Source organism: Hordeum vulgare, chromosome 4H (assembly GCF_904849725.1).
Source record: "Hordeum vulgare subsp. vulgare chromosome 4H, MorexV3_pseudomolecules_assembly, whole genome shotgun sequence".
NCBI lineage: Eukaryota > Viridiplantae > Streptophyta > Magnoliopsida > Poales > Poaceae > Hordeum > Hordeum vulgare.
The window spans coordinates 92,232,833-92,304,921 of record NC_058521.1 but is presented as its reverse complement, the minus strand read 5'-3'; the positions used below and the strand labels follow the sequence as shown (position 1 = coordinate 92,304,921).

Genomic DNA, 72,089 nt, shown 5'->3' with positions numbered 1-72,089 from the left:
ACTCTAGTAGAATAGTAAAAAATAAAAAGTATATGTTGAAGCAAAATAAGTCATGCTTAATTACGAAAAAAGACTTGTCGTTGTGACTTACTGTATCCACTTCGAAGTCCTCATCCAGCATGATGCTGAAGCGCGTATCATCAAGTAGGTGAGGCATGTCGCACAGGCCGCGCTCGTCTTGGCAGTATTCGCACATAGCGAATTTCCTTTCATTGTCACACATTTCCTATGTTCATAGTTGAAATATTTAAAATCGATCAAAGGCAACTACCAGGAAACTTATATGGCATATCACTATTAATTATAAAACAGATCACTATTACTCGATATGCAATGTGGTTACTTTAGGTCTGTCAAGTCTTTCCTTCCTAAACACACATATCACAAGAACACTAAGACATCTCTATATTTAGAATGCATCATCCTCTACATACGCACTAGGAGGTGTTCCGTGCAATAACATACACACATCAAATAAATGACATATAACTCATCATCATCTTACTCATTTAACAACTCATGAAAGTCATACAAGGAGCAACGACAAACCGAAACATAACCGATATTATCACTAATACATCTCGAATATTATCATACAATATCACTAATAAAAATCCAGTTGACGTCTCACGGTGCAGGCGTGGTAACCCAAAGATAAGGAACCATCACCGGTTCATAGCTCGGGTGATGTCCCTGGAGAACCTGTCAGGTATTGGAGAACCTGGCATCCAACGCAAACATGTAGCGACAAACATGCTCGTCCTCCTCCCTGACACGGCGACGTACCACCTCTGTGGGGGCCAGCTCCCTCGACACAGATAATGGCCCACGTGACCGCTGTTGGAATTATGCCCTAGAGGTAGTGATAAATAAGTTATTATTATAATTCCTGTGTCAAGATAATCGTTTATTATCCATGCTATAATTGTGCTAAAATGAAGACTTAGATACATGTGTGGATACATAGACAAATCACTGTCCCTAGCTAGCCACTAGTTGGTAGCCAGTTGATCAAGGATAGTCAGGGTCTTCTGACTATGTACAAGGTCTTGTTACTTGATAACTGGATCACATCATTAGGAGAATCATGTGATGGACTAGACCCAAACTAATAGAGATAGCATGTTGATCGTGTCATTTTGTTGCTACTGTTTTCTGCATGTCAAGTATTTATTCCTATGACCATGAGATGATATAACTCACTGACACCGGAGAAATACTTTGTGTGTATCAAACGTCACAACGTAACTGGGTGGCTATAAAGATGCTCTACAGGTATCTCCGAAGGTGTCCGTTGAGTTAGTATGGATCAAGACTGGGATTTGTCACTCCGTGTGACGGAGAGGTATCTCGGGGCCCACTCGGTAATACAACATCACACACAAGCCTTGCAAGCAATGTGACTTAGTGTAAGTTGCGGGATCTTGTATTACAGAACGAGAAAAGAGACTTGCCGATAAACGAGATCGAAATAGGTATGCGGATACTAACGAGCGAATCTCGGGCAAGTAACATACCGAAGGACAAAGGGAATGACATATGGGATTATATGAATCCTTGGCACTGAGGTTCAAACGATAAGATCTTCGTAGAATATGTAGGATCCAATATGGGCATCCAGGTCCCGCTATTGGATATTGACCGAGGAGTCCCTCGGGTCATGTCTACATAGTTCTCGAACACGCAGGGTCTGCACACTTAAGGTTCGACATTGTTTTATGCGTATTTGAGTTATATGGTTGGTTACCGAATGTTGTTCGGAGTCCCGTATGAGATCACGGACGTCACGAGGTTTTCCAGAATGGTCCGTAGACAAATATTGATATATAGGATGACCTCATTTGATTACCGGAAGGTTTTCGGAATTACCGTGAATGTACCGGGAATGACGAATGGGTTCCGGATGTTCACCGGGGGGGGGCAGCCCACCCCGGGGAAGCCCATAGGCCTTAGGGGTGCCGCACCAGCCGTTAGTGGGCTGGTGGGCAAGCCCAGAGAGGCCCCTGCGCAGGGAGATAGAAAATCAAAGGAGAAAGAAAAAAAAAGGGAAGTGGGAAGGAAGGGAAGGACTCCACCTTCCAATCCTAGTTGGACTAGGATTGGAGGAGGACTCCTCCTCCCCCCATCGGCCGAAACCATTGGGGCTACTTGATCCCCAAGTCAAGGCACCTCCCCTCCCCCCTATATATACGGAGGTTTTAGGGCTGATTTGAGAAAACTTTTCCACGGCAGCCCGACCACATACCTCCACGGTTTTTCCTCTAGATCGCGTTTCTGCGGAGCTCGGGCGGAGCCCTGCTCAGATTAGATCACCACCAACCACCGGAGCGCCGTCACGCTGCCGGAGAACTCTTCTACCTCTCCGTCTCTCTTGCTGGATCAAGAAGGCCGAGATCATCGTCGAGCTGTACGTGTGCTGAACGCGGAGGTGCCGTCCGTTTGGCACTAGATCGGAGCGGATCGTGGGACGGATCGCGGGACGGTTCGTGGGACGGTTCGCGGGGCGGATCGAGGGACGTGAGGATGTTCCACTACATCAATCGCGTTTATTAACGCTTCTGTTGTGCGATCTACGAGGGTACGTAGATCTGAAATCCCCCTCGTAGATGAACATCACCATGATAGGTTTTCGTGCGCGTAGGAAAATTTTTGTTTCCCATGCGCCGTTCCCCAGCACTGGCATCATGAGCTAGGTTCATGCGTAGATGTCTTCTCGAGTAGAACAAAAAAAAATTTGTGGGCGGTGATGTGCGATTTGCTTCCCTCCTTAGTCTTTTCTTGATTCCGCGGTATTGTTGGATCGAAGCCGCTCGGACCGACATTACTCGTACGCTTACAAGAGACTGGTTTCGTCGCTACGAGTAACTCCGTTGCTCATAGATGACTGGCGAGTGTCAGTTTCTCCAACTTTAGTTGAATCAGATTTGACCGAGGAGTTCCTTGGATGAGGTTAAATAGCAATTCATATATCTCTGTTGTGGTGTTTGCGTAAGTAAGATGCGATCCTACTAGATACCCATGGTCACCACGTAAAACATGCAACAACAATTAGAGGACGTCTAACTTGTTTTTGCAGGGTATGCTTGTGATGTGATATGGCCAATGATGTGATGTGATATATTGGATGTATGAGATGATCATGTTGTAATAGTTAATATCGACTTGCACGTCGATGGTACGGCAACCGGCAGGAGCCATAGGGTTGTCTTTAAACTAACGTTTGTGCTTGCAGATGTGTTTACTATATTGCTAGGATGTAGTTTTAGTAGTAATAGCATGAGTAGCACGACAACCCCGATGGCGACACGTTGATGGAGATCATGGTGTGGCGCCGGTGACAGAAGATCGTGCCGGTGCTTTGGTGATGGAGATCAAGAAGCACGTGATGATGGCCATATCATGTCACTTATGAATTGCATGTGATGTTAATCCTTTTATGCACCTTATTTTGCTTAGAACAACGGTAGCATTATGAGGTGATCTCTCACTAAAATTTCAAGACGAAATTGTGTTCTCCCCGACTGTGCACCGTTGCTACAGTTCGTGGTTTCGAGACACCACGTGATGATCGGGTGTGATAGACTCAACGTTCACATACAACGGGTGCAAAACAGTTGCACACGGGAACACTCGGGTTAAGCTTGACGAGCCTAGGATGTGCAGACATGGCCTCGGAACACATGAAACTGAAAGGTCGATCATGAATCATATAGTTGATATGATTAGCATAGGGATGCTTACCACTGAAACTATCCTCAACTCACGTGATGATCGGACTTGAGCTAGTGGAATTGGATCATGAACCACTCAAATGACTAGAGAGATGTAATTTTTGAGTGGGAGTTTAGCAAGTAATTTGATTAAGTTAAACTCTAATTATCTTGAACATAGTCTAAGTCCACTTTGAATATATTTGTGTTGTAGATCATGGCTCACGCGACAGTCACCCTGAATTTTAATACGTTCCTAGAGAAAGCTAAGTCGAAAGATGATGGAAGTAACTTTGTAGACTAGGCTCGTAATCTTAAGTTGATCCTACAAGCAGGGAAGAAGGATTATGTCCTTGATGCTGCGCTAGGAGATGAACCACCCGCTAAGGCTGACCAAGATGTTAAGAACGCTTGGTTAACACGTAAGGAGGACTACTCAGTAGTTCAATGTGCAGTCTTGTATGGCTTATAACCGGGACTTCAACATCGCTTCGAGCGTCATGGAGCATATGAGATGTTCCAGGAGTTGAAGATTATCTTTCAGAAGAACGCCCGTATCGAGAGGTATGAGACCTCCGATAAATTCTATGCTTGCAAGATGGAGGAGAATTCGTCTGTCAGTGAACACGTGCTCAAAATGTCTGGGTACTCAAACCGTCTAGCTGAGCTGGGGATTGAACTCCCGCAAGAGGCTATCACTGACAGAATTATTCAATCACTGCCGCCAAGCTATAAGGGCTTTGTGTTGAACTACAACATGCAAGGGTTGAACAAGTCACCCGGCGAGTTGTTTGCGATGCTGAAAGTCGCGGAGTCAGAACTCCGTAAAGAACATCAAGTGTTGATGGTGAATAAGACCACTAGTTTCAAGAGAAATGGCAAAGGAACGAAGGGTAATTCAAAGAAGAGAGGCAAACCTGTTGCCAATCCGACGAAGAAACCCAAAGCTGGACCTAAGCCTGAAACGGAGTGCTATTATTGCAAGGGTATGGGTCACTGGAAGCGCAACTGCGCCAAGTATCTGGCTGATAAGAAGGCGGCCAAAGAAAAAACAGGTATATTTGATATACATGTTATTGATGTGTACTTAACCAGCTCTCGTAGTAGTCCCTGGGTATTCGATACCGGTTCTGTTGCTCATATTTGCAACTCGAAACAGGAACTGCGGAATAGGCGAAGGCTGGCAAAAGATGAAGTGACGATGCGCGTGGGAAATGGTTCCAAGGTTGATGCAATCGCCGTCGGCACAGTTTCACTTCAGTTACCATCAGGATTAGTTATGAACTTGAATAATTTTTATTTAGTGCCTGCGTTAAGCATGAACATTATATCTGGATCTTGTTTATTGCGAGGCGGTTACTCGTTTAAGTTAGAGAATAATGGTTGTTCTATTTCTATGAGTAATATCTTTTATGGTCATGCACCCAATGTGAGAGGATTGTTCATATTGAATCTTGATAGTGATAATACACACATACATAACATTGAGACCAAAAGAGTTAGAGTTAACAATGATAGAGCCATGTTTTTGTGGCACTGCCGCTTAGGTCATATTGGTGTAAAGTGCATGAAGAAACTCCATACCGATGGACTTTTGGAGTCACTTGACTTTGATTCACTTGACACATGCGAACCATGCCTCATGGGCAAGATGACTAAAACTCCGTTCTCCGGAACAATGGAGCGTGCAAGTGACTTGTTGGAAATCATACATACCGATGTGTGTGGTCCAATGAGCGAGAAGGCACGCGGCGGATAGCGTTATTTTCTCACCTTCACTGACGATTTGAGTAGATATGGTTATGTCTACTTAATGAAGCACAAGTCTGAAACATTTGAAAAGTTCAAGCAATTTTAGAGTGAAGTTGAAAATCATCATAACAAGAAGATCAAATTCCTACGGTCTGATCATGGGGTGAATATCTGAGTTTCGAGTTTGGTGCTCACTTAAGACAAAGTGGAATTGTTTCACAGTTGACACCGCCTAGAACACCACATCGTAATGGTGTGTCTGAACGTCGTAATCGTACTTCATTAGAGATGGTGCGATCTATGATGTCTCTTACTGATTTTCCGTTATCATTTTGGGGTTATCCATTAGAAACAGCTGCATTCACTTTAAATAGGGCACCATCAAAATCCGTTGAGACGACACCATACGAACTGTGGTATGGCAAAAGACCAAAGTTGTCGTTTCTTAAACTTTGGGGATGTGATGCTTATGTCAAAAAGCTTCAACCTGAAAAGATGGAACCCAAAGCGGAAAAGTGCATCTTCATAGGTTACCCGAAAGAGACAGTTGGGTACACCTTCTATCTCAAATCCGAGGGCAAAGTGTTTGTTGCTAAGAACGGAGCTTTTCTCGAGAAGGAGTTTCTCTCGAGAGAATTGAGTGGGAGGAAGATAGAACTTGATGAGGTTGTCGAACCTCTCATCCCTCTGGATGGTGGCACAGGGCAAGGGGAAACCCCTGTCGTTGCGACGCCGGTTGAGGAGGAAGTTAATGATGATGATCATGAAACTCCGGATCAAGTTCCTGTCGAACCTCGCAGGTCGACGAGACTGCGTACTACTCCAGAGTGGTACGGTAATCCCGTCTTATCAATTATGTTGTTAGACAACAATGAGCCTGCGAATTATGAAGAAGCAATGGTGGGCCCGGATTCCAACAAATGGCTGGAGGCCATGAAGTCCGAGATAGGATCTACATATGAAAACAAAGTATGGACTTTGGAAGTACTACCTGAAGGCCGCAAGGCTATTCAGAACAAATGGATTTTTAAGAAGAAGACGGACGCTGACGGTAATGTGACCGTTTATAAAGCTCGACTTGTGGCAAAGGGTTTTCCACAAGTTCAAGGAGTTGACTATGATGAGACGTTCTCACCCGTAGCGATGCTTAAGTCCGTCAGAATCATGTTAGCAATAGCTGCATTTTTCTATTATGAAATCTGACAGATGGATGTCAAAACGGCGTTCCTTAACGGTTTCCTTAAGGAAGGGTTGTATATGATGCAACCCGAAGGTTTTGTCGATCCTAAAAATGCTAACAAAGTGTGCAAGCTCCAGCGATCCATTTATGGACTGGTGCAAGCATCTCGGAGTTAGAATAAATGCTTTGATGAGGTGATCAAAGCATTTGGGTTTATACAAGTGGTTGGAGAATCTTGTATTTACAAGAAAGTAAGTGGGAGCTCTGTGGCGTTTCTAATATTATATGTGGATGACATATTGCTGATTGGAAACAACGTGGAGTTTTTGGAGAGCATAAAGGATTACTTGAATAAAAGTTTCTCTATGAAGGACCTAGGAGAAGTTGCTTACATTCTAGGCATTAAGATCTATAGGGATAGATCGAAACGCCTGATAGGACTTTCACAAAGTACATACCTTGATAAAGTTTTGAAGAGGTTCCAAATGGAACAGTCCAAGAAGGGGTTCTTGCCAGTTTTACAAGGTACGAGATTGAGTAAGACTCAGTGCCCAGCAACTGATAAAGATAGAGAGCATATGAGCACCGTCCCCTATGCTTGAGCCATAGGTTCTATCATGTATGCAATGTTGTGCACTAGACAGGACGTTAGCCTGGCCATAAGTATGGCAGGCAGGTTCCAGAGTAATCCAGGAGTGGATCACTACACGGCGGTCAAGAATATCTTGAAGTACCTGAAAAGGACTAAGGAGATGTTTCTCGTGTATGGAGGTGACGAAGAGCTCGCCGTAAAAGGTTATGTCGATGCAAGCTTTGACACAGATCCGGACGACTCTAAGTCGCAGACCGGATACGTATTTATTCTTAATGGGGGTGCGGTAAGCTGGTGTAGTTCCAAGCAAAGCGTCGTAGCTGATTCTACATGTGAAACGGAGTACGTGGCTGCCTCGGAGGCGGCTAAGGAGGGTGTCTGGATGAAGCAGTTCATGACGGATCTTGGAGTGGTGCCAAGCGCACTGAATCCAATAACCTTGTTCTGTGACAACACGGGTGCCATTGCCTTAGCAAAGGAACCACGGTTTCACAAGAAGACCAGACACATCAAACGACGCTTCAACCTCATCCGCGACTACGTCGAAGGGGAGGACGTAAATATATGCAAAGTGCACATGGATCTGAATGTAGCAGACCCGCAGACTAAACCTCTTCCACGGGCAAAGCATGATCAACACCAGAACTGTATGGGTGTTAGATTTATTACATTGTAATTCGCATGATGATGTGAGGGCTAGATTATTGACTCAAGTGAAAGTGGGAGACTGTCGGAATTATGCCCTAGAGGCAATGATAAATAAGTTATTATTATAATTCATGTGTCAAGATAATCGTTTATTATCCATGCTATAATTGTGTTGAATGAAGACTTAGATACATGTATGGATACATAGACAAAACACTATCCCTAGCAAGCCTCTAGTTGGCTAGCCAGTTGATCAAGGATAGTCATGGTCTTCTGAGTATGTACAAGGTGTTGTTACTTGATAACCAGATCACATCATTGGGAGAATCATGTGATGGACTAGACCCAAACTAATAGACGTGGCATGTTGATCGTGTCATTTTGTTGCTACTGTTTTCTGCGTGTCAAGTATTTATTCCTATGACCATGAGATCATATAACTCACTGACACCGGAGGAATACTTTGTGTGTATAAAACATCACAACTAACTGGGTGGCTATAAAGATGCTCTACAGGTATATCCAAAGGTGTTCGTTGAGTTAGTATGGATCAAGACTGGGATTTGTCACTCCGTGTGACGGAGAGGTATCTCGGGGCCCACTCGGTAATACAACATAACACAGAAGCCTTGCAAGCAATGTGACTTAGTGTAAGTTGCGGGATCTTGTATTATGGAACGAGAAAAGAGACTTGCCGGTAAACAAGATTGAAATAGGTATGCGGATACTGACGATCGAATTTCGGGCAAGTAACATACCGAAGGACAAAGGGAATGACATACGGGATTATATGAGTCCTTGGCACTGAGGTTCAAACGATAAGATCTTCGTAGAATATGTAGGATCCAATATGGGCATCCAGGTCCCGCTATTGGATATTGACCGAGGAGTCCCTTGGGTCATGTCTACATAGTTCTCGAACCCACAGGGTCTGCACACTTAAGGTTCGACGTTGTTTCATGCGTATTTGAGATATATGGTTGGTTACTGAATGTTGTTCTGAGTCCGAGATGAGATCACGGACGTCACGAGGGTTTCCCGAATGGTCCGGAGACGAAGATTGATATATAGGATGACCTCATTTCATTACCGAAAGGTTTTCAGAATTACCGGGAATGACGAATGGGTTCCGGATGTTCACCGGGGGGCAGCCCACCCCGGGGAAGCCCATAGGCCTTAGGGGTGCCGCACCAGCCCTTAGTGGGCTGGTGGGCAAGCCCAGAGAGGCCCCTGCATAGGGAGATAGAAAATCAAAGGAGAAAAAAAAGGGGAAGTGGGAAGGAAGGGAAGGACTCCACCTTCCAATCCTAGTTGGACAAGGATTGGAGGAGGACTCCTCCTCCCCCCCCCCCCATCGGCCGAACCCCTTGGGGCTCCTTGAGCCCCAAGGCAAGGCACCTCCCCTCCCCCTATATATACGGAGGTTTTAGGACTGATTTGAGACAACTTTTCCACGGCAGCCCGACCACATACCTCCACGGTTTTTCCTCTAGATCGTGTTTCTGCGGAGCTCGGGCGGAGCCCCACTGAGATTAGATCACCACCAACCTCCGGAGCGCCGTCACGCTGCCGGAGAACTCATCTACCTCTCCGTCTCTCTTGCTGGATCAAGAAGGCCGAGATCATCATCGAGCTGTACGTGTGCTGAACGCGGAGGTGGCGTCCGTTCGGCACTAGATAGGAGCGGATCGTGGGACGGATCGCGGGACGGTTCGTGGGACGGTTCGCGGGGCGGATCGAGGGATGTGAGGACGTTCCACTACATCAACCGCGTTTATTAATGCTTCTGCTGTGCGATCTACAAGGTACGTAGATCTGAAATCCCCCTCGTAGATGAACATCACCATGATAGGTTTTCGTGCGCGTAGGAAATTTTTTGTTTCCCATGCGACGTTCCCCAGCAACCGCCACCAAAGAAGCTCCGGGTCAACGATGAGACCCGGATTCCTCACCAAGGTACGCCCCCCGGAAGGTAGCACCTCCCAGTGCCAGCCCAGCGGAGGCCAGTCCCGGACATGGCGCCTATCAAGCAGGCTCTCGCTGACCATTCGATGACGAGGATGCGGGCCGGGCATCATCGATGTCGAGACAAATTCCTCTCCGAAAATTTTCTTATTGTTTAATGTTTTACTTTCTAGTTATCATTTATACAATAATCATCTAATTTGAATTTAGCTAGCGCCCACTACCTATTTTTCTCAACATGCAAGTATAACACCAAATATACAATAATAAAACACAATATATATTTTTTGCAAATGTTTCTGCAACAATATTCTGGGCTTGAGCAAATATTTTGCAAATATACAAGAATCATATCTTAGCAAGAACCTAGGCATGGGGATGTCTCACCACAGGTTTGGGTCAGTGTCGGGGTCGAGGTCAGGGTCGAGACTAGGGTCGAGGTCGTCGACGGGCTCGGGGTGGGGGTGGCGACGACGACGCTGATGGCGACGGGCTTAGGGGCGGCGACGAGGACGGGCTCGGGGCGAGGCCGGCGACGGTGACGGGCTCGGGGGCAGCGACGACGACGGGCTTAGGGTGGGGGTGGCGACGGCGACGGGCTCGGGGGCGGCGACGACGACGGGTTCGGGGCGGGGGCGGCGACGATGACGGGCTCGAGGCGGGGGCGGCAACGGCGACAGGCTCGGGGGCGGCCACGATGACGAGCTCGGGGGCGGCGACGATGACGACGGGCTCGGGGGCGGCGATGACAACGGGCTGGGGGGCAGCGACGACGACGGGCTCGGGGGCGGCGGCGACGACGGGCTCGGGGACGGCATCGACGACGAGGAGGAATGGATCGGTGCGGTGATATGTCTCCGTCCTATCTACTTTTCTGAACTCTTTTGCCCTTGTTTTGGACTCTAATTTGCATGATATGAATGGAACTAACCCGGACTAACGCTGTTTTCAGCAGAATTGCCATGGTGTTGTTTTTGCGCAGAAATAAAAGTTCTCGGAATGACCTAAAAAATTACGGAGAATTTTTGTGGAATTTATGAAAAATACTGGCGCAAGAATCAGTAGAGGAAGTGGAGCCGTGAGCCCACAAGCCCACCAGGCGTGGGCACCCCTGGTCGTGCCTGGCAGGTTTGTGGGGCCTACAACGCTCTACCGCCTCCAATCTCAGCTCTATTTAGTCCGTCTCGCCCGGAAAAAAAATCAAGGAGAAGAGTTCATCGCGTTTTACGATACGGAGGCGCCGCCACCTCCTGTTCTTCTTCTAGAGGGCAGATCTGGAGTCCATTCTGGGCTCCGGAGAGGGGAGATCGTCTCCATCATCATCATCAACCTTCCTTCATCGCCAATTCCATGATGCTCTTCACCGTTCGTGAGTAATCTCATCGTAGGCTTGCTGGACGGTGATGGGTTGGATGAGATCTATCATGTAATCGAGTTAGTTTTGACGGGGATTGATCCCTAGTACCCACTATGTTCTCAGATTGATGTTGCTACTACTTTGCCATGCTTAATGCTTGTCACTAGGGCCCGTGTGCCATGATTTCACATCTGAACCTATTATGTTGTCACCAATATATGTGTGTTCTTGATCCTATCTTGCAAGTTGTAGTCCCCTACTATGTGTTATGTCCCGGCAACCCCGGAGTAACAATAACCGGAACCACTCCCGGAGATGACCATAGTATGAGGAGTTCATGTATTCACCAAGTGTTAATGCGTTGGTCCGGTTCTTTATTAAAAGGAGAACCTTAATATCCCGTAATTTCCATTAGGACCCCACAGCCACGGGAGGGGTGGACAATAGATGTCATGCAAGTTCTTTTCCCTAAGCACGTATGACTACATACGGAATACATGCCTACATTAGATTGACGAACTGGAGCTAGTTACTTATTTCTCCGTGTTATAACTGTTACATGATGAATAGCATCCGGCATAATCATCCATCACCGATCCAATGCCTACGAGTCTTTTACTACTGGTCCTTGCTATGTTACTTTGCTGCTACTACTGGTTACTGTTGCTACTATTGCTATCAGAGTACTTTGCTACTCATACTTTGCTGCAGATACTAAATCTTTCAGATGTGGTTGAATTGACAACTCCATTGCTAATACTTGAGAATATTATTTGGCTTCCCCTTGAGTCGAATCAATAAATTTGGGTTGAATACTCTACCCTCGAAAACTGTTGCGATCCCCTATACTTGTGGGTTATCAAGACTATTTTCTGGCGCCGTTGCCGGGGAAGCACAACTATATTCTTCGAGTCACTTGGGATTTACGTCTGCTGATCACTATGAAGAATCTTAGAGATCCAAGAACTAAAGTCTTGCCCTCCACTACGAGGACAGGTAAGGAACTGCCATCTAGCTCTGCACTTGATTCAGCTTCGGCTATGAGTAAGTTTGCGACACCACCTCGTGCTAGAAATCTTGATATGTCGCATGTGCTTGATGTTGCTACTTCTGCTGCCCATGATGCTTATGATGATGCTATGCTTGATACTGCTTTGCCTGATGAGGCTATGCTTGATACTAATTTGCCACTTGGTGCATTTCTTGATGCACAAATTGCTAGAGTTGCTGCTAGATGTGATGATACTTCTGAAACTGCTTATACTATTGAAGTAGAACCTGCTATTATGCCTGAATTTCCTGATATGCATGAGCGTTATTTTATGGAGGGAGAGATAGGTGAGGATTTTCTTGCGTGTAAGGATAGCTATGATATTGAGAATTTACTGCGCAAGTGGAAAGAAAAATCTCTGAACACTAGGATGAAATACGACCCGAAGTTTTCTACTTTGCCTATCTTTGTGACAAATAAAGATTATGAATTCTCTGTCGACCCTGAGTTAATCGCTCTGGTCGAATCTGATCCTTTTCACAGTTATGAGTCTGAAACGGTTGTAGCCCATCTTACCAAACTGCACGATATAGCCACCCTATTCACGAGTGAGGAAAAGATCCGCCACTACTATATCCTTAAGCTGTTTCCTTTATCGCTAAAGGATGATGCTAAGACCTGGTTCACTTCTCTTGCTCCTGGTTATATGCGTAGCCCCCAGGATGGTCTACTACTTCTCTGAAAAATATTTCCCTGCCCATAAGAAGCAAGCTGCCTTGTAGGAAATATACAACTTTGCTCAAGCTGAAGAAGAGAGTCTCCCACAAGCTTGGGGGAGGCTTATCCACCTAGTGAATGCTTTGCCTCATCACCCTCTTGAGAAGAATGAAATACTTGATATCTTTTATAATGGACTTACCGATTCTTCTAGAGACCACCTAGATAGTTGTGTTGGTTGTGTTTTTAGGGAACGAACTGTAGAACAAGCTCACATCCTATTGAATAACATCTTGTGCAATGAGAATGCTTGGACTATTCCCGAACCACCTCCTAAGCCAACTCCGAAGAAAAGAGGTATTATATTCCTCAGTCCTGAAGATATGCAAGAAGCTAAGAAATCTATGCGAGAGAAAGGCATAAAATCTGATGATGTCAAAAATCTACCACCTATCGAAGAGATCCATGGTCTTGATAACTCGATACAGGTAGTAGAAGTAAATTCTCTGTGTAGGTTTGATGAGAGTGATATTCCTTTTGATAAACCTACTAGCCTATGCCTGGATGAATTTGATAACTTTGTTGCCAAACAACAAAGTTTCAATGGTTATGTTAGCAGATAATTGGAACAGAATTCTCGTATCCTTAGTCATTTAAGTGCTTGTGTGGACAGAAATGTCAATGATCTTAAACTTCTGAGTAAACATGCCTCTATGGTTACTACTAAGGTAGAACAAGTACTTAAGGCTCAAAATGACTTGCTCAATGAGTTGAATGGCAATTCTGTCAGAGTCGTCACTAGAGGCGGTAGAATGACCCGGGAACCTTTGTATCCTGAGGGTCAGCTGTCGGGACCCCGATCCTAAGCCATAGGAATCCAGCCTGTAACACATCGCATCCCTTTGCGGTCTCACGCACGGTTAACTCCACGGCTGCAGCCTTACCTTAACCGGGACTGTTTGCGTCTTTTGACTCATGTATGCAATAGTGTCGCTATCATTCCAATGTCAAAGAACCCGGATCGACAAGTCTAGTCATAAACCGAAGTGGCAGCACCGCACAAGGACAGGCATACATGACCCAACAAAGCAGGTGTCGGTCACCAGCGAGTGTAGACGAGTCGTAGCAAGCTACCAGGACTCCATTACATCGTGTGACATTTCCCCAAAGGGGACAGACACAACAGCTAAGAAGGACACATGCCGGTCAACCAATGTGTCCGGAGCAATAGCAAGCTACCATGGCTCGTTGGATCACAAAGGGGCATTTCCCTATAAGGAGTGCTACTAAAATTCACGACTAGGTAACCGAACCCCATACATATCAAGTACGACACACGTACGCATGGCATACCGATATGTATAGATACATCGATGGCATCACAACATAACCATAACATACAAGCTTTATTTAAGAGGCTCGGAAGAGCCACACACATAATATTACACAATAAGGGTCTCACGACCCATAATAGCAGTCATTCAGTTAGAAGCCAGCGAAAGAGTTTAACACTGTCTGAGTACAGACAGGTGCAACTAAAAGGCACATGGCCTAACTATACTACAGACCCAACATAGGGCCAGATAATAGCTGGGACACCAGCTACTCGTCGTCGTCGATGTCTATGAAGAACCCTCCGTTAGGGTCATTAGCAACCTCTGCAACATTTATTAAACAAACATGAGTACGGAGGTACTCAGCAAGACTTTAGGATAACTAACTACTCATGCAATGTATCAACAAGGTATGGTGGGGTTTCATGCGGAAAGCCAGCATTTGACTCGTGGCTAGACAACTTGCATTTTTGAAATAATTTTGACAACTCGATTTCTCGCACACGAGTCCACTAACACCACAATCAGTACACCATCGTGGAATCATTCCGTCTCCATACGGAATTGCCGTCCACGACACTCACGCTTATCTTGACAAATTTATGAGTAGCCATTGAAGTTATCTATGAACAACATATGTCTCCAAGTAGTCCATATCCGCGGACGCGGCTATTCGAATAGATCATAACCCTGCAGGGGTGTACTTCGTCACACACGCTCTCGCCACTTATTGCCATGTGCACGTGATGCACCTCGGCAACCTTCAAGCGGAAGCCTAGCGAGGGAGTCGGCCACGACCGTTAACCACACTAGTACCTAGTCCAGGTTTATCGCCTATCTGAGGGTAACCCGCACGGAAGTCCGGCCGAGGTTTCCGCCACGGCCCCAAACGATGTGCACAGGATTCCCAAGCCCACCATCCGGGTGCCACTTGGTACACCGTGCCACTGCCTACCGCATCACAGCCCACCTCTCAGGTCAGCGCTATGCACGGCCTCCAGCATGACTATAAACACCAGAAACTACTTGCAACTCCTGGACCGAGCACTAAGCGATTAATAAGTCGAGAGGGTCAATTAAGTATCCCAACGTGTGGTAGTATCTAGTCTTGGATTACATACACGGAACTCAGTTCCTAAGGACGGTTCCAATGAAACAACCCGCCATGTACTCCTACACAGCCTTTCACCGATACCTTTACCAATTCAGGTTCAACACACAACCTTTGCTTACCGAACACATTCTCACAATTCTGTTCATCTCCCAGATGACAGACCATACACAACTCTAAGCATAGCATGCATAGCAGGATAAGGCACATCACGGCTCAAGCAACTACCAGGTATGCTAGGTTGCAAGGTTCAGCTATTTACTGTGACAAGGATAGGTCATGCAAAGGAAGTGGGTTCAACTAACGTGGCAAAAGCAGTTGAAGCATTTGATCCTAATGCAATAAGTAAGTGCAGGAGCAAGAACATGGGATTTATCGGAATGATCAAAATGGTTGCTTGCCTTGTTGCTCAGAGGAGTGACAATATCCGTCAAACGGATATTCGGTGGAATCCGGGGGAGCGGAGCCTACCGATAGGAATGACATCAATCAATATCAAGCATATGCAATCAAGATGATGCATGAGCATGGCATGAGAATGCAAGGTGATATACTATTATAACTAACATGTATTAGGTTAGAAGTTGATTTGAATAAAATTCAAATATCACTTCAAACGAGGTATTCTCGGATACCATTTTAATTAATTCGACCTGATGCTCAGATCAACTTGATGTTAACATGCATGGAATGACATGTTAGGTTGCTGGTTGGTAATTAGGATAGTGTTTGATCATGTCAATCATAGTGAAATTTAAATATTTTCCATAATCCATTTATAAAGTATTTATAAGAATTGACTTATTCATTAATCTACATGTTTGGGTTCTGTAACATTTTCAAACATGTTTGAAAATGACATATTCAGATTCCTTGAATTTTTTTGATACTTTTTCATATATAAATTATTTTCATTGGAGTTACAGATTAATTTCTATGAGTTTTTGAAGTTTTAAACATTTCTGGAATTATTCTTATACTGGAAAATCCCTTTACTGCATCAGCATGACATCAGCAGGTCCAACTGGCCGTTGAAAGTCAAACCTGACCAGTGGGACCCACTCGTGAGTGTCTCCGGTCAGTTTTAGATTAAAATTAAACTTAATTAGCTAATTAATCTCACTCGACCCACATGTCAGTGACTTATCAAATTAATTAAATTTATTTTCTTTAATCCTAAACTCCCAGAGGCTGGCCCCACACGTCAGTGGCTCAGGCCAGCTGAGATCCACCGGCGGCGAGGTCGTCCTCGCCGGCGGGGAGCCTCCGGCGAGCACCGGTACGTCGGAGGGGCTCGGAAACGGCGCACAGGGGGCCAAACTTGGCGCGGAGAGCACCAGAGGAACGACACTTCTCCCGCGGGTTCATTTTTGCACTTGGCTTGGGCTGATCTGGCCGGAGATGACGCTGGCGACGAGGTTAGCGGCGGCCAAGGTTCGGGCGTCATCGAGGTCTTCGATACACAGGGAGTTACGCACGGGACTTAGCTCCTATGGCATCTACGCGACGGCCTGAAGCTGCTGGTGGCCTCAGAAGGACGAGCTGATCACCGAAGGGCTACAGGCGACGAGCTCCCGCGGCAGATCTCGTCGGGTTCCGATGGAACTAGGCCTAGAGGAGGGGATCGACGGTGAGATCTTAGGGGAAAGATGCGCAAGCTCACGAGGAGTGCAGTGGTGGCGCTAGCTTGCTCGGGGACGGCCTGGAAAGGAAGAACGTCGGCGACGAGCTTCGGTGACCCGAGGAAGAAGACGACTGCGTCTCGTCGTTTCACTGCGTCTCGGCGTCGGGCTCGTGGGTAGAAAGCTTTAGGGAGTTGCGGCGGACCTATTGAGCAGCTCGGGAGGGAGAAGGGTAGGCTAGAACGACGGCGAGCTCGAGCTCTGCTCGGGCTCCAATGGCGGCAGAAAGAAACGAGGCAGAGGGGGAGAATGAGCTGGGGAACGGATAGCTACGAGCTCCGGGAGGTTATCCCCGTGCTTGCCAACGCGAAGCAGCGGCCAGGCAGCAAGGGAGCTGCGTGGAGGCGCGCGGCGACGCGGCGGCCACCTCCTGCTCCTACTGGCGAGGAGGAAGACGACAATAGCAGATGGGCCGGGCCAGGTGAGCGTTAGGTAAGGTTTTTCTCATTTTCTTTCTGATTTGTTTCTGTTTTGCTATTTCATTAACTTGCTATTTATCTCAGCTCCCAAATAGTTTATAAAAGCTATTTTAAACACATCAGAATATTTGTTGGAATATTTCGAACCATTCCCAAAGTTTTCAACATTTTTGAAAGTTTAAAGTTTCTGATTTCAAATTTAGAACTTGAAACCAGTAGCTTTTTGCATTTATTTAAAATGCTTAAAGTGTCAAGAAAAAGGTTTTCTTCATTGCTTATTTACTTTCATGATTTATCAGAAAGATTGAACTTTTCTTGAGGCCATTTCGGGTTCATTGATTTTAACTAGTTTGAATTTCCTTTAATTTGAGAAGTGGCTAGGGTTTGTTGAATTTTCCTTCACCATTTACTTTGTTCTTGTTAAGAATATCCTAGATGCAATGCAAATAAAACATGAGCACAAAGCTAACTTGCATAAGGGGTCAGGGATGTGACATCATCCGAAGAGAATTGAACAAGATTCTCAAGGAGTTAGCACTGATGAACCTAGTCATCCTAGAAAGAAGAAGAAAGATGATAGGAACTTGCACGCTAGCAACCCTGATGCTGCTACACCTGAGAGTCCAAACGATGTCTCTGCTTCAGATGCCGAAACACAATCTGGTGATTGCTACGGTAACAAAAGTTCTTCCTTGGCGCTAGGAATTCTTCTTGCTACTTCTCTTGTTTGCGTTGGTTTTTCCCTTGAAGAGGAAAGGGTGATGCAGCACAGGAGCAGTAAGTATTTCCCTCAGTTTGAGAACCAAGGTATCGATCCAGAAGGAGGGTCTCGTCAAGTCCAGAGTACCTGCGCAAACACAAACAAGCTTGAACCCAACGCTTCAAAGGGGTTGTCAATCCCTTCAAGATTGTTTGCAAAGTGAGATCTAAAGGCGGAAAGTGCAACGAAGTAAAAAGTGTAAGGCTGAAAATATGGTGTGGAGTAGACCCGGGGGCCATAGTGTTCACTAGAGGCTTCTCTCAAAATAGCAAATATCATGGTGGGTGAACAAATTACTGTCGAGCAATTGATAGAACCGCGCAAAGTCATGACGATATCTAAGGCAATGATCTTACATATAGGCATCACGCCCGAGACAAGTAGACTGATACTTTCTGCATCTACTACTATTACTCCACACATCGACCGCTATCCAGCATGCATCTAGTGTATTGAGTTCATGACAAACAGAGTAACGCCTTAAGCAAGATGACATGATGTAGAGGGATAATCTCAAACCAATGATGAAAACCCCATCTTTTTACCCTTGATGGCAACAACATGATGCGTGCCTCGCTACCCCTTCTGTCATTGGGTGAGGTCACCGCACGGTATGAACCCAAAACCAAGCACTTCTCCTATTGCAATTATCATAGATCTAGTTGGCCAAACAAAACCCACAACTCGAAGAGAATTACAAGGATATGAAATCATGCATAAGAGAGATCATAAGAAACTCAAATAAGATTCATAGATAATCTCATCATAAATCCACAATTCATCGGATCTCGACAAACACACCGCAAAAGAAGATTACATCGGATAGATCTCCATGAAGATCATGGAGAACTTTGTATTGAAGATCCAAGAGAGAGAAGAAGCCATCTAGTTACTAGCTATGGACCCGTAGGTCTATGGTGAAGTACTCACGCATCATCGGAGAGGTCATGGTGTTGATGAAGAAGCCCTCCGTGTCTGAATCCCCCCTCCGGCAGGGCACCAAAACGTGCCCCAGATGGGATCTTGCGGAGACAGAAGCTTGTGGCGGTGGAAAAGTACTTTCGATGATCTCCTGATTTTTTTGGGATTTTTAGGGAATATAGAGGCGCAACCCCTAGGGCAGAGGGCGCCCAGGGGGGCCACAAGCCTGTGGGCCGCGGCCTCCCCCTGGCTGCGGGGTGGGGGCTTGTGGTGCCCCTGAGGCTCCCTTGCCTTGGCTCTCAAGCTTCCCGATCTTCTTCCGATACGGAAAAAATCTTTTCGGGGATTTTCTTCCGCTTGGACTCTGTTTCAAAATCTCCTCTGAAAGGGGTCAAAAACATGGAAAAAACAGGAACTGGCACTTGGCACTGAGTTAATAAGTTAGTCCCAAAAATATATAAAAGGCACGCAAAACATCCAAAGTTTGACAAGATAATAACATGAAACCATCAAAAATTATAGATACGTTGGAGACGTATCAGTGATGAACATGAGCCTAATGATAATATCAATAGTGATGTTCATGATGATGCTCAACCTAGCAATGATAAGGATGTGGCGATTGAACCTGTTGATCTTGATAACCCACAGCCTAAGAATAAGAGATACGACAAGAATGACTTCGCTGCTAGGAAGCATGGTAAAGAAAGGGAACCATGGGTTCAGAAACCCATGCCCTTTCCACCCAAACCATCCAAGAAAAAGGATGATGAGGATTTTGAGAAATTTGTTGAAATGATCAGACCTGTCTTTCTGCAAATGCGTTTGACAGATATGCTCAAAATGTCTCCGTATGCTAAGTACATGAAGGATTTTGTGACTAATAAGAGGAGGATACCTGAGGTTGAGATTTCCACCATGCTTGCTAATTATACCTTCAAGGGTGGAACTCCTAAGAAACTAGGTGATCCCGGTGTGCCCACTATACCTTGCTCCATTAAAGGAAACTACGTTAGAACTGCTTTATGCGACCTTGGAGCCGGTGTTAGTGTTATGCCTCTCTCTCTTTATCATAGGATTGAACTGGATAAGTTGACACCCACTAAAATCTCTCTGCAAATGGCCGACAAATCAACTGCTTTCCCTATCGCATTTGCGAGGATGTGCCTGTTATGGTTGCAAACGTCACTATCTTAACAAACTTTGTTATTCTGGATATTCCCGAGGACGATGCCATCGCGGTCATCCTCGGGAGACCCTTTCTAAACACTGCAGGGGCTATTATAGATTGCAACAAAGGCAATGTCACGTTCCATGTCAACGGTAACGAGCATATGGTGCACTTTCCATAGAAACAATATCAAGTCATTGCATCAATGCTATCGAAAAAACTTCATCGATTCTTATTGTGAGCTTTGAATGCCCTATTCCTCCTGTTAAGATGAAGTATGATTTGCTTGTTGGGGAGATACACATCCCCATTGAGGTAACCTAGTGACTATTCGAAAATTCTCCGTTCTCTTTTGCGATTCGGAAAAGTTTGTCAAGGAGACTTGATCAACCTCATTGACGGATTCCTTTCGATGAACATGAGATGGATGAATCGAGGAGTCAGAAACCTCTGTTCCAAGCTTTCACCTTCGGTTTCTTAGAAGAAAAATGATAGGTTTAGTTTAGTTTTCCCTGTTTTCTGTTTTAGCGTCCCGTGGAAAAGTACCCCGAAAATAAAAGTTCTCTGAACGTCCTGAAAATCAAGTATGATTCTTTCTAGAATTTTTGAAAAATACTGAGACGAAGAGCTAGTCTGGGGGCTGCACCAGTGGGCCACAAGCCCTGGAGGCGCGGGAGCCCCCCTTGTCGCGCCTACCTGACTTGTGGGGCCCACGTGCACCCCCTCCACTCATTCTAGCTCCCATCTGCTTCTCCTACCTCCAGAAAAAATCGTTTCGCAGCTCAAACCCGTGTTCTTGCTCTTCTTGCTGGGATTTTCGTTCTCCTTGCTCAAAGCACCATTCTTCGAACTGTTTTGCGGAAACTGCTCCTTGGTAAGTGACTCCTCCATTGATCCAATTAGTTTTTGCTCTAGTGCCTTATACTTCGCATATTTTTGCTGCCTTGGTGACCCTGTTCTTGAGCTTTGCATGCTAATTTTAGCTGGTCTCAAGTAGTTTTGATGCGTATTATGGCCTCTAGGCACTTGTGGGAGTAGTTGCTATGAGTTTAGTTGAGACTTGTTCACTTTTCCTTAGAGACACTGAAAATTTCAGAAAAGGAAGATGTTCAGGAGAAACTATCATGGTGGTTCCTCAAGCAAGAGAGGTCCCCGTCTTGCGATTCGGGAACCCGATCCTTACCAACCGAGGAAAGCACAGGTACAACCATGTGAATGGCCTTCTGATGAATTCATGATTGAGGCAGGTTTCAAAGACGAGTTTAATACCCTTGTTCACAACGTCGGACTCGAAGAATTCATCTCCGATAAATGTGAACAGTATGTTGCTCTCACTGCCTCTTTTGTTCGTAGATTCAAATTTTCAATTGGCCGTGACACATCCGTACTGTTTGATCTCTATGACAAATCGTATACCAAGGATTTAGAGGATTTCAATAGAATTTGCAAGATACCTATTTGGGGTAGTCTCAATGATCCTCCTAAATCTTCGGTTAGAGTTTTTTCTCTGGTATAATTGTTGGAGAAACTAGAGATATTACGCAGGCTACCATGGGGAGCATTCATTTTCCTGCCTTGCATTATTTTTCCCTCTTCATTGGCAGATGCATTAATGGCAAGATTGAGCATTGTCACCTCTGCGTACCCGACCTTAGTATCCTCAAGAACGCAGTAACGGGTGATAAAAGTTTCAACATGGGAGCTATAATAGCAAGGAGGCTGAATAATAATGCTAATGAAGGGGATTTCTTTGGTGAGATCTATGCCACTCGCATAGCAAATTTTCTTGGAGTACCCATCCGCGAAGGAGATCCCCCGCTTCATACAGCCTTCCTTGATCGCACCGCTTTGACACGCTATCAGTTCCTTGAGAGGGATGATGAATCCCTCCTATACCGTTTGATATTTAACCGGCAGCGTGTTTTCCATATTACCCTTCCTGCTCCTGCGTTCTTTGACTTTCAGGTAAAACGGAGATATTATATAACCAGAGGAGAGGTAGAGGAGTATGAGAGGGAGGCAAAGGTTGCTCGTCTCCGTGAGGCAGCTATTCAGGCAGTGGCTGCAGCGCTCCCGTATAACCTCCATTATGATTTTGGGTATCGCCCGGACCATCCATGGGAGTAGACCAACTTAGGCCAAAAGCCTAAGCTTGCGGGATTACGTGTTTCTCACCGACTTTACATTCTTGCTTATGCTTTCACTTTGTTCGTCGACGTTCACACTTTGCCACTGTATCATCCATGCTAGTTTATTTTCTTTTTCTCTTTTTCCTTTCGTGTGTCTATCTAGTTTGAGAAAACCCAAAAAGATTTTCTTTTTCTTCTTTTGCTTGTTGGGAGCTTTCCCGTGTAAATAGTTTTCTTTTTCTTTGGGTCAAGGTAGAATACCATGGTTACAATGTTTAGTGGCTCTCGCATTCATACATGTTTAGCTGTCAAAGAGCCATATTACTTTGTCTTCTCCTTTGTGTTTGCTTGCAGATTCCAGCTTAGTCCAATGCACGAGTACTCTTATTATTGTTCACATCATTCGGTCGTGCAAGTGAAAGGCAATAATGATGATATATGATGAAGATACTGAGCCTGGAAAAGCTGGTATGAACTCAATCTATTTTGTTTTTGTAAATATGACTAGCTCATCGTTCGAGATTTAGCTTTGTTATGAGAGAAACATGTTTGCAATGACAACTTAGAGATCATAGTTTCTGATGCCATGCTTAATTAGCTAGGAGCTTATAATGGTTTGTCTTGGATGCCAACATGAATCTTGAGATGACTGTGATGTAGTATGATAGGATGGTATCCTCCTTTGAATGATTCAAGTGTCTTGACTTGGCGCATGTTCACGCATGTAGTTGAAACAAAATCAACATAGCCTCTATGATATTCATGTTCATGGTGATTTATGTCCTGCTCATGCTTGCATTGAATGTTAGTTAATATCAATGCATTTTGATGACTTTTGTCGCTCTCTAGTTAGTCACTTCCCAGTCTTTTGCTAGCCTTCACTTGTACTAAGCGGGAATACTGCTTGTGCATCCACTTCCATAAACCCAAAGTTGTTCCATATGAGTCCACCATACCTACCTATATGCGGTATCTACCTGCCGTTCCAAGGAAATTTGCATGTGCCATTCACTAAACCTTCAAGAAATAATCTGTTTTGCATGCCCGAACCGCTCATGTGGTGACAGGGGCTATCAGTATCTTCCATGCTAGGCATGTTATCCTCAATATGTGTTTATTCACTATCATTCACGAGAAAGGGGCCGGTAATTGGAATGCCCAGTTCCATGCTCAAATCGAAAAGATAATTGCAAACAAAACTCCCCCTGGATTGATGTTGGTACGGACGGCACCCGAGGATTCGGCTAGTCGTGGAGTGTGATTGATCGGTGGGGGGGGGAGTCAAAAGTTTACTTTTCTGTTTGGGAACCGCCTATAGCATGTGTAGCGTGGAAGATGGTGAAAACTCTTAGTCATTGCGTTGACAATGAAAGCATGCCACCCAAAATTATTATCTCTGTTTTCAAAGCTTGACCTCTGGCACCTCTACAAATCAATGCTTCCCTCTGCGAAGAGCATGTCTATTTATGTTCCTGTTGAGTCATCCTCTTCTTATAAAAGCACCAATTAGAGAGCACCTCTGTCATTTTTATGCTTTGCTTTTAACTGTGATTGAGTATGACTGTGAATGGATATTCTTTGCTATGAATTACAATGTTTAGTCAGTCTTTGGTCTTTGAAGGTGCTCTGCATTTACGTTTTGCGGTCTTAGAAAGAGCTAGCGAGATACCATCTGTTCTACTACTTCATGATTGTTTTGATTGAAGTGTTGACGTTTGAGACCTATTATTATTTGCTCGCTAGTTGATTATGCCATTGATATGAGTTTACCGTGAGACCTAGATGTCATTTGCTTATGTGGTTAGCTTGTGATCTTGCTGAAATTCTGGTTATGAGTTAGACATAGTTGCAACAACAAGATCAAACAGAGTTCGTAAAAGTTTTTCTTTTGTCTCTTTCAGTTTGTCAACTGAATTGCTTGAGGACAAGCAAGGCTTTAAGCTTGGAGAGTTGATACGTCTCTGTCGTATCTACTTTCCCGAACTCTTTTGCCCTTGTTTTGGACTCTAATTTGCATGATTTGAATGGAACTAACCCGGACTATCGTTGTTTTCAGCAGAATTGCCATGGTGTTGTTTCTGCGCAAAAAAAAAGTTCTCGGAATGACCTGAAAATTTATGGATAATTTTTGTGGAATTTATGAAAAATACTAGCGCAAGAATCAGTGGAGGAAGTGGAGCCGTGAGCCCACAAGCCCACCACGCACGGGCCCCCCCTAACCGTGCTTGGCAGGCTTGTGGGGCCCACAACGCTCCACCGCCTCCAATCTCAGCTCTATTTAGTCCGTCTCGCCCGGAAAAAATCAAGGAGAAGAGTTCATCGCGTTTTACGATACGGAGGCGGCGCCACCTCCTATTCTTCATTTGAAAGGCAGATCTAGAGTCCGTTCTGTGCTCCGGAGAGGGGAGATCGTCGCCATCGGCATCATCAAGCTTCCTTTATCGCCAATTCCATGATGCTCTTCACCGTTCGTGAGTAATCTCATCGTAGGCTTGCTAGACGGTGATGGGTTGGATGAGATCTATCATGTAATCGAGTTAGTTTTGACGGGGATTGATCCCTAGTATCCACTATGTTCTGAGATTGATGTTGCTACTACTTTGCCATGCTTAATGCTTGTCACTAGGGCCCGAGTGCCCTGATTTCAGATCTGAACCTATTATGTTGTCGCCAATATATGTGTGTTCTTGATCCTATCTTGCAAGTTGTACTCACCTACTATGTGTTATGACCCGGCAACCCCGGAGTGACAATAGCCGGAACCACTCCCGGAGATGACCATAGTATGAGGAGTTCATGTATTCACCAAGTGTTAATGCGTTGGTCCGGTTCTTTATTAAAAGGAGAACCTTAATATCCCGTAGTTTCCATTAGCACCCCGCTGCCACGGGAGGGATGGACAATAGATGTCATGCAAGTTATTTTCCCTAAGCACGTATGACTACATACGGAATACATGCCTACATTAGATTGACGAACTGGAGCTGGTTACTTATCTCTCTGTGTTATAACTGTTACAAGATGAATAGCATCCGACATAATCATCCATCACCGATCCAATGCCTACGAGTCTTTTACTACTGGTCCTTGCTATGTTACTTTGCTGCTACTGTTGTCACTTTGCTACTGCTGGTTACTGTTGCTACTGTTGCTATCACACTACTTTGCTACTGATCGTTTGCTGCAGATACTAAATCTTTCAGGTGTGGTTGAATTGACAACTCAACTGCTAATACTTGAGAATATTCTTTGGCTTCCCCTTGAGTCGAATCAATAAATTTGGGTTGAATACTCTACCCTCGAAAACTGTTGCGTTCCCTATACTTGTGGGTTATCAGGCCGCGGCGCGCGGCAAATGGGAGAGGTTGGTGAAAATTCGATAAGTCCTGCCTTATATGCAAAAACCTGTTATCCCGGTTCGAGGAACAAACCGGGACCAATGCTTCCCTTTCGTCCCGGTTGGATGCACAAACCGGGCGAGAAGAGGAGACCTTTAGTCCCGGTTTGTGCCGCAAACCGACACTAAAGGGAGTCTTTGGTCCCGGTTTGTTCCACCAACCGACACGAAAGGATGTCTTTGGTCCCGGTTGGTGCCACAAACCGACACGAATGGCGTGTCCTGCCACGGCCGAGGTGCTTGGTAAAGAACCACCAAAAACAAGATCTATTCTTCACATGATTCGGAGAAACCCTAGCGCCGCCAACCCTATATAATCTCCTACCCACCCACGCCGCCAGCTTTCCCCCGCCCACAGCCTCCAACCCCTCCACCAACCCGAAACTCACCGGCGTCGACACAACGCGAGGAGAGGAGAAGGAAGATGATGAAGTTCCTGAAGCTGGGCAAGGCGGTGATCCTGCTGCAGGGCAGGTACACCGGGAAGAAGGCGGTGATCGTGCGTGTGTTCGAGGAGGTCACCCGCGACCGCCCCTACGGGCACTGCCTAGTCGCCGGCCAGGCCAAATACCCGAAGAAGGTGATCCCTAAGGACTCGGCCAAGAAGGCAGCCAAGAAGTCTCGCAGCAAGGTCTTCCTCAAGCTCCTCAACATCACCCACCTCATGCCCACCCGCTACACCCTCGACATTGACCGAAAGGAGGTGGTCTCCGGGGCCCCCGACTCCCTCACCACCAAGGACAAGAAGCTCACCGCCGCCAAATCCGCCAAGGCCAAGCTCGAGGAGAGGTTCAAGACCGGCAAGAACAGGTGGTTCTTCACCAAGCTCCGCATGATTCGACATGATTCAAGAAATGCCAACAAGATCTATTCTTCACATGGTTCGACATGATTCGACATGATTCAAGAAATTCCAACAAGATCTATTCTTCACATGATTCGACATGATTTAAGAAATTCCAACAAGATCTATTCTTCACATGATTCGACATGATTCAAGAAATGCCAACAAGATTTATTCTTCACATGATTCGACATGATTCAAGAAATGCCAACAAGATCTATTCTTCACATGATTCGACATGATTCAAGAAATTCCAACAAGATCTATTCTTCACATGATTCGACATGATTCGACATGATTCCACATGACTCGACATGATTCAACAAATTCCAACAAGATCTATTCTTCACATGATTCGACGTGATTCAAGAAATGCCTACAAGATCTATTCTTCACATGATTCGACATGATTCCACATGATTCCACATGATTCAACATGATTCAAGAAATTCCAACAAGATCTATTCTTCACATGATTTGACACATGAAAGATAACATCTCATGTAGATCCACACTAAAAACAGTGTCTTCATGGGCAGTACCAAAAGAGGACATCTTAAGCACTTATTTGAACTCCAGACTTTTTGTGTGTTCAAAATGAACCTTTCAAGGCCACGTCATCAATTTTCAACACTTCCTGACTTCATTTGGTATTTTCATGCTTTTACTGATAGTTTGGAGCTAAATGACCCAGAAATTGAAAAGCACTACAAATGAACTCTTAATAGGTTGAAAGTTGGCATGGTATCATCATTTCACCCACATAGCATGTGCTAAAAAGTTGAGAGGGTTGCCACGAAAACTGGATGCACTTCGTGTACAAATCGTACAATCTCTTTCGAAGTATGAGGGTTTCATACGAAAACTCATGTGTTACAAAAGGCATTTCATTTTTTCGAAATTATTTGAACTCCACACTTTCTGTGTGTTCAAAATGAACCATTCAAGGCCACATCATCAATTTTCAACATTTTCTGACTTCATTTGGTATTTTTCATGCTTTTACTGATTTCTTGGAGCTAAATGACCCAGAAATTGGAAAGCACTACAAATGAACTCTTAATAGCTTGAAAGTTGGCATGGTATCATTATTTCACCCACATAGCATGTGCTAAAAAGTTGAGAGGGTTGCCAAAAAAATGGATGCACTTCGTGTACAAATCGGACAATCTCTTTCGAAGTATGAGGGTTTCATAGGAAAACTCATCTGTTACAAAAGGCATTTCATTTTTTCGAACTTATTTCATTTTTTCCACATGGGTGCATGTATTAAAAACCATTATAACATATCATGAATAGAGAAGTCACCAAATTAATGGAAATCATCATCACATTAAAGCCAAAGTACGGTAGTGACCAAAATAAGTGCATAATGTTCTTACATGGTTCTCATTATTGAACAACATATAGCTCTCTAGAGCATCTAATTAGAACATACATTGAAACTATTAAATTTAAATGCAACAACAAATGCGATCATAACCGCAACTAAGGTACAAATTGATCCAACACCATAATGATACCAAGCCTCAGTATGAATGACATATTTTCTAATGTTTCTAATCTTCCAGCGCATTGCATTCATCTTGATCGTGCGATCGTCACGCACATCGGCAACATCCAACTCCAATATCATCTTCTCCTCTTCAACTATTTGTATTTTTTCTTTCAAGTAACTTTTTTCTTTTTCAACCAAAATTAACTTCTCGGCAAGAATTTGTATGTCGGTTCGAATTTCCGGTTCCCATTCCTCCTAGATTAAAAAATCTATGTCACGTTGGTCGGCATAATTTTCATAAACACTAAATAAAACAAATAGTTATAAAAGATAATATATACCACATCTGAATCATAGACAGGACGAGGGCCGACGGAGGCGGGTACCAAAACCACCGCACTATATAATAACAAACAATAATATAAGTAAGAAAATTACACAAGTATCTATCTAAATCATACAAGCAAGAACTTTTTTCTTTTAGAAAGAAAATAAGAAGAAGATACTAACCACGGTGGTGCCGACGCCACGATGGGCGCGGGCGATCGACGGCGGTGAGGATGGGGACGGGACACGGACGGACCGCCAAAGCTACTCAAAACTAGAGGAAAATGGAGCTTGGACAAGGAGCTTCGAGAGGAAAAAGCTTAAGTGTGGCTTGGGCATTTCATCGAACACCTCATGTGCATAGGAGGTGATCTAGAGCACCACAAAGCTCTCCCATGGCCGGCCAAAAAAGCAGAGCAGTGCACTGCTCTGCTCGCGGTCGGGTGGTATATATAGGCCAACCATTCTGTCCCGGTTTGTGGACGGAACCGGGAGTGAAGGACAACATTTGGTCCCGGTTCCAGCCAAAAACTAGGACTAATTGTTGTGGGCCAGGAGCGAGGCACATTCGTCCCGGTTCATGTCTGGAACCGAGACCAACGGGGCCAGACAAACTGGGACCAATGGCCCACAAGGCCCGGCCGGCGCCCTGGCCTCACGAACCGGGACCGATGCCCCCATGGGTCAAAGCCCTCTTTTCTACTAGTGATATATTGCCATGCAATTTTCATCAAGTGGATCAAAGCCCTCTTTTCTACTAATGGGATTTCATCAAGTGGATCAAAGCCCTCTTTTCTACTACTGATATATTGCCATGCAATTTTCAACGCCTCCGTTTGACTTGAGCATTCATTGTCGTATTGCTTTGCATGATCATATACCTGACATAGTAGTTCTGGCTCACCCACCGTGCATCATTTTTTATACATATTGCGCTAGATCATTGCACATCCAGGTACACTGCCAGAGGCATTCATGTAGATTCATATTTTGTTCTAGGTATCGAGTTGTAATTTTTATTTCTTTTGAGTTATAAGTAAGTAGAAGTGTGATGATCATCATTATTCATTATTAGAGCATGTCCTAGTGAGGAAAGAATGATGGAGACTATGATTCTCCCACAAGTCGGGATGAGACTCCGGACAATGAGAGAGAAAATATATTAAAAAAGAAAAGAAAGAAAGAAAAGAAATAAAAAAAGGAAAAAAAAAGAAGAAAAAAAGAAAAAGAGAGAAGGGGCATGCTAGTTCCATACTTGTGCTTCAAAGTAGCACCATGTTTTTCATATGGAGAGTCTCCTATGTTGTCACTTTCATATATCGCTGGGAATTTTTCATTATAGGATTAGATGCACACCCACTTAGTTTTCATATGGAGCATTCATACACTTATAGCTCTTAGTGCATTCGTTGCATGGCAATCCCTAATCATCACATTGATATCAATTGATGGGCATCTCCATAGCCCATTGGCTAGCCGCGTCGATGTGAGACTTTCTTACTTTTTTGCCTTCTCTATATTTACCCCTATCATCATACTCTATTCCACCCGTAGTGCTATATCCATGGCTTGCGATCATGTATTGCGTGAGGGTTGAAAAGTCCGAGGCACGTTAAAAAGTATGAACCAATTGCTTGACTGACACCGGGATAGTACATGATTTATACTTTGTGTTAAGAAGACAGAGCTTTACACAATACATGTTGCGTTTTGCACTGTTATTCGGGAACGAGATTCCGTCACGAACCTTCATATATATGTCCAAATCTAGTGACCCGTAAAGATATGTGATACGTCTCCGTCGTATCTATAATTTTTGATTGTTTCATGCCAATATTATATAACTTTCACATACTTTTGGCAACTTTTTATATGATTTATGCGACTAACCTATTGATCTAGTGCCTAGTGTCAGTTCTTTTTTTCCATGTTTTTTGCATCGCAAAAAATCCATATCAAACGAAGTCCAAACGTGATAAAAATTTGTGGAGATACTAATTTGGAATTTATGTGATTTTTTGGAGGTGTAATCAACGCAAACGGGGGCCCATAGAGCCAACAACCCACCAGGGCGCGCCACAGGGCCCAGGCACGCCCTGGTGTCTTGTGACCTCCTCGAACGTTGGTTGGATCCCTTCTTCTGGCGCCAGAAAGATAATTTGTGTTAAAACATCGTGTAAACATTTCAGCGCAATCGGATTTATGGATATCCGGGAATTTAAGAAACCGTGAAGGGCCAGATCTGGGAAGCGCGAAACAAAAGAGAACAGGGAGGGAAATCCAATCTCGGAGGGGCTCCCGCCCCTCCGCCTCCATGGAGGCCATGGACCAGAGGGTGACTCTCCTCCCATCTAGGGGAGGCCAAGGAATAATAAGAAGGAGGGGGGTCTCTCCCCCTCTCTCCCAGTGGCGCCGGAGTGTCGTCGGGGCTAGGATCGTGACGGCGATCTACATCAACAACCTTGCTACCGTCAACACCAACTTTCTCCCCCTCTATGCAGCGGTGCAACACCCCTTCTCCCCTATGTAATCTCTACTTAAATGGTGCTCAACTCCATATATTATTTCCCAATGATATTTGGCTATCCTATGATGTTTGAGTAGATCCGTTTTGTCCTATGGGTTAATCATGATCTTGGTTGGTATGATTGTATATTTTATTTATGGTGCTATCCTACGGTGCCCTCCGTGTCGTGAAAACGAGAGGGGCCCCCGCTGTAGGGTGTTGCAATATGTTCATGGTTTTCTTATTGTCGGTGTTTCGGGGGTGATAGCAGCCTAAACGCGGATAAGTGGGTTATGGTGTATGGGAGTAAAGAGGACTTGATACTTAATGCTATGGTTGGGTTTCATGACCTTAATGATCTTTACTAGTTGTGGATGCTTGCTAGAGTTCAAATAATAAGTGCATGTGATCCAAGCAGAGAGAGTATGTTAGCTCATGCCTCTCCCTCATATAAAATTGCAAGAATGATTGTCGGTACTTGTTATCGATTGCCTAGGGACAAATGACTTTCTTGTTGACAAAAGCTATCCACTTTTATTACCTTCAATTTATTTGTAGTTGTATTCTCGTAAAGCACTCGTAGTTTTATTCTTGCAAAATAGTTTCATACTTGTTTCAGGTAAAGCAAACGTCAAGCGTGCGTAGAGTTGTATTGGTGGTCGATAAAACTTGAGGTAATACTTGTTCTACCTTTAGCTCCTCGTTGGGTTCAACACTCTTATTTATCGAAGAAGGCTACAAACGAGCACCTATACTTGTGGGTTATCAATATGCGGTCACGACGTCCATCAACAGCATGGATAGACGATTTTGCATTGCCAGTGATATAAGATGTGGGAAAGTGGTTCCACTCATTACTAGAGATTATGTTTCATTAAAATTAGTTCTGAGTTTCTGCATGAACCCTTGTGCTATGAGCCTTACTTTATATCTCACCACCTCATTGGTTTCATTTCGTTTGCGGAGAAAAACCCATTTGAATCCCATAGGGAAAACATTGGGAGGTGTAGGTATTGCTTCAGTGAATACCTTTCTTTTGTTAAGCGAGGCAATTTCTGTTTGGATTGCATCCTTTAATTTAGGCCAGTTGGAGCGCCTTTGGCACTCAACGATAGACCTTGGATCATGATCAGTGAGAAGGGTATCTGCAATCTTTTCAATAAAATATATGTCGACAGTCGTAGTCTTACAGTCAAATAATTCTGCAGAATCAACATAGTTGATGGAAATTTCCTACACCCCTAGAGACTCTTCCTGATTTCCCAATACGATTGTGTCTGGGTGTTCCGATGTTCCAGCCAGTCTGTGCACACTAGAGGTGGGTTGTGGAGGTTGCCCTTCCACCGGGTGTATACTAATACGTCCATTTTGCATCATGTTTACCTACTGTTATTTATGTTGTTTTATTGACTAATAATGCTTTTTCGAGGAATTATATGCGTTTTCTCTCATAATATGCAAGGTATACACAAAGAGGGAGAATTCTGGCAGCTGGAAATCTCAACCTGGAAAAGCTACGTCAGGCTACCTATTCTGCACAACTCCAAATGAGCTGAAACTTTACGAGGAATGTTTATGGAATATTGGAGGAATATTGGAGCAAATAAGTACCAGAGGGGGCCCACCAGGTGGGCACAACCCACCTGGGCAAGCCAGGGATCCCAGGCGCGCCCCGATGGGTTTTGCTCACCCAAGCCCACCTCTGGTGCCCCTCTTCTAGTATATAAGTCATTTTGACCAAGAAAAAACAAGGAGAGGACTTTTGGGATGAAGCGTCGTCGTCTCGAGGCGGAACTTGGGCAGCAACGCTTTTACGCTCCGGGGAGCGATTCCACCGGGGGAACTTCCCTCCCGGAGGGGGAAATCATCGTCATCATCATCACCAACAACTCTCCCATCTTGGGGAGGGCTATCTGCATCAACATCTTCAACAGCACCAACTCCTCTAAAATCCTAGTTCATCTCTTGTGTTCAATCTTTGTACTAGAACTATAGATTGGTGCTTGTGGGTGACTAGTAGTGTTGATTACATCTTGTAGTTGATTACTATATGGTTTATTTCGTTGTAGATTATATTTTCAGATCCACTATGCTATTTAATACCCCTATGATTTGATCATGATTATCATTTGTGAGTAGTTACTTTGTTCTTGAGGTCACAGGAGAAATCATGTTGCAAGTAATCATGTGAACTTGATATGTGTTCGATATTTTGATGATATGTATATTGTGATTCCCTTATTGGTGTCATGTGAACGTCGACTACATGACAGTTCACTATATTTTAGCCTAAGGGAATGCATTGTGGAGTAGTTATTAGATGATGAGTTGCGAGAGTGACATAAGCTTAAACCCTAGTTTATGCGCTATTCCGTAAGGGACCGATTGGATCCAAAAGTTTAATGCTATGGTTAGAATTTATTCTTAATACTTTCTTCGTAGTTGTGGATGCTTGTGAGAGGGTTAATCATAAGTAGGACGTTTGTTAAAGTAAGAACAACACCTAAGTATCAAAGTAGCGAACATGAATTAAGCCAACATGATGAAAGTAACTAGATGAAATTCCCGTGTACCCTCAAGAACACTTTGGTTATCATAAGAGACCGTTTTGGCCTGTCCTTTGCCTCAAAAGGATTGGGATAACTTGCTGCACTTTTTTTACTACTATCGTTACTTGCTCGTTACAAATTATCTTGCTATCAAACTACTCCGCTACTTACAATTTTAGCACTTGCACACATTACCTTGCTGAAAACCACTTGTCATTTCCTTCTACTCCTCATTGGGTTCGACACTCTTACTTATATAAAAGGATACAATTTACCCCATATACTTGTGGGTCATCAAGGCTATTTTCTGTCGCCGTTGCCGGGGAGTGAAGCGCTCTTGGTAAGTGGAAATGTGTAAGGAAACATTATTACTATGTGCTGAAATTTATTGTCACTTGCTACTATGGAAAACAATCCTTTGAGGGGTTTGTTCTGGGTATCTTCACCTCGACCGGAACCACAATTAGTTGCCCCTCAAGCTACTGCACCTGCTAAAAATATTGAATATGAAATTCCTTCGGGTATGGTAGAACAACTGCTAGCTAATCCTTATACACGAGATGGAACCGAACATCCTGATATGCACTTGATATCTGTGGATGAAATTTGTGGATTATTTAGGCTTGCATGTTTACCCGGAGATGAAGCTAAGAAGAAGATTTTCCCTTTATCTTTGAAGGGAAAAGCATTGATATGGTATAGGCTATGCGATGATATTGGATCTTGGAACTAGAATCGGTTGAAATTGTAATTCCATCAAAAAAATATGTTATGCATCTGTTGGAAATATGCCCTAGAGGCAATAATAAAATGGTTATTATCATATTTCCTTGTTCACGATAATCCTCTATTGTTCATGCTATAATTGTATTAAAAGGAAACAGTAATACATGTGCGAATAAATAGATCACAATGTGCCCTAGCAAGCCTCTATTTGGCTAGCTCGTTGATCAATAGATGATCATGGTTTCGTGATCATGGACATTAGACGTCATTGATAATGGGATCACATCATTGGGAGAATGATGTGATGGACAAGACCCAATCCTAAGCATAGCACTAGATCGTGCTGTTCGTATGCTAAAGCTTTTCTAATGTCAAGTGTCTTTTCCTTCGACCGTGAGATTGTGAACTCCCGGATGCCATAGGAGTGCTTTGGGTGTATCAAACGTCACAATGTAACTGGGTGACTATAAAGGTGCACTACGGGTATCTCCGAAAGTGTTTGTTGGGTTGGTACGAATCGAGATCGGGATTTGTCACTCGGTGTGACGGAGAGGTATCTTTGGGCCCACTCGGTAGAACATCATCATGAGCTCAATGTGAGTAAGGAGTTAGTCATAGGATGACGTGCTACGGAACGAGTAAAGAGATTTACAGGTAACGAGATTGTAAAAGGTATGGGTATACCGACGATCGAATCTCGGGCAAGTTCTATACCGACAGACAAAGGGAATTTTATACGGGATTGATTGAATCCTTGACATCGTGGTTCATCCGATGAGATCATCGTGGAACATGTGGGAGCCACCATGGGTATCCAGATCCCGTTGATGGTTATTGGCCGGAGAGTGTTTCGGCCATGTCTCCATGCCTCCCGAACCCGTAGGGTCTACACACTTAAGGTTTGATGATGCTAGGGTTATAGGGATTTGCTGTACGAGTTTACCGAAAGTTGTTCGGAGTCCCGGATGAGATCCCGGACGTCACGAGGAGCTCCGGAATGGTCCGAAGGGAAAGATTGATATATAGGATGCGTGGGTTTGGACGTCGGAATTGTTTCGGGCGCCATCGGCAAAGTGCCGGGACCACCGGAAGGGTTCCGGAGGCCCACCGGGAGGGGCCACCAGCCCCAGGAGGCTACATGGGCCAAGTGTGAGAGGGAACCAGCCCCTGGGTGGGCTGGTGCACCCCCCACACACACCCCAAGGTGCCTAGAGAGGGAAAGGGGGGAAACCCTAAGTCAGGTGGGCCTAAGGCCCACCAGGGGTGCGCCAACCCCCTCTACCCCCGTGGCCGCCACCCCCTCTCCCATCTAGGGCTGTCGCCCCCTTTAGGGTGGGAAACCCTAAAGGGGGCGCCACCCTCCCTTCCCCCTATATATAGCGGGGTTTTTTGGCCTTTGAGAACATGGTTTTCCATCTCTCTCGGTGCAGCCCTGTCTCTCTTCTTCCTCCTCTCCCACGGTGCTTGGCGAAGCCCTGCCGGGAGACCTCGTCTCTCCATCGACACCACGTCATCGTGCTGCCAGAGATCTTCCCCAACCTCTCCCTCCTCCTTGCTGGATCAAGGTGTGGGAGACGTCACCGGGATGCACGTGTGTTGAGCGCGGAGGTGCTGTGATTCGGCCCTAGATCGGAATCACACCGCGATCTCAATCGTCTGGAGTACGACTCCATCAACCTCGTTCTAGAAACGCTTCCTCTTAGCGATCTTCAAAGGTATGAAGATCCACTCTCCCCTCTCTCGTTGCTGGACTCTCCATAGGAAGATCTGAATATGGCGTAGGAAAATTTTGAATTTATGGTACGTTACCCGACAGTGGTATCAGAGCCAGGTTTTCTATGCGTAGATTCCATGCAGGAGTAGAACACAAAAGGTTGTGGGCATTGATTTGTGAATTTCTTGCTGCTACTAGTCTTATTCTTTTCCGGCGGTATTGTGGAATGAAGAAGCCCAGACCGACCTTACACGTACGCTTACGTGAGACAGGTTCCACCGGCCGACATGCACACCGTGCATAAAGGTGGCTAGCGGGTGTCTGTCTCTCCCACTCTAGTCGGATTGGATTTGATGAAAAGGGTCCTTATGAAGGGTAAATAGCTTTGGCATATCATCATTTTGGTTGTCACATAGGTAAGAAAGCGTTCTTTCTAGAAACCCAAATCAACCACGTAAAACGTGCAACAACAATTAGAGGACGTCTAACTTGTTTTTGCAGGGTTTGACATGTGATGTGATATGGCCAAAGTTGTGATGTATGAGATGATCAAGCTATTGTAATAGGATTCACGACTTGCATGTCGTTGCATATGACAACCGGCAGGAGCCATAGGAGTTGTCTTAATTTATTGTATGAGATGCAACGCCATGTGTTTACTACTTTTACTTCATTGCTAACGGTTAGCTATAGTAGTAGTAGTATTAGTTGGCGTGACGACTTCACTGAGACACGATGATGGAGATCATGATTATGGAGATCATGGTGTCACGCCGGTGAAAATGATGATCATGCGATGCCCGAATATGGAGATCGAAAGAGCAAAGATGATAATGGCCATATCATGTCACTATATGATTGCATGTGATGTTTATCATGTTTTTCATCTTATTGCTTAGAACGACGGTAGCATAATAAGATGATCCCTCATAAAAATTCGAGAACGTATTCCCCTAAGTGTGCGCCGTTGTGAAGGATCGTTGTCTCGAAGCACCACGTGATGATCGGGTGTGATAGATTCTAACGTTCGCATACAAGGGTGTAAGCCAGATTTACAGACGCGAAACACTTAGGTTGACTTGACGAGCTTAGAATATACATACATGACCTCGAATAAAAGAGACCGAAATGTCGAACAGGAATCGTATGGTTGTATACGATCAACATGAAGTTGCTCACCATGACGACTAGTCCGTCTCACGTGATGATCGGACATGGGTTAGTCGACATGGATCATGTATCACTTGGATGACTAGAGGGATGTCGATTTAAGTGGGAGTTCATCAGATGAACTTAATTATCATGAACATAGTCAAATAGGTCTTTGCAAATTATGTAACTTGCGCTATAGCTCTACGGTAGTTGATATGTTCTTAGAGAAATCTTAGTTGAAAGATAGAAGTAGCAATTGTGCGGACTCGGTCCGTTAACTGAGGATTGTCCTCATTGCTATGCAGAAGGCTTATGTCTTTAATGCACCACTCAGTGTGCTGAACCGCAAGCATGGTCTGTAGATGTTGCGAACATCCGACATACATGTTTTTGATAACTACATGATAGTCCAGTGTGTGTTGCTTGAACAACTTAGAATTAAGGCATTCAAGACGTTTCGAACGTCACGCGACATACGTGATGATCCAAGAGATGAAATTGGGATTTTATGCTTTTTCCCTTTTTGAGAGGTATGAGACCTCCGACGAGATTCTTTGTTTGCAAAGTAAAGGAGAAGAGCTCAACCGTAGAGCATGTGCTCAGATTATCTGAGTACTACAATCGCTTGAATCGAGTGGGATTTGAACTTCCGCATGAGACAGTGATAATTCTCCAAGGTCACTGACACATCCCTACTAGAGCTTGGTAATGAACTATGTAATATCGAGGATGGATATGATGATCCTTGAGCCATTCGTGATGTTTGACACCACGAAAGTATAAGTCAAAAGGGAACATCAATTGTTGATTGTTTGTAAAACCACTAGTTTCAAGAAGGGAAAGGGCTTGAAGGGATACTACATTAAACGGCAAACTAGTTGCTGCTCTATGAAGACATCCAAAGGTTGAACCCAAACCCGAGACTATGTGCTTATGAAATAAGGGGAACAATCACTAAAGAGGAACTACCCTAGACACTTGGTAGATGAGAAGGCTGGCAAAGTCGACAGAAGTAGATTGGATATACATGATATTGATGTGTACTTTACTAGTACTCCTAGTAGCACCAGGGTATAAGATACCGGTTCGATTGCAAAGTGTTAGTAACTCAAAATAAAAGCTACGAAATAAACAGATACTAGTTAAAGGCAAGGTGACGATGTGTGTGTGTTTCCAAGGTTGATACGATCACACATCGCACGCTCCCTCTACCATCGAGATTACTGTAAAACCTAAGTAATTGTTATTTGGTGTTTGCGTTGAGCATAGACATGATTGGATTATGTCAATGGCAAATACGATTATTCATCTAAAGAGAATAATGGTTATTCTGTTTAGATGAATGATACCTCAAATGCTCTTGCACCTAGAATGAATGGTTTATTGAATCTCGATCGTAGTGATACACATGTTCATAATATTGTTACCAAAAGATACAAAGTAGTAATGATAGTACCACTTGCTTGTGGCACTGCTACTTGAGTCATATTGATATAAAATGCATGAAGAAGCTCCATGCTGATGGATCTTTGTACTCACTCATTTCTGAAACGTTTGAAACATGCAAACCATGCATGTTGGTATAAACGCATGAAGAAACTCCATGTGGATGGGTCGTTTGACTCACTTGATTTTGAATTGCTTCAGACATGCAAATCAAACCACATGGGCAAGATGACTCAAGACCTCTTTTTCCAGTGAGATGGAACAAGAATGTAACTTGTTGGAAGTAATACATTTTGATGTGTGCAGTCCGATGAGTACTTAGGCACGCAGTGGATATCATTGTGTTCACACTTCACAAATGATTTGAGTAGATACCAATGTATTTACTTGATAAAACAGAAATCTAAATTATTGAAATGATCAAGTAATTTCAGAGTGAAGTTGAAGATCATCGTGACAAAAGGATAATATGTCTACGATGTGATCGTGGAGGTAAACATATATATATATGAGTTACGAATTTGGTAAACATTTAAGACAATGTGAAAATAGTTTCACGTGAAAATGTTTCACAACTCATGCCACCTCGAACACCATAGTCTGATGGTGTGTCCGTATGTCATAGTCGTGCACTATTAGATATAGTGCATACTATGATATTTATTATCAAATTACCAATATCGTTTATCGGTTAGGCATTAGAGACAACCGCATTCACTTAAAATAGGGCACCACGTAATTCCGTTGGAGATGACACCATATGAACTATGGTTTAGAGAAACCTAAGCTGACATTTCTTAAAAGTTTGGAGTTGTGATGCTTATGTGAAAGAGTTTTCAGCCTGATAAGCTCGAACCCAAAGCGGATAAATGCATGTTCATAGGACACCCAAACAGTTGGGTATACCTCCTATCTCAAATCCGGAAGCAAATGTGTTTGTTTCTTGAAACAGGTCCTTTCTCGAGGAAAAGTTTCTCTCGAAAGAATTGAGTGGGAGTTTTGGTGGAAACTTGATGAGGTTATGTGAACCATCACTTCAACCAGTATGTGTGTAGCAGGGCGCAGGAAGTTGTTACTGTGGCACCTACACCAATTGAGGTGGAAGCTAATGATAATGATCCTGAGATTTCAGATCAAGTTACTAGAAACCTCGTAGGTCGACGAGGTCACGTACTGCTGTTACAGAATGGTACAGTGACCCTGTCTTGAAGGTCATGTTGCTAGACAACAATGAACCTACGAGTTATGGAGAAGCGATGGTGGGCCCGGATTCCGACAAATGGCTGGAGGCCATGAAATCCGAGAGAGGATCCATGTATGAAAAACAAAGTATAGACATTGGAAGAACCACTTAATGGTCATAAGACTATTAACTGTGAATGGATCTTTAAAAAGCAGACAGATGATGATGGTGAAAAGTCAACATTAAGAAAGCTCGACTTGTCGCAAAAGTGTTTTTGACAAAGTTCAAAGAGTTGACTACGATGAGACTTTCTCACTCGTAGCGATGTTGAAAGTCTGTTGAAATTTTGTTAGCAGTTGATGCATCATTTATGAAATATTGCAGATAGGGTGTCAAAATATTGTTTCCTCGATGGTTTCCTTGAGGAAAGGTTGTATGTGATACAACCAGAAGATTTTTGTCGATCCTAAAGGGTGCTAACAAGTATGCAAAGCTCCAGCGATCCTGCTATGGACTGGAGCAAGCATCTCGGAGTTGGAATATACACTTTGATGAGATGATCAAAGTTTTTGGTTCTATACAAAGTTTATGAGAAACTTGTATTTCCAAAAGGTGAGTGGGAGCACTATAGAGTTTCTGATGAATATGTGTGGTTTACATACTGTTGATCGAAAATAATGTATAATTTCTGTAAAGCATAAAGGGTTGTTTGAAAAGAGTTTTTCAAGGAAAACCTAGATGTAGCTACTTGAGAGTTGAGCATCAAGATCTATAAAGATAATATCAAAGTGCTTAATGGAACTTTCAGCGAATTGCATGCCTTGACAAGTTTTTGAAGGAGTTCAAAATAGATCAGCAAAGAAGGAGTTCTTGGCTATGTTGCAAGGTGTAAATTTGAGTACGACTCAAAGCCCGACCACGTCAGAAGAAAGAGAAAGGAGGAATGTCGCCCCCTATGCATCAGTCGTAGGCTCTACAAGTATGCTATGATGTGTGCCGCACCTAAAGCGTGCCTTGCCATGAGTCAGTCATGGGGTACAAGAGTGATGCAGGAATGGATCACTGGACAACGTCAAAGTTATCCTTAGTAACTAATGAACTAAGGAATTTTTCTCAATTATGGAGGTGATTAAAGAGTTCATCGTAAAGGAGTTACGTCGATGCAAGCTTTGTCACTGATCCACAGGACTATGAGTAGTAAACCGGATTCGTACAATGGAGCAATCATTTGGAATGGTTTAATATGGGGCGTAGTAGCATCTATAGGATGACGTAGAGATTTGTAAAGCACACACCGGTCTGAAAGGTTCAGAGCCGTTGACTATAAACCTCTCTCACAAGCAATACATGATCAAACCCCAAAACTGTATGAGTGTTGAATTCATTACAATCACATAGTGATGTGAACTAGATTATTGACTCAAGTGCAAGTGGGCGACTGTTGGAAATATGCCCTAGAGGCAATAATAAAATGGTTATTATCATATTTCCTTGTTCACGATAATCGTCTATCGTTCATGCTATAATTGTATTAACAGGAAACAATAATACATGTGTGAATAAATAGATCACAACGTGTCCCTAGCAAGCCTCTAGTTGGCTAGCTCGTTGATCAATAGATGATCATGGTTTCCTGATCATGGACATTAGATGTCATTGATAACGAGATCACATCATTGGGAGAATGATGTGATGGACAGGACCCAATCCTAAGCATAGCACTAGATCATGTTGTTCGTATGCTAAAGCTTTTCTAATGTCAAGTGTCTTTTCCTTCGACCGTGAGATTGTGCAACTCCCGGATACCGTAGGAGTGCTTTGGGTGTATCAAACGTCACAACGTAACTGGGTGACTATAAAGGTGAACTACGGGTATCTCTGAAAGTGTTTGTTGGGTTGGTACGAATCGAGATCGGGATTTGTCACTCGGTGTGACGGAGAGGTATCTTTGGGCCCACTCGGTAGAACATCATCATGAGCTCAATGTGAGTAAGGAGTTAGTCACAGGATGACGTGCTACGGACCGAGTAAAGAGACTTACCGATAACGATATTGAACAAGGTATGGGTATACCGACGATCGAATCTCGCGCAAGTTCTATACCGACAGACAAAGGGAATTGTATACGGGATTGATTGAATCCTTGACATCGTGGTTCATCCGATGAGATCATCGTGGAACATGTGGGAGCCACCATGGGTATTCAGATCCCGCTGATGGTTATTGGCCGGAGAGTGTCTCGGTCATGTCTGCATGCCTCCCGAACCCGTAGGGTCTACACACTTAATGTTCGATGACGCTAGGGTTATAGGGATTTGTTGTACGAGGTTACCGAAGGTTGTTCGGAATCCTGGATGAGTTCCCGGACGCCACGAGGAGCTCCGGAATGGTCCGAAGGTAAAGATTAATATATAGGATGGATGGGTTTGGACGCCATAAATGTTTTGGGCGCCACCCGCAAAGTGTTGGGACCACCGAAGGGTTCCGGAGGCCCACCGGGAGGGACCACCAGCCCCAAGAGGCTACATGGGCCAAGTGTGAGAGGGAACCAGCCCCAGGGTGGGCTTGTGCACCCCCGCCCCCACACACTGCCCAAGGCGCCAGCGAGAGGGAAAGGGGGGAAACCCTAAGTCAGGTGGGCCTAAGGCCCACCAGGGGTGCGCCAACCCCCTCTCCCCCTCCTGGGCGCCACCCCCTCTCCCATCTAGGGCTTCCACCCCCTTTAGGGAGGGAAACCCTAAAGGGGGCGCCACCCTCCCTTCCCCCTATATATAGCGGGGGGTTTTTGGCCTTTGAGAACATGGTTTTCCATCTCTCTCGGCGCAACCCTGTCTCTCTTCTTCCTGCTCTCCCACGGTGCTTGGCGAAGCCCTGCCGGGAGACCTCGTCTCTCCATCGACACCACGTCGTCGTGCTGCCAGAGATCTTCCCCAACCTCTCCCTCCTCCTTGTTGGATCAAGGTGCGGGAGACGTCACCGGGTTGCACGTGTGTTGAACGCGGAGGTGTCGTGATTCGGCGCTAGATCGGAATCACACCGCGATCTGAATCGTTGTGGGTATGACTCCATCAACTGTGTTCTAGCAATGCTTCCGCTTAGCAATTTTCAAAGGTATGAAGATCCACTCTACCCTCTCTCGTTGCTGGTCTCTCCATAGGAAGATCTGAATATGGCGTAGGAAAATTTTGAATTTATGCTACGTTACCCAAGAGCATCTAGTTCATCGAGATCAGAATTATATATATTCTTTTTGGAATCGTGAAGGAGAAAGTATCGCTCTAGCTTGGGGGAGGCTTAAGTCAATGTTATATGCATGCCCAAATCATGAGCACTCAAGATAAATTATTATTCAAAAAATATATGCTCGGCTTTCTCGTAATGATCAATCCATGCTCGATACTTCTTGTACTAGTTTTTTTATGAAGAAGACTATTGAATCCCGATGGGATATTTTAGAAAAATTTAAACGCAACTTTAAAATTGGGAACTGACGAAGGTAAAGAGTTAGGTATTGAACCTAAGTTTGATTTGGTTAAATGTTTTATGAATACCGATGCTTTTCAAAAGTTTAGCACTAAATATGGACTTGATTCTGAGATAGTAGCTTCCTTTTGTGAATCTTTTTCTACTCATGTTGATCTCCCTAAGGAGAAGTGGTTTAAATATCACCAACCTATTAAAGAAGAAATTAAAGAACTGGTAAAATCTAAAAAAGAAACTATCATTTACAATGTTGATCCAGTTGTTCCCACTGCTTATATTGAAAACCCACCTTTCCCTGTTAGGATGAAGGAACATACTAAAGCCTCAACTATGGTTAACAAAAGTTACGTTAGAACGCCCAAACCAGCTGAACAAATCAGAGTTGAACCTAGTGTTGCTATGATTAAAGATCTCTTGGTCAATAATATCGATGGGCATGTTATTTACTTTTGTGATGAAGCTTCTAGAATTGCCAAACCAGATAAAAAAGATAAACATAGACCAGTTGTTGGCAAGCCTGTTGTCTCAGTTAAGATAGTAGATCATTGTTATCATGGGTTATGTGACCTAGGTGCTAGTGTGAGTGCTATTCCTTTTTCCTTATATTAATAAATTAAGAATGAAACAGCACCTGCTGAAATAGAAGACATAGATGTTACTATTAAACTTGCCAATAGAGATACTATATCACCAATTGGGATTCTGAGAGATGTTGAAGTCTTGTGTGGGAAGATAAAATACCCTACTGATGTTCTTGTTCTTGGCTCCCCACAAGATGACTTTTGTCCCATTATCTTTTGTAGACCTTTCTTGAACACCGTCAATGCCAAAATAGATTGTAAGAAACAAATTGTCGGTGTTAGCTTTGGTGATGAATCTCGTGAATTTAACTTTTCCAAGTTTAGTAGACAACCGCATAAGAAAGATTTGCCTAGTAAGGATGAAATTATTGGTCTTGCTTCTATTGATGTACCTCCTACTGATCCTTTAGAAAAATATTTGCTAGACCATGAAAATCATTTGCATATGCGTGAAAGAAATGAAATAGATAGAATCTTTTTCGAACAACAACCTCTGCTTAAGCAGAATTTGCCTATTGAAACTCTAGGAGGTCCCCCTCCACCTAAAGGTGATCCTGTGTTTGAATTAAAACAATTGCCAGGCACTTTGAAATATGCTTATTTTGATGAGAAAAAGATATATCATGTTACTATTAGTGCCAACCTTTCAGAACATGAAGAAGAAATATTATTGAAAGTCCTAAGGAAGCACCGAGCTGCTATTGGATATACTCTTGATGATCTTAAGGGCATTAGTCCCATTCTATGTCAGCACAAGATTAATATGGAACCTAATGCTAAACCCGTTGTTGATCACCAATGTCGGTTAAATCCGAAGATGAAAGAAGTGGTAAGAATGGAAATATTGAAACTTTTGGAAGCAGGTATAATCTATCCTATACCTGATAGTAGATGGGTAAGTCTTGTTCGTTGTGTCCCTAAGAAGGGAGGTATTATTGTTGTTCCTAATGATAAGAATGAACTTATTCCACAAAGAATTGTCACAGGCTATGGAATGATAATTGATTTTAGAAAATTAAACAAAGCAACTAGAAAATGTCATTACCCTCTGCCTTTTATTGATCAAATGTTAGAAAGACTATCTAAACACACACACATTTTTGCTTTCTTGATGGATATTCTGGTTTTTCACAAATACCTATTTCACAACCTGATCAAGGAAAGACCACTTTTACTTGTCCTTTTGGAACTTATGCTTATAGATGTATGCCTTTTTGCTTATGTAATGCACCTACTACCTTTCAAAGATGTATGACTACTATATTCTCTGAATTATGTGAACATATTGTTGAGGTTTTCATGGATGACTTTTCTGTTTATGGGAAGTATTTTGATGATTGTTTAAGCAATCTTGATCGATTTTTGCAGAGATGTGAACAAACAAATCTTGTCTTGAATTGGTAGAACGGCCACTTTATGGTTAACGAAGGTATTGTTTTGGGCCATAAAATTTCTAAAAGAGGCATCGAGGTGGACAAAGCTAAGGTTGATGCAATTGAGAAAATGCCATGTCCTAAAGATATCAAAGGTATTCGTAGTTTCCTTGGTCATGCTGGTTTCTATAGGAGGTTTATGAAAGACTTTTCTAAAATTTCTAGGCCTCTTACAAATATTTTGCAAAAGGATATTCCTTTTGTGTTATTGTTTGGAAGCCTTCAAAACACTAAAGAAAGCCTTAATTACTGCATGTGTTGTTCGACCACCTGATTGGAACTTGCCTTTTGATATTATGTGTGATGCTAGTGATTATGTTGTTGGTGTTGTTCTAGGACAAAGAGTTGATAAGAAATTGAATGTCATCCATTATGCTAGTAAAACTCTGGACAGTGCTCAACGAAATTATGCTACTACTGAAAAAGAATTCTTAGCAGTAGTGTTTGCTTGTGATAAATTCAGATCTTACATTGTTGATTCTAAAGTTATTGTTCACACCGATAATGCTGCTATTAAATATCTTATGGAAAATAAAGATGCTAAACTTAGACTCATTAGGTGGGTTCTTCTGTTACAAGAATTTGATTTGCATATCACTGATAGGAAAGGAGCAGAGAACCTCGTAGCTGATAACTTGTCTAGGCTTGAAATTATTCTTGATGACCCACAACCTATTAATGATAGCTTTCCTGATGAACAATTAGCTGCAATAAATGTTTATAATAGTACACCTTGGTATGATGATTATGCTAATTATATTGTTGCTAAATACATACCACCTAGCTTCACATACCAACAAAATAAAAAATTCTTCTATGGTTTAAGACATTACTTTTGGGATGACATGCATCTTTATAAACAAGGAGTAGATGGTATTATTAGACTATGTGTACCTCAGCATGAACAGGAATAAATCCTACAGAAATGTCACTCCGAAGCTTATGGAGGGCATCACACGGGAGACAAAACCGTTCATAAGGTATTGCAATTTGGTTTTTATTGGCCTACTCTTTTCAAGGATGCCCATAAGTTTGTACCATCTTGTACTGAATGTCAAAGAATAGGTAATATCGGTAAGTGTCAAGAAATGCCTATGAATTTTTCACTTGTTGTTGAACCATTTGATGTTTGGGGATTTGATTTCAGGGGACCTTTTCCTTCCTCTAATGGGTATACACATATTTTGGTTGTTGTTGATTATGTTACTAAGTGGGTAGAAGCTATTCCAACTAGTAGTGCTGATCAGAACACCTATATTAAAATGCTTAAGGAAGTTATTTTCCCAAGGTTTTGAGTCCCTAGATATTTAATGACTGATGGTGGTTCACACTTTATTCATGGTGCTTTCCGTAAAATTCTTGCTAAGTATTATGTTAAGCATAGAATTGCATCACCTTATCATCCTCAGTCTAGTGGTCAAGTTGAACTTAGCAATAGACAAATAAAACTAATGTTACAAAAGACTATCAATAGGTCCCGGAAGAATTGGTCTAAGAAATTAGATGATGCACTTTGGGCTTATTGAACAGCATATAAAAATCCTATGGGTATGTCTCCTTATAAAATGGTATATGGAAAAGCTTGTCATTTGCCTCTTGAGTTAGAACATAAAGCATATTGGGCAATCAAAGAATTCAACTATGATTCAAACTTGCTGGTGAAAAGTGGTTATTTGATATTAGCTCATTAGATGAATGGAGAACCCAAGCTTATGAAAATGCAAAGTTATTTAAATAAAAATTTAAAAGATGGCATGACAAAAGAATCCAAAAGTGTGAGTTCAAAGTTGGAGAATATGTTCTTTTGTACAACTCTCGTTTCAGATTCTTTGCAGGAAAACTCCTCTCCAAATGGGAAGGACCCTATGTTATCGAGGAGGTCTATCGATATGGAGCTATCAAAACAAATAATGCCAAAGGTACTGATACGTCCCAAACGTATCTATAATTCCTGTTTGTTCCATGCTCTTTTGGGTGACATTGTTACGTGTTTTGCCACACTTTCATACCTTTTTACTATTTATTCATCCCTCTTTATTCTACCCGGAGTGCTCAAGATATCTCAGAAGATTCATGTTTAATTTCAAATCCTTTCAATTATTCCTAGGTGCTCAATCTCATCAAGTTTTCAATTGTACAAGTGCAATATCTCTTCCTAAGCAATCTTTCAAACAGTGTTTTCTTTTGAGTGGGCCCATAACCCACACATATTCCGAGGATCCTACCTGGCCTTTCTATTCTTTTTAGAGATTTCTCAAAAAAAATCTAATATGATGTAAGAATGATTCTCATCAGTCATATTCCCTCATCCAAGAATGTTTTCAAATTATTGTCATCATTGGCTCAACTTTTTCCTGATTCATTATGCCGGAGTGTCTCATAATTCATGGTAGTGTTCTCGTCATCATTCTCAGCTTGGAGGACCGAAGAAGTGTTTCTCTACAATCTTGTCCACTCTTCTGAAGATTGTCATCTTAGCTTGATGCTATTCTCTCTTATTGTTTACAAGCATGAGAAAATTCTTCTATATCTATCTGGTGCATTTCAGAGTTGTTTTTCCTTTCTCGATCCTCCAAAGGCCATCATTTCATAAGATTTCTTCGTTCTCAGCTTTCAGCTTTCATTCTCAAATTCTTCTCAATTGTTGTATCTTTGTTCGTATCTCAATTATTCCAGTGCTTCATTCAAGTTTTCTATTAGGCGGATCATGATCTACTTGTTCTCTTGTATCTTCGTTCATTCTTGGTATCCCCATTCGTTTGAAATTCTTACCGATGGCTTGTTCAAGCATTCTCTAATTGAATCATGCTCTCTTGTACTCATGTAGCCTAGTTCATTTGTATTATCCTCTTTCATTCCAAATTCTTATCGTTGTTTCTTCCAAGACTTCTTCAAGTGTGTGCTCATATCTCTCCTCAATCTTTGCAAGAATAATAAGTGGTATGCTAAATCTCTTGCTTGCCATCAATTTAACTTGATGAAGGATAAGCATAACATATTACTTATTCTTGTTTCATCAAGGTGATTTCAATTCTTCTTCCGAAGTGGATCATGATATCAAATTCTTGGTTCTAAGTTGTCCATCTCTTCTTTTCCGAAGTCTCAAGTTTTCTCAAGTATCTCTTCGTGAAGCTTCATCTAAATCATGGCAAGGCCTCAATCTTATTCTTTTCATCCTTCATTTCTTTTCTTCATTCTTTTGTATGCGTAGGCTCTTCATGGTGGTTTGTTAAGGATGTAATTATTTTCAAATTATTCTTCAAGATTCTTGATGGAGAACCTCAAGTATTATTTCTCTTGCATCTCCAAGTGAAATTCTTCCTCCATTATCCTTTGAGGTGGTATTATATCATTCTTGACTCATGAGGGGTCTCGAAGAGAAATTGTTTCAGGAATGAGATATTTAAACTCACCAATTCTTTGATCATGAGATATTTTCAACTCATAATTTATTCATTGAAGTTATCTTTGATGATTTTACCTAAAGCTTTTACTAAGGATTGTTGCTATCATGGTGGTTATCGTTGATCCAAGTTTTCATACCGGAGTGCTGCCGAAATTTCTTTTGAATTCGTGCTCGTTCCCCATGTCATTCTTCATATCTTTGAAACCTTCAAGATTCATTGTTGCACTCGTTGTCAAAGAAGCAACTAGGTTTGACCTCTTCCTTTCCTCTTCCTCTTCCCCTTTTCAATCTTAGATCTCCGGGCGAGATCTCTTGTTAGTGTAGGAGAGTTATAATAGCCCGAAACCGACGCTCCACAAGATTCCCCTTTTATTCCGCTGTCGCCTTGTGTTTTATTAGGATATCGCGTTCATAATTGGATCATGCGCATCATCCGCATTGCATCACACTCCATTGCTGTCATTTTTCAAAACTTGCATCTGTTGTTAGTTGTCGGTTCTCTCTGTTTTTGTCGTTGATCGTTTCGGAACCAACCACACACACACGCATCTGCGACATCATTAAGATATTGTTTTAAAAGCTGTGTGTAAAACTTTCTCGGGTTGGGTTGAAAGTTGGTGTTCGGTCTTATTATCGGGTAAGTAGACCGCCTGCCAAATTTTGTCGCAATCGGAAGTCGTTTGATACCCGAACCGCTGAATGTATAGCGGTACTATAGCCGGTTTAAAAACTCCGTGCGTGGCCACAAACTACCCTCTCATCTCAGCCCACCACCTCTACACAGCCCAACCTAGCCCATCTAGCATAACCCTTTGATCAGAGTCGTCGGATCGTGATCCAACGGTCCGAAAACGGACTAAAACTACTAAACGTAGCCCTCCTTTCCCTATGTAAGCACCCCATACCTGCCTAGTTGGCCTAAGCCTAACTCCCTCCTCAATCCTCACGCACCCAACCCAATCCCGCAGCCTCCATCCGTCGGGCCAACCAATCCTAGATCTGGCCTGCCCCGGGCCCGATCTGGGCCGAGCCGCCTTCGGCGCCCGATCCCAGGGCCACCCTTTACCGCAACTAGGAGCCCTTGTAGCCTCCCTCCGCCCCGAGCCCCGAGGCCGCACTACCAAGGAGCTGCGGCCACCCCCACCTTTGCATCGTGCCCGCCGCCGCTGGCGAGCTGCTCTGCCAGGCTGGATCCCCCTCGCTCCTCTCTCTTCTCCTCCATCTGTCTCTCACCCTCGGTCTCTCCCTCTTCGCTGCACGTCCCCGTCGCCCATGGAGCTCCGTTTGCCGTGTATCGTCGGCAGCTACCGGATCAGGTGCCCTGCCACCGGATCTTCCCATCCTCGCTCGTTCTGTGCCGCCGGAGACCCGTCATCGCCTTGGAGCGCGCCATCGTGCCCTGGTGTGCCGTCGGGATCGAGCACATGGTTCGACCCGCTCGAAGACCTGGCCTCCCGTTCGCGTGGGCCATCCATCACCAAGGCCACTCCACCCTCCGCAGTCCAGCATCACCCATCCCGGCCGAGTGGCGGCATCTACCCGGGCCAACTGCACAGCAATGCCTAGCGGCCCCGAGTCTTCACGTGGCCCGCGTCGCCCTCAGCCCAGCACTGCACCCCGCCCATGTTGACCAGCCTAACCCCGCCTCGCCATGGGCTCGACCCACTAGGTGAGATGCCCCCCTTGTCTATATGTCGCCATGTGCGTAGTATAGTTATGATGCGCTCGGTTGTTCTGCTAGGCCCGTTGAGCAGATTTGGCCCGCTCGTTGTTATTTTTCGACAGAACGAATTTCCTAATTAATCACAACATTCCCTAATTACAGAATATTGCATATTTTTAAATTGCTAATAACTATTTAATAATGCACCATATTAAAATGTGTTATATATGTAATATGTCAAGAATTTCATGTAGATTCATAATAAGCAACTTTCATGCATGTTTTAAAAAGTTTAACCTAATGTTTGCATTGATTTGCATGATGCCATATTAAAATGGTTTAATTCCTAGCAAAATAACCGTGCATCAAATTCAAAAACTTCATACATGAAAAATGCTTAGAATGTAGTTTCATAATATCCAACTCTCACATGTGCCTAAAATATTAAACTTGTTGTTTTCATTTAAGTTGCAAAAATGCCATGTTTAAACGTTTTAATTCATAACTAATTAATCGTACTCCCATTAAAATGTTCCACATATGTAACTTGATCAGAAAAATGTGTAGAATAACATGATGGCATTTATTTTGCTACTTAGCAACTCTAAAATTGTGTATAGGCAGAAAAATGCCAAATTTTAATTACATATGAGGATGATAACCCACAAGTATAGGGGATCGCAACAATTTTCGAGGGTACAGTATTCAACCCAAATTTGTTGATTCGACACAAGGGGAAGCAAAAGAATATTCTCGAGTATTAGCAGTTGAGTTGTCAATTCAGCCACACCTGAAAGACTTAGTATCTGCAGCAAAGTTTCAGTAGCAAAGTAGTGTGGTAGCAACAGTAGAAACGGTAACAGTGGCAGTAGTGACAACATTAGCGGTAACAGTAGCAGCAGCGACAGCAGTAGCGGCAAAGTAACGTAGCAAGGACCAGTAGGAAAAACTCGTAGGCATTGTATCGGTGATGGATAATTATGCCGGACGAAATTCATCATGTAACAGTTATAACATGGGGAGATATGTAACTAGCTCCAGTTCGTCAATGTAATGTAGGCATGTATTCCGTATATAGTCATACGTGCTTATGGAAAAGAACTTGCATGACATCTATTGTCCATCCCTCCCATGGCAGCGGGGTCCTAATGGAAACTAAGGGATATTAAGGTTCTCCTTTTAATAGAGAACCGGAACAAAGCATTAGCACATAGTGAATACATGAACTCCTCATACTATGGTCATCTCCGGGAGGTGTACCGGTTATTGTCACTCCGGGGTTGCCGGGTCATAACAGATAGTAGGTGAATACAACTTGCAAGATAGGATCAAGAACACACATATATTGATGAAAACATAATAGGTACAGATCAGAAATCATGGCACTCGAGCCCTAGTGACAAGCATTAAGCATAGCAAAGTAGTAGCAATATCAATCTCAGAACATAGTGGATACTAGGGATCAATCCCCATCAAAACTAACTCGATTACATGATAGATCTCATCCAACCCATCACCATCCAGGAAGCCTACGATGAGATTACTCACGAACGGTGAAGAGCATCATGGAGTTGGCAATGAAGGATGGTTGGTGATGACGAAGGCGTCGATTCCCCCTCTCCGGAGCCCAGAACGGACTCCAGATGTGCCCTCCAGAGGAAGAACAGGTGGTGGCGGCGGCTCCGTATCGTAAAACGCGATGAACTCTTCTCCCTGATTTTTTCCGGTCGAAAGAGAATATATAGAGCTGGAATTGGAGGCTGCGGGGCCACGAGGTGCTCACAATCCCGCGAGGCTCGGCTAGGGGGGGCGGGCCTGGTGGGCTTGTGAGCTCCTGGCTCCGTCCCTCTAGGTGATTCTTGTGCCAGTATTTTTTATATATTCCACAAAAAATCCTCGTAAATTTCCAGGTCATTCCGAGAACTTCTATTTCTGCGCAAAAACAACACCATGGCAATTCTGCTGAAAACAGCGACAGTCCTTGTTAGTTCCATTCAAATCATGCAAATTAGAGACCAAAACAAGGGCAAAATAGTTTGGAAAAGTAGATACGATGGAGACGTATCAACTCCCCCAAGCTTAAAGCCTTGCTTGTCCTCAAGAAATTCAGTTGACAAACTGAAAGAGACAAAAGAAAAACTTTTACGAACTCTTTTTGATCTTGTTGTTGTGATTATGTCTAACTCATATTCAGATTTTCAGCAAGATCATAAGCTAACCACATAAGCAATGACATTTAGGTCTCAAGATGTCCTGATATCACTGGCATAATCAACTAGCGAGCAATAATAATAAGTTTCAAACGTCAACACTTCAATCAAAACAATCATGAAGCAATATGAACAGGTGGTATCTCGCTAGCTCTTTCTGAGACCGCAAAACATAAATGCAGAGCACCTCGAAAGACCAAGGGCTGACTGAACATTGTAATTCATGGCAAAGAAGATCTAGTCACAGTCATACTCAATATCAATTAATATCAAAGCATGAAAATGACAGAGGTGCTCTCTAATTGGTGCCTTTTATAAGAAGAGGATGACTCAACAGAAACGTAAATAGATAGGCCCTTCGCAGAGGGAAGCATTGATTTGCAGAGGTGCTAGAGCTCAAGCTTTTAAAACAGAGATAACTAATTTTGAGTGGTATGCTTTCATTGTCAACGCAATGACCAAGAGTTTTCACCATCTTCCATGCTACACATACTATAGGCGGTTCCCAAATAGAAAAGTAAAGTTTTGACTCCCCCACCACCAATCAATCACACTCCACGACTAGCCAAATCCTCGGGTGCCGTCCATACCAACAACAATCGAGGGGGAGTTTTGTTTGCAATTATCTTTTCGATTTGAGCATGGAACTGGGCATTCTAATTACCGGCCCCTTTCTCATGAGTGATAGTGAATAAACATGTATCGAGGATAACACGCCTAGCATGGAAGATACTGATCGCCCCTTGTCACCACATGAGCGGTTCGGGCATACAAAACAGATTATTAATTGAAGATTTAGAGAGTGGCACATGCACATTTACTTGGAACGGCAGCTAGATACCGCATATAGGTAGGTATGGTGGACTCATATGGAACAACTTTGGGTTTATGGAAGTGAATGCACAAGCAGTATTCCTGCTTAGTACAAGTGTAGGCTAGCAAAAGACCGGGAAGCAGCAACTAGAGAGCGACAACAGCCATCAAAATGCATTGAAATTAACCAACATTGAGTGCAAGCATGAGTATGACATAAATCACCATGAACATGAATATCATAGAGGCTATGTTGATTTTGTTTCAACTACATGCGTGAACATATGCCAAGTCAAGCCACTTGAATCACTCAAAGGAGGATACCATCCTATCATACTACATCATAATCATCATGAAATTCATGTTGGTATCCAAGACAAACCATTATAAGCTCCTAGCTAATTAAGCATGGCATCAGAAACTATGATCTCTAAGTTTTCATTGCAAACATGTTTCTCTCATAACAAAGCTGAATTAGGAACGATGAGCTAGTCATATTTACAAAAACAAAATAGGTCGAGCTCATACCATCTTTTCCAGGCTCAGACACTTTATCATATATCGTCATTATTGCCTTTCACTTGCACGGCCGAATGATGTGAATCATAATGAGAGTGTTCGTGCATTGGACTAAGCTGGAATCTGCAAGCAAACACAGAGGAGAAGACAAAGTAATATGGCTCTTTGACGGATAAACAAATATGCATGTGAGAGCCACTAAACATTTTAACCATGATCTTTTACCTTGACCCAAAGAAAAAGAAAACTATTTACATGGGAAAGCTCCCAACAAGCAAAAGAAGAAAGGGAAATATTTTTGGGTTTTCTCTCTAAAAAACCACTAAGCAAGATGGAAAGCAAACTTACGACTAATTTTTTGTTTTTCTCAAATCAAAAAAACACACGAGAAGAAAGCGAGAAAAAGAAATAAACTAGCATGGATGATACAATAGCAAGGTGTGAACACCGACTATCAAAGTGAAAGTGTAGGCAAGAATATAAAGTCGGTGAGAAACACGTACTCCCCCAAGCTTAGGCTTTTGTCCTAAGTTGGTTTACTCCCACGGCTGGTCCGGGCGATATCCAAAATCATGTGGGGGTTGTACGGGGTCGCGGCAGCTACCGCCTGAATAGCTGCCTCACGGAGGCGAGCAGCCTTCGCCTCCCTCTCATACTCCTCTGCCTCTGCTCTGGTTATGTAATATCGCTGTTTTACCTGAAAGTCAAAGAAGGCAAGAGCGGGAAGGGTAATATGGAAAACGCATTGTCGGTTAAATATTAACCGGTATAGGAGGGATTCATTATCCCTCTCAAGGAACTGAGATCGTGTCATAGCGGCGCGATCAAGGAAAGCTGTATGGAGCGGGGGATCTCCTTCGCGGATGGGTACTCCAAGAAAATTTGCTATGCGAGTGACATAGATCCCACCAAAGAAATCCCCTTCATTAGCATTATTATTTAGCCTCCTCGCGATTATAGCTCCCATGTTGAAACTTCTATCACCTGTTACTGCGCTCTTAAGAATACTAAGGTCAGGTGCGCAGAGGTGACAATGATCAATCTTGCCGTTAATGCATCTACCTATGAAGAGGGCAAAATAATTTAAGGCAGGGAATTGAATGCTCCCCAAGGTAGCCTGCGTAATATCTCTAGTTTCTCCAACAGTTATACTAGAAAAGAAATCTCTAACCCAAGACTTGGGAGGATCATTGGGACTACCCCAATCAGGTATCTTGCAAATTCTATTAAAATCCTCTAAATCCATGGTATACGATTTTTCATAAAGATCAAACGGTATGGATGAGTCACAGCCAACTGAAAATCTAAACCTACAAACAAAAGAGGCAGTGAGCATAGTATATTGTTCGCATTTGTTGGAGATGAATTCTTCGAGCCCGGCGTTGTGAACAAATGTATCAAACTCGTCTTTGAAACCTGCATCAATCATGAATTCATCTAAAGGCCATTCACATGGTTGTACCTGTGCGTTCCTTGGCTGATAAGAGTCGGGCTCCCGAATCGAAAGACGGGGACCCCTTTTGCTTGAGGAACCACCATGATAGTTTCTCCTGAACATCTTTTTTTCTGAAATTTTTAGTGACTCAGAAGAAAAGTGAACGAGGCTCAACAAAACTCATAGCCACTACTCCTTCAAGTGCCTAGAGGCCATATCATGCATCAAAACTACTTGGGACCAACTAAAATTAACATGCAAAGCTCAAGAACAGGGTCACCAAGGCAGCAAAAATACGCAACGAATAAAGCACTAGAGCAAAAACTAATTGGACCAATGGAGGAGTCACATACCAAGGAACAATTTCCCCAAAATAGTTTGGTGAATGGGGCTTTGCACAAGGAGATCGAAAAATGCAGCAAGAGGAGCAAGAACACGGGTTTGAGCTGTGGAATGATTTTTTTTCTGGAGGTAGGAGAAGGAGATGGGAGCTGGAATAAGTGGAGGGGGCACGTGGGGCCCACAAGCCTGCCAGGCCCGGCCAAGGGAGGTGGCCGGGCCTCCTGGGCTTGTGGCCCAATGGCGCATCCCCCTGACTAGCTCTCTATCTCAGAATTTTTCAAAAATTCCAGAAAAAATCATACTTGCTTTTCAGGGCATTTGAAGAACTTTTATTTTCAGGACACTTTTCTAAGGGACAGAGAAAGCAGAAAACAGGAAAATAAAGCTAAATCTATCATTTTCTTCTAAGCAACGGAAAGTAAAAGTTGGGAACATAGGGTTGTGACTCCTAGATTCATCCATCTCATGGTCATCAAAAGAAATCCGTCAATGAGGTTGATCATGTCTTCTTGACAAACTTTTTTCGAATCACATAGAACCGAAGAATTTTCGAATAATCACTAGGTTACCTCAACGGGGATGTGCATATCCCCAACAAGTAAATCGTACTTCATCTTGACAGTAGGTATAGGGCATTCAAAGCTCCCAATAAGAATTGATGAAGTTTTTTCAATAGCATTGATGCAATGTACTCAATGGTTTCTTTGGAAAGTGCACCGTGTGCTCATTACCGTTAACATGGAAAGTGACATTGCCTTTGTTGCAATCAATAACAGCCCCTGCAGTGTTTAAAAAGGGTCTTCCAAGGAATATCGAGAATAACAAAGTCCATTAAGATATTAACTTTAGCAACTACAACAGGCACATCCTCACAAATGCCGATAGGGAAAGCAGTTGATTTGTCGGCCATTTGCAAGGAGATTTCAGTGGGTGTCAACTTATCCAATTCAATTATACGATAAATAGAGAGAGGCATAACACTAACACCGGCTCCAAGATCGCATAAAGCAGTTCTAACGTAGTTTCCTTTAATGGAGCAAGGCATAGTGGGCACTCCGGGATCACCTAGTTTCTTAGGAGTTCCACCCTTGAAGGTGTAGTTGGCAAGCATGGTGGAAATCTCAAACCTCAGGTATCTTCCTTTTATTGGTCACAATATCTTTCATGTACTTAGCATAAGGAGACATTTTGAGCATATCTGCCAAACGCATTTGCAGAAAGACAGGTCTAATCATTTCAACAAAGCGCCCAAAATCCTCATCATCCTTTTTCTTGGATGGTTTGGGAGGAAAGGGCATGGGTTTCTGAACCCATGGTTCTCTTTCTTTACTATACTTCCTAGCAATGAAGTCGTTCTTATCGTATCTCCTATTCTTAGGTTGTGGGTTATCAAGATCAACAGGTTCAATCTCCACATCCTTATCATTGCTAGGTTGAGCATCAACATGAACACCATTATCGATATTATCACTAGGCTCATGTTCATCACCAGATTGTGTTTCGGCATCAGAAACAGAGATATCGTTTGGATTCTCAGGTGTAACAGCAACAGGTTTGCTAGCATGCAAGTTCCTATCATCTTTCTTTTTCTTTCTATTACCAGGATGACTAGATGCATCAGTGCTAACTCCTTGAGAATCTAGTTCAGTTTTCTTAGGATGACCCTCGGGATACAAAGGTTCCTGAGTCATTCTACCACCTGTAGTGACGACTCTAATGGAATTGTCATTCAACTCATTGAGCAAGTCATTTTGAGCCTTAAGTACTTGTTCTACTTGAGTAGTGACCATAGAGGCATGTTTACTCAAAATCTTAAGATCATTGACATTTTTATCCACACAAGCACTTAAATGATCAATCATACGAGCATTTTGCCTCAATTGTGTGCTAACATAATCATTGAAACTTTGTTGTTTAACAACAAAGTTATCAAATTCATCTAAGCATAAGCTAGCAGGTTTATCAAAAGGAATATCACTCTCATTGAATCTATGAAGAGAATTTACCTCTACTACCTATGTTGGGTTATCAAGACCATGTATTACCTCGATAGGTGGTAGATTCTTGACATCTTCAGATTTAATGCCTTTCTCTTGCATAGATTTCTTAGCTTCTTGCATATCTTCAGGACTGAGGAATAGAATACCTCTTTTCTTTGGAGTTGGCTTCGGAGGTGGTTCGGGAATAGTCCAAGCATTATCATTACTCAAGATATTATTCAATAGAATTTCAGCTTGTTCCACAGTTCGTTCCCTGAAAACACAACCAGCACAACTATCTAGGTGGTCCCTAGAAGCATCGGTTAGTCCATTATAAAAGATATCAAGTATTTCATTCTTATCAAGAGGGTGATCAGGCAAAGCGTTTAGTAACTGGACAAGCCTCCCCCAAGCTTGTGGGAGACTCTCTTCTTCAACTTCCACAAAGTTATATATATCGTGCAAGGCAGCTTGTTTCTTATGGGCAGGAAAATATTTATCAGAGAAGTAATAGATCATATCCTGGGGACTACGCACACAGCCAGGAGCAAGAGAAGTAAAACAACCTTAGCGTCATCCTTTAGCAAGAAAGGAAACAACTTAAGGATATAGTAATGGCGAAACTTTTCCTCACTCGTGAATAGGGTGGCTATATCATTCAGCCTGGTAAGAAGTATCATCACATTCAGCAGCAACTCTAGCAATTTGTGCATCAAGGAATGCACCTAGTGGCAAAGCAGTATCAAGAAAAGCATCATGGATAGCAGAAGCAGCATCATCAAGCACAGGCGACATATCGTAATTTCTAGCAGGAGGTGGTGTCGTAAACTTACTCATAACTGAAGGTGAATCAAGTGCAGAGCTAGATGATAGTTCCTTACATGTCCTCGTAGTTGAGGGCAAGACTTTAGTTTTTGGATCTCTCGGATTCCTTATAGTGATCAACAGACGTAAATCCCAAGTGACTCAAAGAATAGAGCTAGGTCTCCCTGGCAACGGCGCCAGAAAATAGTCTTGATAACCCACAAGTATAGGGGATCGCAAAAGATTTCGAGGGTAGAGTATTCAGTCCAAATTTGTTGATTCGACACAAGGGGAAGCAAAAGAATATTCTCGAGTATTAGCAGTTGAGTTGTCAATTCAACCACACCTGAAAGACTTAGTATCTGCAATAAAGTTTCACTAGCAAAGTAGTTGGTAGCAACAGTAGATACGGTAACAGTAGCAGCAGTGACAGTAGTAGCGGTAACAGTAGCAGCAGTGATAGTAGTAGCGACAAAGTAACGTAGCAAGGACCAGTAGGAAAAACTCGTAGGCATTGTATCGGTGATGAATAATTATGTCAGATGACATTCATCATGTAACAGTTATAACATGGGGACATATGTAACTAGGTCCAGTTCGTCAACGTAATGTAGGCATGTATTCCGTATATAGTCATACGTGCTTATGGAAAAGAACTTGCATGACATCTATTGTCCATCCCTCCCGTGGCAGCGGGGTCCTAATGGAAACTAAGGGATATTAAGGTTCTCCCTTTAATAGAGAACCGGAACAAAGCATTAGCACATAGTGAATACATGAACTCCTCATACTATGGTCATCTCCGGGAGTGGCACCGGTTATTGTCACTCCGGGGTTGCCGGGTCATAACACACAGTAGGTGACTACAACTTGCAAGATAGGATGAAGAGCACACATATATTGATGAAAACATAATAGGTTCAGATCTGAAATCATGGCAATCGGGCCCTAGTGACAAGAATTAAGCATAGCAAAGTAGTAACAACATCAATCTTAGAACATAGTGGATACTAGGGATCAATCCCCATCAAAACTAACTCGATTACATGATAGATCTCATCCAACTCATCACCGTCGAGCAAGCCTACGATGACATTACTCACGAACGGTGAATAGCATCATGGAATTGGCGATAAAGGATGGTTGGTGCTGACAAAGGTGTCGATTCCCCTCTCCGGATCCCAAAACGGACTCCAGATCTGCCCCCCACAGGAAGAACAGGTGGTGGCGGCGGCTCCGTATCGTAAAATGCAATGAACTCTTCTCCGTGATTTTTTTTCCGGTCGAAAGAGAATATATAGAGCTGGAATTGGAGGCTACGGGGCCACAAGGGGCTCACAAGCCTGCCAGGCCCGACCAGGAGGGCGGCCCTGGTAGACTTGTGAGCTCCTACATTCCGAGAACTTTTATTTCTGCGCAAAAACAACACCATGGCAATTCTGCTGAAAACAGCGTCAGTCCGGGTTAGTTTCATTCAAATCATGCAAATTAGAGACCAAAACAAGGGTAAAAGAGTTTGGAAAAGTAGATACGATGGAGACGTATTAGAGGACTTCCCAGAATTGTTATTCGTTGTCCGGCCTAATTGAAACTTGCCTAGAATTTCATGTAGTTCCATAATATCTCGTTGCATCCAAGCTTTAACATGTTGTCGATGTCTTTTGCATGCATTTTGCATCCATGTCATAGTATCTTGTGATGATCATATCTTTTAGACCGTAGCTCCGTTTTAGGTGATCTATATATGTTTTGACTAGAATGACGTGTAGAATCACATGGTGCACTTTAGTTTTATGTTTAATTAATATAAAATGTGTTTAGTACAAATCTGGACCAATTTCGAAATTAACATATGGGGTCATTTTGGAAATGTTATATGTTGTGTACGACCTCATATAAAATGCGTAGATAGGTAGTTTATTTATGCTTCACCTCTTGCCATGTTTAAAAACAATTCATATTGTCGTGTACCTAAACGAAAGTGAAATAAGTAATTCAAATGTGGAGATTCATCGGTAAGCAACTCGTTGCATATTGAGCTTTATTTAATGTGTAGGCGTTGATTGGTGTGCTTTACCATGTCTTGCATAATTAAATGGACATGCATCATATTTGATTGTGCATCATATCATGAATATGTTGTGGTGTTTATTGTGTGTTGATTGTTATTCCCGGTTTGTTTCTTCTCGATAGAGTTCCGAACCGCTTCGGAGTGTGAGGATTTGTTCGACTACGTCAATTCGTCTACTTCACATATTCGTTCTTCTTCCAAGCGGGATGACAGGCAAGATGATCATTTCCCTAGATACCTTTACTACCATTGCCATGCTACTTGTCTCGTTTCATTCGCTATGTCTCGCTGCCTACCACTTAAATGTCAACCTTCCAACATTGCCATGAAAAGCATCTAACCCTTCCATAACCCAGCAAACCACTATTTGGCTATGCTACCGCTTGCTCAGCCTTCTTATAGCATTTCTAGTTGCATAGTTGCTTCCATGTGAAAACATGGGTTCCTTGTTATATCCCCATATTATTGCTCATTATTTTAATGCACCTATTTACTTGGTAAAAGGTGGAAGGCTTTGCCTTCTAGCCTGGTGTTTTGTTCCACCTTTGCCGCCCTAGTTACTTGTGTACCGGTGTTATGTTCCATAATTGAGCGCTCCTAACAAGCTTAGGGTGTTATGAGGACTCCGTTGACTTCCGTTTTGGGATAAAACTCTTCCGACAAGGACTAACATTGGTACTATATTTGTCCAACACAATAATATTGAACACATTTTAGTAACGCATAGGGAGTTAGCACAACCTGTGGATTAGTTCAACATAATACAGGGAGGGCCAGTGCTAATGTTGTTGGTCCTAAATAGAGCATTGTGTGGGGCCAACTCGGGGCAACTCGGATGATGTCTATCTGGCCACTGTACGCGTCGCTCATCCGTCGTGTCCTGAGAACGATATACGCGGCTCCTATCGGGATCGTCGACACATCGGGCGGCCTTGCTGGATTTATTTTACCTTTCTCAAACGTCTTGTGCGAGGGATTCCGAGGATACTTTGGACTATCTCAAGGTTGAGGTTTTCCATTAGGAAGCCGAGAAGATTACGGGTTTCTGTAGTCGAGGCTTCCGACACAGCTTGTGGTAGTTTGTGATTGACTAGTTGGAGCACCCCTGCAGGGTTATATCTTTCGAAAAGCCGTGCCTATGCCAACTATGTGCGTAACCGTGACTATCTCTTCTCCTGAGTCCTACACCCGGAAGAGGACACGGTGGGATTATGTTTGATGTAAGTAGGTGTTCGGGATCAATTCAAGATCATTATTAGTTCATCTCCGTTATGCGTAGATCATCCCCTCTTTTTTTATTCTTGTACTCGTAAGTTAGCCACCTCAAATAAAGGCTTAGTTGCTTTTTGTAGCCTCACCACTTAACCATACCTCACCCATTAAGCTTTGCTAGTCTTTATACATTTGGAAATGAAATTGTTGAGTCCATGTGGCTCACAGATTACTACAACAACAATTGCAGGTACACGTAAAGCGATACTTTGACGTGAGCACGATAATTGTTCTATTTGGAGTTTCTTCTTCTTCATCATCATCAATCTAGGATGGGTTCCACGCCGGCAGCCTGGGATAGCAAGGATGGACGTCATTCTTTTATCGTTTGTTTTCGTCCGTAGTCGGACCCTGCTTTTCTACATGGTGATTGAATATATTGTTGTATTGTGTTGTTCATGTTGTAGCTTGTGGCGAGTGTAAGCCAATTCCATATACTCATCTCTTCTAGAAGATGTACCTTAACGATATCCATTCTTGTGAAATGACGAGATTAGCTTATATCTGTGTCGAGGCCCTCGTGCCAAAATAAGGATAGGATTGTATCTTGGACGTTACATTGGCCTCCAAAATTGAAGGTGTATCCCCATCCACGTCAACTTTATGCCATGGTAGCATTATTAAACGTGCAAGCACATGACCCCGTGGTTCATCGATCCACAAGAGCCATCAACATCTCTCAGCTACCTGAATAAGAAACATAATGAGATTTGAGAGTGGGTATTTTAAAAGTTCGGTGATGGGTGAAAAGAAGAATAAGAAAAAGGAAAGGGATAAATACTAACATCGAGAGAGCATCCGACAAATCTCCTGCCAGTTACAAAAGCAAATTTTCTTGTTGGATGCATTTGGTGATGGCATTTGTGGGGAGAGTTTCTATCTATGCTGCAGAACTCTAGATCCACAATCTCCTGTGGGAGTTCATCCTCCTCTAGTTCTTCCTCCATGCGGGCCGCGGCCTGGAGCTAAATTGGGATTCAAGGATAAGTAAAAACGGATCTAGAACTTAAAATCGAAATGGAATCTGGCGAGTGAGGCGGGGGGATATATATCAAACATAACCTGAAGATATTCGATAAATTCAACCCTTATGTGGTCCAAATCCATAGGCATGCTTGAGCCCACCCCTGATCTTGTGTTGCAGCTCATCGTGCTAAACGACAGCTCTTTCGTCGTGGTTCTTCTTGGCCTCATCAAAGGGAAAGGAGTAATCGGAAGAAAAGAGGACGAAGGAGGCAAAGCAGATCCGGAGGATTGGAAGAGGGAGAAGCTAGCATTGTTGTTCTTGGTGGATAGGAATGAATGGGAGGAAAGGGAGGACAAAATCACTGTTCTGACCTTAATACGTAAAGAATTTCACAAAATCAACTCATCAGGAAAGTATTTCACTGTCTGACACTTTTAGAAACGCCACATCCGATGGTGTGGTTGGTCAACTAAGAAACACCATCCTCTGTTGCATTGCTGGTCAACGAATAAACGCCGTCCTACCTAGCGTTTCCACACGGCACCAATGCCGAACTACTCTGTGTTTCCTCTTCTTGGAAACGCCAAGGTATGTCGCATTTCTAGTGGCTATGATCTTCTAAGTTTGCTGCTGGCTGTGGCAAAACAATGCAGAAACGAGAAGCAGAAACGCCAGGGTCAATGGCATTTCCAATCCACATAGAAACATTCCTATGCACTCTCTCTCGTAGGTTCTGTTCTAAAGAAACGCCAGCGTTTCTTTATAGTGTTGCAACGCCATGGTCAATGGCGTTTCCACCCCACCTGTAAACGCCAAGGCATGTGGCGTTTGAGGAGTTCAGCCCACATTATAGAATCATAGCTCACATAGAGGACCAAATCATTTCACATAACAAAATCATAGCACATATCACACATAGCGAAATCATAGCACATATCACACATAGCAGAATCATAGCACAAGTAGACGACATGTAGAGGTCCACGACTATATTAAACTTCAAAGATCACATAGCGATTAAGAGTACACACAATGGAGTCCATAGCAATGTAGAGTGCACATAGAGGTCCACCACTGATTAAAGTTCAACGATCGCATAGCGATGAGAAGGTTCACAATAAAGTGCACAACATGATGAGAACGATGTTGATATATTGCGTAGAGCAAGGTCCAGGTCCCTTTCCCTTCTTCTTCGTCCTCTCTTATTCTTCTTCTTCCTCCTCCCTTTTCCTTACGAGACTTGCCTCGTGAACCACCTTCTCTATGAAGCGTTTGTGCCCCCTCTCTTTCTTTGCCGCCTCAAAAGCCCAAAGTTTCGTAGTTTTCTCTCGCCAATCCTTTAGTCGTTTCTCTTCAGCCATCTCACACTTCTTCTTCATCTTCTTCTCCATATCAATGGTTCGACATGTCATTATCCATTGCTCCTTTTGCCTCTATTCGTACTCCTCTTGCTTCTTCTTCTCTAGAGCACTTGCCTCCTCCTCTCTCACCTTATTGACAACCTCCTCCCACCACTCCGGCATCTCACCTCCCCCCTCCGTGTCCTCCACCCCCTTCATTGTTGCTTTGTTGTGTTGAGAATCCGCCATATCTACAAAAAATTACAAGACATTAGTTAGTAAGGAGAAAAACAACATGAAGAAAATGTACAGCATGAAAATAATATTGAAATGTATCAAACATACAGAAATGGTCCTTCTAGGTATCCGAACATTCCTCTACCACCACCCGAACCTCTACCCATAAAACCTCCTCTACGACCAGCACTACCACGAGCACTTGAACCACCATGTCTACCACCGTCGGATCCTCGGCCCACACCAAGGCCACCACTTGAACCACCACATCTACCACTGCCGAATCCTCGGCCCACACCAAGTCCACCACTTGAACGACCTCTACCACCGCCGGATCCTCGGCCCACACCAAGGCCATCACTTGAACCACCTCTACCACTAGCACTTGAACCACCTCTGCCACCCCCTTCACTAGTAGAAGCATTGTGACCTTTTGAAGTTTTCTTGTTTTGCAAGTCCTCTTATTGTGTGTCATTTCATTGCAATCACCGTATTGGTTCCTATCACGTGGCTCCAGGAAATGTCCACTACCAAACTCTCTGGTGCTCCTGATGTCATCCATATCATTCCTGTATCGTTGTGTTCTCCTTCTACCCTTTGGTTGTACCATCATCTCTGGATCTGTCCTAATATTAGGGTCGTGATACTCTGGCCACTGTGATGGGTCAAGAAAAGGGTGGAATATCAACGGCCATGTTAACTTATGAGTTTGCAAGTTGAATTCATGCAACCTCACAACTACACCATCAGAGAAGGGCAAATTCCTCGTGCGGCATGCCGTCATCATGTGTGAGCATGGCCAATGGTACTTACTAGGCCACTCACAAGTGCAATGTTGCGTCCGAAGGGCCACCGTAAATGAGCGACCACCATATGATTACCCATCTCTCGTTTTCCCACCTGGCTCATCCACTTGGTATTTCATTTCAACATTATCGAAACAAGTGGCTCGCTAGATGACTAACTTGTCTTTTGAAACTCTAGCCACTCGGCAACCTTCTTCGGATAAATCTCATTGGGAGGCTTCTCACTCTCACCAATCCACTTGTCGATTTCATTGGAGTGCTTCAGACAATACTCATTGAGCTTGTAGAAGGTATATTCCGCTATTGCTGTCACCGTCAACTGAAGGGCACCCTTCAATACAAAGTTGAAGCACTCAACAAGATTTCTTGTCATGTCGCCATATCTCATGCCTCCTTCGTCACATGCCCGTGACCACTTGTGTCTCTCATCAATATTCTTTTCTAGGAAATCTTTCCCACCTTCATTTTACTTCTCATAGATTATGTTCAATCATTTCGGGAATGACTCAACGGAGAAATCCACACATGCGGAGTTAAGATCATTCCCCATATCTTTGTTCTTACAAGCCCTGTAAAAGTTTGCAACGAAGTTCCTCACGCACAATCGATGGTGAAGCCTCGCATGTCGTGGTGTGAACATCCACGACCTTCAATATGCCTTGGTGTCGATCAGATATGATGCATACCTCCCTATTCGGAGGAATGATCGTGCTTCTCACAAGTCTCATGAACCATTCCGAGTTGTCTTGGTTCTCCACGGACACCAAAGCAAATGCCACAGGCAACAGCTGATCATTAGCATCATGTGCCATTGCTATCATTGGTGTGCCCTCGTATTTTCCTATGAGGAATGTTCCATCTGTAGACAAAACCGGACGACAATTCTCAAACACTGCAATGCATGGGCCAAACATCCAAAAGTCATGACGGAACACTCGTTCACTATCTTGGACATAGTGGTACATTCCGGGGTTTCTATAGGACATTGCGCCCAACAACCTGGGTAGCAAGTTGTACGCCTCTTCCCATCCACCGTACAACATTCTAAGAGCGATTTGCTTGGCCTTCCATGTCTTCTGGTACTTGATCTTATATCCAAACCTCTCGTAAACCCAACTCATCAACAACTTCACTTTAATGGTTGTATCCCCAGCTATATGTTTCTGGTATTTATTGTTGGGTAACGTAGCAAAAATTCAAAATTTTCCTACGCCATACATGGATCTTCCTATGGAGAAACCAGCAACGAGAGAGGGGTGAGAGCATCTTCGTACCTTTGAAGATCGCTAAGCGGAAGCGTTGCTAGAACGCGGTTGATGGAGTCGTACTCACTGCGATTCAGATCGCGGTGTGATTCCGATCTAGTGCCGAACCACGACACCTCTGCGTTCAACACACGTGCAGCCCGGTGACGTCTCCCGCACCTTCATCCAGCAAGGAGGAGGGAGAGGTTGGGGAAGAGCTCCGGCAGCACGACAGTGTGGTGGCAGTGGAGCGACGAGGTCTCCCGGCAGGGCTTCGCCAAGCACCGTGGGAGAGGAGAGAGAGGAGAAGCAGGGATGCGCCAAGAGAGAGAGAATTGCGTGTCTCCAATGGACAAAACCTCCACTATATATAGGGGGAAGGGGAGGGGCGTGCACCCTTTAGGGTTCCCACCCCCAAAGGGTGCGGCCACCTAGATGGGAGGGGTGGCCGGCGGCCAAGGGAGGAGAGAGGGGCGACGCACTCATACGTCCATTTTGCATCATGCTTTCATGTTGATATTTATCGCTTTATGGACTGTTATTATACTTTGTGGAACCATACTTATGCCTTTTCTCTCTTATTTTGCATGGTTTATTTGAAGAGGGAGAATACCGACAGCTAGAATTCTGGACTGGAAAAGGAGAAAGTCTGAGTCCTCTATTCTGCGCAACTCCAAATGCCCTGAAAATCAACGTGGATTTTTTTGGGTGTTGGAGCATATATCTCCATATGTGGTTTTGGTACTTGATGACAATTCCTATGGACTAATGGTTGCCTTAAATTACATTTATCGGATTTGTCCATAGGCACTTCTTGAAGTCCATCTGTTGGGTTCAAGGAGTTTATATGATGACCAAGATGGTATTCAAGGTATTATCCAAAGAATGGTCATAGAGACACATGGTTGATCAAGATCCCAGACAAAGAGTAAATCAAGATGATCAACACACAAAGCGTACAAGATGTACCGAGAGGGATCAAGTGATCCCATGGTATGGTAAGCATTGTCCATTACGTGTTTGTGTACTAACCCATAGTCTTCGTGAGAGTTCTATGTGGGGGTTAGGTGTGTTTACATGGGCTTGCGTCAAAGGGAAGATCTCATACAACCCATGGAGTATGACGTCAAGTTGTGATCATCATCAATGGTTGATCAAGATCTCAGACAAAGAGTAAACCAAGATGATCAACACACAAAGCGTACAAGATGTACCGAGAGGGATCAAGTGATCCCATGGTATGGTAAGCATTGTCCATTACGTGTTTGTGTACTAACCCATGGTCTTCGTGAGAGTTCTATGTGGGGGTTAATTGTGTTTCCATGGGCTTGCGTCAAAGGGAAGATGTCATACAACCCATGGAGTATGATGTCAAGTTGTGATCGTCATCAAGATTGCGATGTGCAAGTTCAAGTGGATCAGCACGAAGATAGCATGCTTGAAGCTTGCCGTCCATTGTGGTGGCAATGGACTTGTGAAGATATGCTAAAGAGTGGCTCACCCATAGTGAGTATGGGGGAGCAATCAACTAGTCTTCATCAAGCCAACACAATGAAGAAAGGTGGTCCATCTTGAGGAAGCCAAGATCATCATCATCTAGCTCAAGAGGACGAGGTGCAAGGTATAGGTTTGGCCTTGATAGGTTTTCTGGTTAGGATAGATTGCTGTTCTATCAAGGGGTGCTCTCAAGTGAGTAGCTTGATCGTATCGTTCGTTGAGAGCTCAAACCATTTGCATCCTTGCATCATACTTCTTGGTTCTTGTTTGGTGTTTCTCTTTGTGAGTTTTAGAGCTTATGGTCATCTTCGTGACAAGCTCGAGTTCATCGAAAACGGAGTCCATATGCATCTACTATGATGTTTTCGATGTTGGAGTTTTTGCCGGTTCTTCATTCATAGAGATCTCACATCTCTATATCTTTGGCATATTCATAACCGCATGGTTGATATTTATCGCTTTATGGACTGTTATTATACTTTGTGGAACCATACTTATGCCTTTTCTCTCTTATTTTGCAAGGTTTATTTGAAGAGGGAGAATACCGGCAGCTGGAATTCTAGACTGGAAAAGGAGCAAGTCTGAGTCCTCTATTCTACGCAAATCCAAATGCCCTGAAAATCAACGTGGATTTTTTTGGGAATATATAAAAAATATTGGGCGAAAGAAGTGTCACAGGGGAGCAGCCAGGGGCCCACAAACCTGGTTGCCGCGGCCTACCCCCCCTGGCCGCGGCAACAGGGCATGTGGGCACCCTAGTGGCCGACTGGCCCCCCTCTTTTGCTATATGAAGGGTTTCGTCCAAGAAAAAATCAGGGTGGAGCTTTTTCGTTGATTCGCCGCCGCCACGAGGCGAAACTTGAGCAGAACCAATCAAGGGCTCCGGCAGGACGATCCTGCCGGGGAAGCTTCCCTCCTGGAGGGGGAAATCATCGCCTTCGTCATCACCAACACTCCTCTCGTCGGAGGGGAGTCATCTCCATCAACATCTTCATCGGCACCATCGCTTCTCCAAACCCTAGTTCATCTCTTGTAACCAATCTCCGTCTCGCGACTCCGATTGGTACTTGTAAGGTTGCTAGTAGTGTTGATTACTCTTTGTAGTTGATGCTAGTTGGATTACTTGGTGGAAGAGTTTATGTTCAGATCCTTGATGCTATTCATTACACCTCTGATCATGATTATGATTATTCTTTGTGAGTAGTTATGTTTGGATAGCCCTTGTCGTCCTGAATCCAACAAGCTTGGGTTTGCTCGATTCGGAGCTCGTATGCGAAAGTTATGGCTGTTTCAGTGGCGAGCGGTAGTACCGCGGCAAGCTCTTACTTGACTCTTTCTGATAATATGATAAATTGCAATTGCTTCAAGGACTATGGACTTTTGTTGGCTACTTCTCGGTAAGGTTTTTGTTTCATACTTTGCTTTGTGAAGGAATTGTTACTTTCCCATAAGAATCTCTATGATGTATTGCTGTTCTATGTGTGATCATGATGCCCTCATGTCCGTATTATGTTTTATCGACACCTTCATCCCTAAACATGTGGACATGTCTATGGATCTTGGTTTTCGCTTGAGGACAAGCGAGGTCTAAGCTTGGGGGAGTTGATACGTCCATTTTTCATCATGCTTTCATGTTGATATTTATCGCTTTATGGACTGTTATTATACTTTGTGGAACCATACTTATGCCTTTTCTCTCTTATTTTGCAAGGTTTATTTGAAGAGGGAGAATACCGGCAGCTGGAATTCTAGACTGGAAAAGGAGCAAGTCTGAGTCCTCTATTCTACGCAAATCCAAATGCCTTGAAAATCAACGTGGATTTTTTTGGGAATATATAAAAAATATTGGGCGGAAGAAGTGTCAGAGGGGAGCAGCCAGGGGCCCACAAACCTGGTTGCCGCGGCCTACCCCCCTGGCCGCGGCAACAGGGCTTGTGGGCACCCTGGTGGCCCACTGGCCCCCCTCTTTTGCTATATGAAGGGTTTCGTCCGAGAAAAAATCAGGGTGGAGCTTTTTCGTTGATTCGCCGCCGCCACGAGGCGAAACTTGAGCAGAACCAATCAAGGGCTCCGGCAGGACGATCCTGCCGGGGAAGCTTCCCTCCTGGAGGGGGAAATCATCGCCTTCGTCATCACCAACACTCCTCTCGTCGGAGGGGAGTCATCTCCATCAACATCTTCATCAGCACCATCGCTTCTCCAAACCCTAGTTCATCTCTTGTAACCAATCTCCGTCTCGCGACTCCGATTGGTACTTGTAAGGTTGCTAGTAGTGTTGATTACTCTTTGTAGTTGATGCTAGTTGGAATACTTGGTGGAAGAGTTTATGTTCAGATCCTTGATGATATTCATTACACCTCTGATCATGATTATGATTATGCTTTGTGAGTAGTTATGTTTGGATAGCCCTTGTCGTCCTGAATCCAACAAGCTTGGGTTTGCTCGATTCGGAGCTCGTATGCGAAAGTTATGGCTGTTTCAGTGGCGAGCGGTAGTATCGCAGCAAGCTCTTACTTGACTCTTTCTGATAATATGATAAATTGCAATTGCTTCAAGGACTATGGACTTTTGTTGGATACTTCTCGGTAAGGTTTTTGTTTCATACTTTGCTTTCTGAAGGAATTGTTACTTTCCCATAAGAATCTCTATGATGTATTGCTGTTCTATGTGTGATCATGATGCCCTCATGTCCGTATTATGTTTTATCGACACCTTCATCCCTAAACATGTGGACATGTCTATGGATCTTGGTTTTCGCTTGAGGACAAGCGAGGTCTAAGCTTGGGGGAGTTGATACGTCCATTTTTCATCATGCTTTCATGATATTTATCGCTTTATGGACTGTTATTATACTTTGTGGAACCATACTTATGCCTTTTCTCTCTTATTTTGCAAGGTTTATTTGAAGAGGGAGAATACCGGCAGCTGGAATTCTAGACTGGAAAAGGAGCAAGTATGAGTCCTCTACTCTACGCAAATCCAAATGCCCTGAAAATCAACGTGGATATTTTTGGGAATATATAAAAAATATTGGGCTAAAGAAGTGTCAGAGGGGAGCAGCAAGGGGCCCACAAACCTGGTTGCCGCGGCCTACCCCCCTGGCCGCGGCAACAGGGCTTGTGGGCACCCTCGTGGCCCACTGGCCTCCCTCTTTTGCTATATGAAGGGTTTCGTCCGAGAAAAAATCAGGGTGGAGCTTTTTCGTTGATTCGCCGCCGCCACGAGGCGAAACTTGAGCAGAACCAATCAAGGGCTCCGGCAGGACGATCCTGCCGGGGAAGCTTCCCTCCTGGAGGGGGAAATCATCGCCTTCGTCATCACCAACACTCCTCTCGTCGGAGGGGAGTCATCTCCATCAACATCTTCATCAGCACCATCGCTTCTCCAAACCCTAGTTCATCTCTTGTAACCAATCTCCGTCTCGCGACTCCGATTGGTACTTGTAAGGTTGCTAGTAGTGTTGATTACTCTTTGTAGTTGATGCTAGTTGGATTACTTGGTGGAAGAGTTTATGTTCAGATCCTTGATGCTATTCATTACACCTCTGATCATGATTATGATTATGCTTTGTGAGTAGTTATGTTTGGATAGCCCTTGTCGTCCTGAATCCAACAAGCTTGGGTTTGCTCGATTCGGAGCTCGTATGCGAAAGGTATGGCTGTTTCAGTGGCGAGCGGTAGTACCGCTGCAAGCTCTTACTTGACTCTTTCTGATAATATGATGAATTGCAATTGCTTCAAGGACTATGGACTTTTGTTGGCTACTTCTCGGTAAGGTTTTTGTTTCATACTTTGCTTTGTGAAGGAATTGTTACTTTCCCATAAGAATCTCTATGATGTATTGCTGTTCTATGTGTGATCATGATGCCCTCATGTCTGTATTATGTTTTATCGACACCTTCATCCCTAAACATGTGGACATGTCTATGGATCTTGGTTTTCGCTTGAGGACAAGCGAGGTCTAAGCTTGGGGGAGTTGATACGTCCATTTTTCATCATGCTTTCATGTTGATATTTATCGCTTTATGGACTGTTATTATACTTTGTGGAACCATACTTATGCCTTTTCTCTCTTATTTTGCAAGGTTTATTTGAAGAGGGAGAATACCGGCAGCTGGAATTCTAGACTGGAAAAGGAGCAAGTCTGAGTCCTCTATTCTACGCAAATCCAAATGCCCTGAAAATCAACGTGGATTTTTTGGGAATA

General features: G+C 43.5%; 1 protein-coding gene across 1 annotated transcript; it reads left to right on the top strand.

The window, feature by feature from the left end:
- The first annotated feature begins 26,260 nt into the window (after positions 1-26,260).
- On the top strand, positions 26,261-63,188 carry LOC123450315 (60S ribosomal protein L27-3-like). Its single transcript, XM_045127634.1, has 2 exons — positions 26,261-26,666; positions 62,902-63,188. The coding sequence occupies exons 1-2, from the start codon at positions 26,261-26,263 to the stop codon at positions 63,186-63,188; spliced, it is 693 nt and encodes a 230-aa protein (XP_044983569.1).
- The last annotated feature ends 8,901 nt before the right edge of the window (positions 63,189-72,089 follow it).

Excerpts from the sequence above, each read along its gene's own strand:
- LOC123450315 (XM_045127634.1), top strand. The coding sequence starts at position 26,261 with ATGATGAAGTTCCTGAAGCTGGGCAAGGCGGTGATCCTGCTGCAGGGC. Across the intron at positions 26,667-62,901 it reads GTGGTTCTTCACCAAGCTCC|GCATGCTTGAGCCCACCCCT; the intron begins GCATGATTCGAC and ends CCAAATCCATAG.